At 35.4% G+C, this 50,573-nt stretch overlaps 4 protein-coding genes across 13 annotated transcripts; 2 read left to right on the plus strand and 2 right to left on the minus strand.

The window, feature by feature from the left end:
- The first annotated feature begins 3,017 nt into the window (after nt 1-3,017).
- BIG (auxin transport protein (BIG)) lies at nt 3,018-27,823 on the plus strand. 2 transcript variants are annotated; one of them, XM_022278180.2, is made up of 14 exons: nt 3,018-3,404; nt 3,827-3,933; nt 6,106-6,277; nt 6,383-12,480; nt 14,637-15,254; nt 15,339-15,519; nt 16,742-16,976; nt 17,058-21,611; nt 21,687-21,909; nt 22,165-22,557; nt 22,796-22,939; nt 24,610-25,626; nt 26,183-26,689; nt 26,816-27,823. In XM_022278180.2, the coding sequence occupies exons 1-14, from the start codon at nt 3,122-3,124 to the stop codon at nt 27,635-27,637; spliced, it is 15,354 nt and encodes a 5,117-aa protein (XP_022133872.1). In that variant the 5' UTR covers nt 3,018-3,121; the 3' UTR covers nt 27,638-27,823. The 2 variants fall into 2 exon arrangements, with proteins under 2 accessions (XP_022133872.1, XP_087979566.1); XM_088123440.1 differs by having other exon boundaries at nt 16,742-21,611.
- A 340-nt stretch (nt 27,824-28,163) lies between these two features.
- CRLK2 (Protein kinase superfamily protein) lies at nt 28,164-32,147 on the minus strand. The gene is made up of 8 exons (XM_022278784.2): nt 31,798-32,147; nt 30,922-31,322; nt 30,608-30,761; nt 29,890-30,016; nt 29,547-29,632; nt 29,392-29,463; nt 28,658-28,861; nt 28,164-28,580 (listed from the first exon to the last, which is right to left on the minus strand). Exons 2-8 carry the CDS (start codon nt 31,245-31,247, stop codon nt 28,296-28,298), a joined length of 1,254 nt encoding a protein of 417 aa, XP_022134476.1. The 5' UTR covers nt 31,248-31,322; nt 31,798-32,147; the 3' UTR covers nt 28,164-28,295.
- A 3,999-nt stretch (nt 32,148-36,146) lies between these two features.
- On the minus strand, nt 36,147-40,432 carry LOC111006363 (Galactose oxidase/kelch repeat superfamily protein). Of its 9 annotated transcripts, none has more exons than XM_088123454.1 (3): nt 38,737-40,432; nt 36,885-37,844; nt 36,147-36,789 (listed from the first exon to the last, which is right to left on the minus strand). In XM_088123454.1, the coding sequence occupies exons 1-2, from the start codon at nt 40,006-40,008 to the stop codon at nt 37,842-37,844; spliced, it is 1,275 nt and encodes a 424-aa protein (XP_087979580.1). In that variant the 5' UTR covers nt 40,009-40,432; the 3' UTR covers nt 36,147-36,789; nt 36,885-37,841. The 9 variants fall into 9 exon arrangements, with proteins under 9 accessions (XP_087979580.1, XP_087979575.1, XP_087979574.1 ...); XM_088123449.1 differs by having other exon boundaries at nt 36,885-36,998; nt 37,267-40,431; XM_088123448.1 differs by having other exon boundaries at nt 36,885-37,007; nt 37,267-40,431.
- Nucleotides 40,433-46,805: 6,373 nt separating this feature from the next.
- On the plus strand, nt 46,806-50,323 carry LOC111006483 (alpha/beta-Hydrolases superfamily protein). The gene is made up of 6 exons (XM_022278449.2): nt 46,806-47,397; nt 47,511-47,547; nt 48,026-48,262; nt 48,368-48,415; nt 49,442-49,884; nt 50,043-50,323. Exons 1-6 carry the CDS (start codon nt 47,093-47,095, stop codon nt 50,113-50,115), a joined length of 1,143 nt encoding a protein of 380 aa, XP_022134141.1. The 5' UTR covers nt 46,806-47,092; the 3' UTR covers nt 50,116-50,323.
- Nucleotides 50,324-50,573: the final 250 nt, after the last annotated feature.

Consider the following 50,573-nt stretch of genomic DNA (forward strand, 5'->3'; position numbering starts at 1 on the left):
TGCTTAATTTGAGAATAAAACATGTTGAGTATCTAAGTAAGATAGTATTTGAGAGTTCGAGACAGTCTCCCGAAAAATACTTGCCTCAAAATTTGTGAACAAATGAATCCAAATTTGTGTTCGTAAATAATTTAATTCAATTTTGATGTCAAACTAACACCACTTTATCATAAAAAGAGTGTCATGCAAAAAATAATATGTATGACAAACCAAAAAATAACAAAAGGAAGTCAGAGATTTGTCTAGAGAACCATATCACTGTCAAATGCAAGCAAATCACTTATTCTCAAGGCCCACTATGTTTCATATTTTGGTAGGCATTTGAAAGGGAAAAAAAATATTTTGTTTTTATTTTTTAAAAATAAGATAGATTGAGTTAGATTGAACATAGTGTACTTATATCCGACTAGAAGGTCATAAGTTCAAATCTACTCACCCTACGTGTTGTACTAAAAAAAAATAAAGTTGTACTAAAAAAAATAAAGTAGGTTGAGTAAACCCACTTTTAATATGTGATTTTAAAACATAAATATTTATATTTTTTTTACAACATGAAGTGAGGATTCAAATCCACGCTTTTTTGGTCAGAATATATGACTTCAACAATTTATTTATTTTTTGATAGTGATTTTTACAGTTGAATGTTGCAAATAATAACAATTGACAAATAGAACTCGAGTATAGTTCAACAATAATTCACATATATTTTCAGTCAAAAGGTTGTGAATTTAATTTCCACCTCATATATTGTATTAAAAAATTACGTTCTAAAAAAACACCTGACAAATATATATACATATAATTATAAGCATTACCTAAAATTAATATATAAGACACCTACATATATATATGATCAAACTCAATTAATTGAAAATATAGTTAAAAAAAAACCCAAATCCACCATAAAATAAGACTATAATTATCTTAAAATATCTATCCGTTCTATCACTACTAGCAATATATAAAATATCACTGGTAGAATGATATACAAAGGTAAAAAAGAAATTACACAATTTTGTTACTGTACCCGCAATATAAATTGTTAACCGTTGAAATTCCCCTTACTATATTTTTGTTAATATTATATAAAAAATAATAATAATAAAAAACCACCTCTCTCCCGCCGTAAATTTTTTTGTATTTCGTTTTGGAGAAGAAACCCGCCGCGAACGAAATTCATCTCACTCTCAAGTCTCAATCAATCGCCCCCTCTTGAATCATCCTCGCAAGGCACACCATTCTGCACCACTCAATTGATACTCAGTCGCCTCTCTCTTCGATCTTTCCTCGGCATCTCGTGACTCGAATTCGAAGTTCGATTCCTGTAACCGCACGACGCCACTGTTCGAACTCCGCCCCTCGCGCCGCAGCCGCCGGCGTTCGTAGGTAAATGAACAATTTCTCAATCTCTTAAACTTCCTCAATCCAGTGGACTCCGATTTGCGATTGAATTTCTTCATCTCTCTCTTGTGTACCCTTACGATTGTGCTCTGGTTTCTTCCTCTATCAATCCGCGTGTTGATGCGGCTGTTTCTCTTCTCCAATTAGTGATTCACAGATATGAGAATTGATGATCGTATTCGCAGATCAAATTCGTAATTGCATCTTCGAGTTTAAAATTTAGGGCACAACAGGCCGAGAGAGCTGAGATATTGATATTCAGATGGCTGAAATCGCGTTTGGAAACTGAAAATAATTTACGGAAAAAAAAAACTCTTACTTGGACCTAAATTTACATATTTGTTTTATTTTATTTTGTTTTTTTTTTAACGATTTATGAAGAAATAACTAAAGTGTGTTTTTATGTATGGTTTAAAGATTTAGTTGAAAGTTGAAAAAATAATATCTAGCATAAAATATAATATATGGATTAAAACGTAATTTAAAACTAAAAAATGTATACGATTTTAATTGTTGAAATTTATTTTCAATTTATTATTGACTTTGCATCGAGTAACGTTAGAGAAATAATTTAGGTTGAACATAACAAAACAACCACAATGAAGTTCTCAGTATGAGAAGTGTGTCGAATGCCAACTTTTCTATTTATGTAGTAGTTGTACTGTATGATTTAATTAGAAAAAGTTTTAGTTCATATAAAAATATAATCACGGTACAAATTAGCTACTATCTCACTAACATTACAACAATACGAGAAAGCAAGATACTGAAATACGAGCGAAAAGAGCATTCACATTTTGTTTTACGTCTTTACCTTGTATTTTCCTTACGTTGTTGTCGATGGATTGAAACAGTGTATTTTTTTTTTTAAATCGAGTGCCCCTTACTCCAAATTTCTGTTTGGGTGAATTGATGGTAAAACTCCAAAAATCAAGATAGAGCACGACTTGCTTATTTCTCGAATAAGCTCTAAACTAATTGCTTTTAGTTTGAGCTATGTCAAAATCTCATTAAATAATTGTTTAAATCATTGGTTTATCATTCACGAGTTACTTCCTTCCAATATGACAAAATTATGAACAACAAATAAGTTTGGATGATCACTCCAGCAACCAAACATATCATTAAAGTTTCAACCATCATTCCAATTTAAACTTATTAGTACTAAAAAAAACTCAATTTTTATTCCAAATCCACATTTAAAATCAACCATAATATATGTTCCATAGATGGTAAAGATCAATCAAATATATTATTTTTATATTTTTAAGTAAATTATCATTGAACGAGTGAAACTGTATCTATCAACATATTCGTCCCCGATTCTAAAAGGTGAAAGGAAAACTATTTTATCGTTTTGACAAGTAACCGCTTCAAAACAAGTATTCATATTATATATTCGTAATAATTGGAAAAAGTATTTATTTAAAATAAATAAAAAAACATATTAGAGAAAGACACGTACGATAGAATATTTTCATTTTCAGTCCACCGCCTTTAGCAGCATATTTTCTTCTTTTTCGTTTTATTTTTTTTGTAATTAATTTTGTACATTTGTTACAAACCCCCTCTCCTTTTTTACACTGACAAAACCCCTCTAATCTCTTACTATTTATAAAACACATCCTTTTTCTCTTCTTCTTCTTCTTCTTCTTCTTCATCATCATCTTCTTCTCCAAGTTTCTAGTCTGATCGTCGAGGCCTGTGCGCACCACTGCTCATGGCGGAGCAGAGTCTCGTTAAACTCGTAGACACTCTCTTCGTCGACGATGCCAGCAGCACCAATAGCAAGAAGCCTTTGTCCTCATCCGATCTCCTCCACTTGCTTCGCTCCGATGATTCCTCGATCAAACTCGGCCTTCGTCAATTCTATTCCATTCTCAACGCCGGTCTTCGGGAGCTCGATGATGCCAAGCTCGCTTTCCAGTCCTGGACCGATCCTCAGATCCAAGCTGTTTGTTCAATTGCTTATGCAATTGCTTCTGCTTCTCGATCTCTCAACGGTGCGCTTTGCTTCACTCCCGAGCTTTTATTCATTACGAAATGTGTTTTTCCGTCTCTGTTTTGTTTTCTTTCGGTTCATATTTTGGGTTTTATGTGCTTTTGGATTACTTGTGCATTGTAATCGAATATTTTACTTTTGCGAGGACTGCAAACTCAGTTGGAATGCTGTTTAAGTGCATCAACTGTAAACAATTGTTTTTTTAATTTTTTTAAACAATTGTACGTGTGTGTAATTATGCAAGCAATTTGCAACTATATTAGTTTGAAGTTTTATTAAAAGTAAATGGCGGCTTTGCTTCTTGAATCTTGGATTTTTTCCCCTTCTTCTTCAAGATTTCTTTACTCTCCCGGGGAATGGATTTCGGTTAGTGATATGTTATTCAATTGATGCATGTTGTCTTTGGTGCATTTGCCTCGACAGTGGATCAAGCTGAAGCTATAGTCGTTGCGGTTATTAAAAAGTCACTCGAGTTGGTTTTCCGTTACTTGGAGAAATCAGAGTTTAAGTGCGATGACTTCAGTATTCAGGTTTGTTGCTTCTTGATAGTCTCTTAATTAAGTGGGAGGAGTACATCATTGCGTTCTCTTACTCACCCCACGCATGTTCTGTAGAAGACCTCTCTCTCTCTCTCTCTCTGAAAGTGAATCTTCAGTCGTGCGTTGTCTGTGCTTAGATGTATTGTCAAGTAGTATTTGCTTTATCAGTGTTTTGAGCCTTCTGTATTCTATAGAAGTTATTTACTTTATATCAATTTTTTTATTTTATTTTACTGCACTACTTATGTGTCAAATTCCCTTTCCCGTATCCTACTGACAGAGTATTTGTTGTGTATTTTCACGTTGACCAAGTCCGGATATCATAATATTCTTATTGTCATAGTCCTCAGTCTTGATGAAACTTGTTATTTATTATTATCAGGTCAAATTACAAATTTTGTTTAGCATTGTGTCTACTTGGTCTTGAACTTTAAAAGTTTCAATCCCATCAAATATTTCTAGTAGCCTTAAGTTCTTAACACCGTTTGACGAAAATGTTGAGGCATTGCTCCATTCAGTGAATATTGGATGAGGTCGTGCAATTTGACATCCAATTGGGACGTGTTATGAATGAGTGGGATACAATTAGAGCTGAATTAGATTTGTAACTGGTGGTTGCTTTGATTGGACGGGTTAAAATTAAGACTGCAATAGCTGGTTTTTGCTTCTCAGTCTTGCAGTTGCTGCTAGTTCAAACCACCTCATTCAAGTTTTATCTAAAGGAATGCCACGCAATTTTTTGTCAAACTCGAGTTAACAAGTCGCACCACTGAGAACTATAATTCAAAGTCTAGGGACATGATAAAAGCCTGATTAAATAGATACAATGTTCAAAATCTAGGGTCATTATTATCATTTCTTTTTTATTTATTTTTTATTTTATAGAACCCATGCTTGCTAACCTCATGTGGACGAGAAACTTAAAAGTGAGATATTGGTTCTGAATTATGTAAGGATTCCCTTTTCTTGATAAGGTAGAAATTGATGTTTTTATCATACAATTGCCAATTGTCTTCACAAAACTATATGTTGTTGGAAAAATGTGCTACATTATTATCTTATTCAGCTGACTTTTCTTGGGGTATAGAAGGAAAAAGAAACCATCTGTACGTGGATTTGAAACAGAGGCTGCTTTTCTGCCTGAGAAGTTTATCATTCCAAAGGAGTTCAAAATGATATTGATAGAACGTCAATGGAAATATCAATGTTAATGCTTATTTTGAGAAAAATCATTGAAACTGTGGAATTTGATACAAATGATTTTATTTATTAATGAAACAATTAAAAAATTGCTTCAATAAGCTATTAAATGCAATTTTTAATATTTTAAAAAATGAATAGGGAAGTGTATTAATGTAGAATCACAGAAATTAGAGAAATGGATTTCACAAAAGATTGAGAGAAAGAGGGAAATATAACATTACAGATAGTGAGAGAATATAGATAGAAAGAGAGTGGAGTCAAGCGAGAGAGATACAAATTTATATAATTGAGAGAAATGTTGGTAAAAACGTATTTTGTTTTTTAATAGCTATTTTGAGGTTTAAATATGAGTTAGTCTTACTTACAAAAAGTTGGTCGATGTACCTTGCAATGAGCTTGTGACTTGCAGAAAATGGCGTCAAGTCTGAGATGACCTAGTGATAGTTGAACTTTGTTACGTTCCTTTTATATTTTTTCCGATAACATTTTATTTTTTCTGATAACATTTTATTTTTCTGAATGGTTTTGACATTTTCAATATTTCCACTACATTGTAGAAAAAGAATCATGCTCATATTGATTTTGATCATCTCAATTTACCTTCCATTAATTTCCTTTTGTTTATTTTTTCTAAACATATTCTTTTATTAATTTTTAATAATATTTCCTGTATGCTGTTACATTTTTTTCATTGATTCCACATCGTAATTAACATTTTTATTGATATTTTAATGACATTGGAGACGAATATTAACCATCATTTTGATATTGACCATCTTGATTTGTGAAATTTTTACTTCATATTCATTCTTATGTGTTAATTTTTAGATATATAAAAATATATCAGCTAAATTCTTAATATTTAATGTTGGTTTTTTATGTTCTTTCTCCATATTATTTCAACTTACATATATATATGTTTTTTGTATTATATGAACTACCATTTGGCATCCTCCGCAGAATAATATGATACTTTTTATGGAGACAATTTTGGTTGATGGCATGGATAAAGTATCAGACTCTGCACAGCCTTGCGCCAAGAATAGTCTTATGGACTTGTTAGTATCTACTGGTGGAGACTGCGATGCTGCTATTGAGTTTGATAATGACATTGAATGTGTTGGTTTTACAGGTGCCTGTTAATTTTTTAATGACTTAATTTGATGATATCTTATGCTTTAATAATTGTTCTTTTCTTAACAAAGATATCTTTTCCCCTTATATTTTTTTTTCTAAGGAGCCTGTTGCTCCAAAGAAGAAAAACAGGTAGGTAAGCTTTTAATGACAATAGCTGCTGAATGCGAGCAAGCTGATCAGCTGACCTCTGAATCTAGATTCAGTGAACCAACATTCCTTGAAGACATGAACAAGTTGATTTTCCTTTGCCAGCATTGGGCAGTCACGCATTTGGGATGCATTCAGCATTTGATTTTCATGTGCAAAGAATTGATTATACTCCCAGATGCGTTTGATGAGAAGACAGGAAGTACAAGTTTTCGGAAGAGTCTGTCATGTAGTTTGAGGATTTTAAAGCTTCTTACAGAACTGTCAAAGAAACTTCCGTATATTGAATATGATGCTAAACTGATGCAAGCATTTGCATTCTTTGCCAACTCATTGCCTTGCTTGTTTGGACTATGCTTTGAGTTTACAAATAGTCATGCTACAGTGGAGGGTAGTTTTGAGAACACCATCTTGTTACTCCTTGAAGAATTCTTGGAGCTACTTCAGGTTGTATTTCGCAACAGCTATGTTTGTGTGAACATCCAAACATGTATAGTGGCTTCCATATTGGATAACTTGAGTTCTTCAGTTTGGAAGTATGATAAATCTATTGCAAACCTGAAGCCGCCCCTGGTTTACTTTCCTCGAAGTGTTATGGTTATAATAAAACTCATTCAAGACCTTAAGAAGCATAAATATCAGGCTTTCAGTTTTAAAGATCTTGAAATGCATCAAAATAGCATTGTTGCTGATTTATCTGTGGATGTGCCTACATGCTATGCTCGTTCGGAGATTGTTCCTTTGCACAAGTATTACACAGTAGAAGAAATTTTGAGAATGATATTCCCTTCATCAAAACAATGGATGAATGATTTGATGCATCTCCTCCTCTTTCTTTATTCTGAAGGAGTGAGATTAAGACCTAAAATAGAGCGATCATTATCCAGTTGCATGAAGAGCAGTAGCACGGCTGAACAGGAAACTGCAGTTTGTCATGAAGATGAAGCACTGTTTGGGGACCTCTTTTCTGAGAGTGGCCGCTCCGTTGGATCTGTAGATGGATATGATTTGCAGCATCTTGCTGTCAATTCTACCTCTAGCTTTAGCAATCTGCCTTTCCAAGCTGCTAAAGAACTATTGAGCTTTATTAAGCTATGCATCTTCTCTCCGGAATGGAATGCATCTGTTCTTGATGATGGTTGCAACAAACTTAATGAGAACCATATTGATATTTTGCTTTCCTTGCTAAGCTGTGAGGGATGTTGTTCTGATGACAAGGCTTCTGCTAGTTGTCTCCCTGCACACGATGAAAGGAAATCTGGCCACATCCATGAAATTTGTTACAGGTTGTTGCATGATCTTCTCACACGCCATGCTTTGCCAGATCTGCTTGAAGAGTACCTTGTGAAGAAAATTCTGAATGCCGAAAATGGTAGCTTTGTTTACAACGATCAGACCCTAAGCTTACTGGCGCACACCCTTTTCCGTAGAACTGGTGTTGCTGGGAAGCAGTTGAGGGCCCAAATTTACAGGCAATTTGTGGATTTTGTCATTGAGAAGTCCAAAAATATTTCCTTAAAATATTCTAGCCTCCAGGAATTTATTGGGACTCTTCCCTCAGTCTTTCACATTGAAATTCTTCTTGTGGCATTTCACTTGTCTTCCGAAGGAGAAAAGGTAGAAATTTCAAACTCAATTTTTTCTTCCCTAAGGGCAATTGATAATCCGTCTACATTTTCTAACAGCTCAGAATTGTCAATGTGGGGTTTGTTAGTTTCAAGGTTGATTATAGTACTTCGACACATTATTTTTCACCCTCATACATGTTCCTCTTCGTTGCTTTTTGATTTTCGATCTAAGTTGAGGGATGCTCCCGCCTTTGCCTCCAGTTTGCCTTACACGGTGAATGATCATTTATCATCTTGGGGAGCAAATGTAGCCAAGAATGTAATTGGTGCATCTATGGAATCCAAGCCCTTCTTTAATAGCTTGATCAACCAGTTGATTGATATTTCTTCATTTCCTGCTTCACTACGCAAGCATGATTTGACAGTTGAATGTCCATGGTTCAATTCGGGTGATATATTTTCTACGTTCTCTTGGATTTTGGGGTTCTGGAACGGTAAACAAGCTGTAACGGTTGAAGACCTTATCATTGAAAGATATGTCTTTGTTCTTTGCTGGGATTTTCCTACAGTTAAGACTTTGGAACATATATACCCATTATGGAGTGACCCAGAGACACTCGACATTTCTAATACAACATGTTTCTTCTACTTCAGTTATTTACTTCTAGATCATAGTGATGTTATTGGCAAGAGCATTAAGTTCCCTCAAGTTGTGATTGGTTTGCTTCAGCATTTGCATGGTGGGAGTATCCTTGAGGACTTTAAAGCATTGGGCTGGAATTTTTTACGAAATGGAGCATGGCTATCTCTGGTTCTTTCCTTCCTCAATGTTGGGATATGGAGATACTGCAATAAGAATGCGGTTCCTCCAGTGGGTTCTTTCTTGACAGATACCACTGTTACAGATAATGAGCATGCCAATTTTTCTGAAAGCATAATTTCCTCTGTGATTACCGATGGTCAAGTTTCAATTCTAATCAGGGAGTTGTCATCTATATTGAGCATGTGTTTACTAGTTCATCAGAAAGCTTTTGTTGCTACTCTTAGTAATAGCCATGATCACGCTGCTGAGTTTTCCCCTCTCTTGCTCTTTAAACATTCTGAATTTGATAAATGTGTTCAGAATAAGATCCTTGAGAACTATGGCACAACGTCTTGCTTGCTGGAGTCTGTTTTTAACCTCATGTCTAGGTTGGATGAAATCATAGATAAAAGAGCCCTGGGGTTCCTATCAAGGGCCTCTTGGGAATCTATGTTTCATGGCTTTCCCTCTCATTTGGAAACTTCTAGTGGAATTCTTCTTTCTTGTGTCCTTAGTATAGGAAGGATCATTTCTGTTTTAGATGGGCTGCTGAGGATAGTAGATGTTAAACGTAATTTCATTTTGGAGACTGAGGTAATCCGTGGGATTCTTGATGCAGTAATGACTATCAAATTTGATAAGACCTTTGAAAGGGTTCATGGGAAATGTGAGGGCATATATCAGAGTTTGAGTACAGAATTGGAAGGATCTGATTATGGAGTTCTGTTTCTATTGAAACAGCTTGAGGGGTACTTAAGACACATCAACACGAGTGGGGTGAATGATAACACTATTCATGAGTGGATAATTGTTAAGGTTACAGATATCATGGACAGCCTCCGGAAAGATTCTTTGAAGTCTTCTGTTTTCCAATTTTATCTTGGTGCTGAAGATGTATCAGAGCGGGTTAAGGAGCTTTATGCATTACAACGTGGTAACTTGTTGGTTCTTTTAGACTCCTTAGACGATTGTTGCTCTGAATTAGTTAATTTGAAGGTTCTTGGTTTCTTTGTTGAACTCTTGTCTGGAGAGCCATGCTCCAAACTTAAACAGAAAATACAAAATAAATTCCTTAGTATGGATTTGTCTGGCCTGTCAAAATGGTTGGAGAAGAGGGTTTTTGGTTTAGTATCAGAAGATTCAAGTGGAGTCAACGTGAAAGGATCTATTTCTCTTAGAGAATCGTCCATGAATTTTGTTTTTTGTCTCATATCATCACACTCAGAACCTCTGTCACTTCAACTGCAGAGTCACTTATTTGAGGCTGCACTAGCATCCCTTGATATGGCATTTTTGCGATTTGATATCAATGTTTTCAAGTCCTATTTCCATTTTGTTGTTCAGCTGATGAAAGGGGAGAAATCAATGAAATTACTTTTGGGGAGGATTCTACCATTGATGGAGAATTTGGCTAGGGATGAGCGCCTATTCCCAGGTTTGAAGTTCCTCTTCAGTTTTCTTGAAACAATCTTGATTGAGGGTGGATCTGGTAAGAATGTTCTTGAGAGACCCTTCGGCAAACCCGTATCGAGGTATGCACCTGAAGTTGGACCTATTTCTTCTAAATCAGTGGGGTCTAGGAAGAATAATTTAGAGACATTGGTTCTCTCTTCCAATCAAGAGGAGGGACCTGCATCTTTTGAATGTGATGCAACTTCAGCTGAGGAAGACGAGGATGATGGAACTTCCGATGGTGAAGTAGCTAGCCTAGACAAGGATGAGGAGGAGGACACAAACAGTGAAAGGGCACTTGCTTCAAAAGTCTGCACGTTTACATCGAGTGGCAGCAATTTCATGGAACAACACTGGTACTTTTGTTATACATGCGATCTGACCGTCTCTAAGGGATGTTGTTCTGTGTGTGCAAAAGTCTGTCATCGTGGTCATCGGGTTGTTTATTCCCGTTCTAGTCGCTTCTTCTGTGACTGTGGTGCTGGGGGTGTTAGGGGCAGCAGTTGTCAGTGCTTAAAGCCTCGCAAGTTTACTGGACATGGCAGTGCTCCTGCACGTGGTGCCAGTAACTACCAATGCTTCTTACCTTTCTCTGAGGAGGGAGATCAACTTCCTGAAAGTGAATCTGATCTAGAAGATGACGTGATTACAGACACAGATAAATGTCTCAAACCCTCTGTTCCTAGAGAGCTTCTAGAAGGAGTTCCTGTTTTACTTGAGGAACTGGATGTTGAAGGAAGGATGCTTGAGCTTTGCTCGTGTTTATTGCCTTCTGTAACTAACCAAAGGGACCCAGACCTTTCAAAAGACGAGAAAATTATTCTGGGTAAAGATAAGGTTCTATCTTATGGGCTTGATCTTTTGCAATTGAAGAAGGCATATAAAAGTGGGTCCTTGGACCTTAAGATTAAGGCAGAATATGCAAATGCCAAGGAGCTTAAATCACATCTAGCTAGTGGATCTCTGGTGAAATCTTTGCTTAGTGTTAGCATTAGAGGTCGTCTTGCTGTTGGGGAAGGTGATAAAGTTTCTATTTTTGATGTTAGGCAGTTAATAGAACAAGCTACTATTGCACCCATGACGGCAGACAAGACTAATGTTAAGCCACTCTCCAAGAACGTTGTCCGTTTTGAAATTGTACATCTTGCTTTTAATCCCACAGTAGAGAACTATCTTGCTGTGGCAGGCTATGAAGATTGCCAAGTCTTGACTTTGAATCACCGTGGTGAAGTGATTGACCGTCTTGCTATTGAACTTGCTCTGCAAGGTGCTCATATTAGACGAATAGAATGGGTTCCAGGATCTCAAGTCCAACTAATGGTGGTTACAAACAGGTTCGTCAAAATGTATGATCTATCTGTGGATAATATCAGCCCAATGCACTACTTCACATTGCCGGATGACATGGTTGTTGATGCTACACTTTTCATTGCTTCACACGGAAGGATGTTTCTTATTGTTCTGTCAGAAAATGGAAGAATGTTCAGACTTGAGTTGTCAGTGCTGGGAAATGTTGGAGCTACACCCTTGAAGGAGATCATTCACATTCAGGGCAGAGAAATGAGTGCAAAGGGATTGTCATTGTACTTCTCTTCGTGTTACAAATTATTATTTCTTGCCTATGCAGATGGCACCACATTGGTTGGTCAGTTAAGCCCTGATGCAACAGTGTTGACTGAGATATCAGTTATACATGAAGAGGAACAAGATGGAAAACTTCGGCCTGCTGGATTACACCGTTGGAAGGAGTTGTTTGCTGGCAGTGGCTTATTTGTTTGCTTTTCAAGTGTTAAATCAAATTCTGCTTTGGCTGTATCTATGGGGGCTTATGAGATATTTGCTCAAAATTTGAGGCATGCAGGTGGCTCATCCTTGCCGTTAGTTGGGATAACTGCTTATAAGCCTTTATCCAAAGATAAAATACATTGTCTTGTTTTACATGATGATGGTAGCCTTCAAATATACACTCGTACCACTGTTGGAGTGGATGCTAGTGCAAACGCAACTGCAGAAAAGATCAAGAAGTTGGGTTCTGGCATTCTCAATAACAAGGTTTATGCAGGTACAAATCCAGAATTCCCGCTTGATTTTTTTGAGAAAACTGTGTGCATCACCGCAGATGTAAGATTGGGAGGTGATGCTGTGAGAAATGGAGATTCTGAAGGAGCTAAGCAGAGTTTGGCATCCGAGGATGGCTTTCTTGAGAGTCCCAGTTCTTCAGGTTTCAAGGTATTGTTGACTTGCACAAAACTATGCATTTCAATACCTGCATATTAGGTTCTTCAAGTCTTAATCAATGAGACTTAGAATTGGGGTTTTTGTTTTTGTCTGTTGCTGTGATATCATATTTTATCTCTTCATTCTGATCAAAATATTTTATCTTTTCATACTTATTTAGGATGGCATTTTCTTTCAGACGAGAAAATTACTTTCCTAGAAACACATCACTTTTATAGATTCACATTACTTTTCCTTGAAACACTTCCTTTTTCACTGTCTTGTGACCTCTCGGATTTGGGAACCCTATGTTCTTAGATTTCGGTAGTCTACTCTCTCAGGAACACAAGTAGCTCACTTTTATTTCTCCTGGGAGGTCACCTGTTTAGAAAGCAAGCTAAAGTCCTTTGGTTCAACTTTATTAGAGCTTTCCTTCGTGAGGAAAAATCTCTATATTTGTGGGAGAAAATGATTTCTATTGCTATTTCTTGCTTTAGCTATTTTTATTTTTAATTATAGGACCGGTTCTATGTGTACAAGGCTCCTGATGTTTTTATTTATTTATTTTGAATAAAATACGAACTTTTCATTAATGAAATGAAAAGGAATGAAAAATACAAAAAATGAAAGCTGGTTAAGAAAATCTTTCCAGGTTTTTTATGAGATAAAATGAAAAGGTTTCCTGGTTTTAATCAGTCTACCCCAGGAACCTTAACGATCAAGATGTAAAAGCTTGGACTAAACTTATTGGTTCAGCCAACCGTCAAAGGAGAAAATCTCCTAGAAATATTTACAGAAATATTTATTATGATTGAAAGGTATTTCTAAATAAGAGATTAGCCTTATAAATAGGAGATTAATGGGTTCACCTACGACCTGTTAACTAGGTGAACAAATAACTAACTACAAGCTAAAAAAATTAACCATTCAAATGAAACTTACAAAACAATTATTAGTTATGCTACGACAGTTGTCATCCTGAAGCTTACAAGATATCGGGAATGTTGCTTCAAAACTACGACTTATGATTAAAAAAATCTCCAAATAGAATATGTTGTTTTCAGCCAATCAAAACTCCAATGCAACATCTTATCTAACTTTCAAATAATGATAAATCTGCAAAATTAATTTTTGAGCTCTTGGATTCTTGAAAAAACATAATATCCAAACTGAAAATCTCCATCCAGTTCCTCAAACGTTTGTATTTTCCCCTTGAGATTTATTCAATTCATATCCTTCTTTATCATTTTGTTGCTCGAACAATAAAATGGACTCGACTCCATTTCATCATAACACCATAGATCTTTTTTAGTTTATTCTTCAATTTCTTCAGCAAAGAGTTTTTCCAAGCAAAACAAGAAATTCATCTTCCTTGTTGAAATATTCATCAAACCATGAAAAATTTCTTCCTCCATAAATCAACCGAAGTGTTTGGGTTGACTATATAGCCACTTCCAAAGACCTATGTTGCACCTTAACCCATCCCGACCCAACCCGCCAACATTGGTTTGGGTGGTCAGTTTTGCTTACAAAATATAAAAACTGCAAAACATTACGAAGTCCAAGAAGCATTGACAATTTAATTTAAATTTTACTTCTGTCTTTTCGTGGGCTTCTAGTCACAAAATCTTTTGTAATCGTAGTGTCTCTCAAATTTTTGCCAATTGGGAAGCTTTTTTGTAATTCCTTGCAAGCGGGGATAGCTCATTCCCCCTTTTTTGTACTTCTCTTTTGATAATGAAATTTTTGTTTCTTATATATATATATATACTTATTTAACTTTACGTTTGGGAGGCCTGGTGCCTGAACACTGCCAATAGATTGCAAAGAAAATGCTTTACTATTGAGCCCATTTATTTGTGCAAACACCCAGGTACTGTAAAGGTGGTCTTTCTTTTTCCGAAATAATATAACACTTCATGTGAGAACTCATCAAATTCACGAAAACTTGGTTTGTACTTCTAACATCATTATAACACATGAGAGTTTGTATTTTGAACATTTTATGTTCCTTTTCATTCCTCAATGAAAAGTTCGTTTCTTGTTAAAAAAAAAAACAACTGGATCGTGATGCCCATGGTTGGTCATTGCATTCTTGTAAATTGATATTTCTGTCTCTGGTTGAAGCCCTCTCTAACCGTGAGCTGGCCTTTCTTTTCCCTGCTCAGATCACTGTCTCCAATTCTGACCCTGATATTGTTATGGTTGGCTGCCGCATTCATGTTGGTAACACATCCGCAAATCATATACCTTCAGAAATAACTATTTTCCAGAGAGTCATAAAATTAGACGAGGGCATGCGATCTTGGTATGATATACCATTTACAGTTGCTGAGTCTCTCCTTGCTGATGAAGAATTCACTGTAACTGTTGGGCCAGCATTCAATGGTTCTGCACTTCCTAGGATAGACTCACTTGAAGTGTATGGTCGAGCAAAAGATGAATTTGGTTGGAAAGAAAAAATGGATGCTGTACTGGACATGGAGGCTCGTGCACTCGGTTCCAATTCCTTGCTTGCCAGATCTGGGAAAAAGCGGCGATCAATGCAAGGTGCTCCCATTCAACAGCAGGTGTTAGCAGATGGTCTGAAGGTCTTGTCTAGTTGTTATTTAATTTGTAGATCACAAGGATGCCCAAAGCTTGATGATGTGAATCAGGAGTTGAGTAAATTGAAGTGCAAGCAATTATTAGAAACAATATTTGAAAGTGATCGTGAGCCCTTGTTGCAGTCAGCTGCTTGTCGTGTCCTGCAAGCTATCTTCCCCAAAAAAGAGATATACTACCAAGTAATCATTTGAGTGGCGTGGTTTTACTGGTACTATGATAATTTTTCTGAACTTACTCTGAAGTTTTCCCCCTCTCATTATTAGGTGAAGGACACTATGTGTCTGACCGGTGTGGTGAAATCAACATCTGTGCTCTCCTCTAGGCTTGGAGTTGGTGGTGCTGCAGGAGGATGGATTATTGAAGAATTTACATCACAAATGCGTGCGGTTTCTAAGATTGCACTGCATCGTAGATCTAATCTGGCTTGTTTTTTGGAGATGAATGGTATTCATACTTCCTTTTACTTAGTGCAATTTCTTTAAGCCAATTTTGATAAAAATTTCATTTCTAGTTTTATGTTTTCAAAAATTAAGCTAGCACACATTTGAATTCTTAGTCAAATTTAAAAAATAAAAAACCAAGTTTCCTCTACCAAGAAGGTTTTTGGTAATTATAGCCTTTTTTTATTATGCAAGATTGGAAAGAGGTGATTGTATAGTCCTTTGGGGAGGGTTTCCTCTACCCTCCACCTTTAGGTTGTCTTGACCTCTTTTTTGGGTCCTGCTCTAATATATTCTTTATGTTTCCTATAAAAAAAAATATATATATATAAATAAAAAACCAAGTTTTTAAAAACTACTTTTTAGTTAAAAAAAATTTGGCTTAGATTTTAAAACCTTTTGAAGAAGTAGATAACAAGCAAAGGAACATATGTTTCTAAGCCTAAGCTTGATTTTTAAAAATAGAAAATGGAAAACGAAATGGTTACTGAATGGGCCTTTAATAAATCAAATTAAAGTGGAGTTAGATTGTTTCATATTCTAGTTGATTATGTTCTGCTTAAGATAGATCTAACTAAAAACCTTTGATGGAGTGGTTATTAGCTTAAAAAAGAGCACCCTTTGCACGTATATTCTAGTTGATTATGTTCTGCTTAAGTGAACGTACCCCATTTTATTATTGATCTCTTAGCTTTGAAATTATTCAGTCAAGAAAATCAAATACTACGGAGAGTTATCAATATCAGTTTTCTGTATTGTCCTCTTATTTGGCCTACTTGTCAATCTTATGGTGAATTTATATTATGAATATGTGGACTAGTTTTATTTTTTGAATTTACAGTGGGTTGGGATTTTATTCGAAAGGTCTTTATTATGTTATTTCATATTTTGGTTAGTCTAACCTGTTAAGCTGAACTGACTGATGATGGTTTTAGCCTCAAATTTATACCCATAAAAGGGGTTAACTAATCAGTTGTACTATGATTTTGAAATTTTTTGCTCCATGCTGCCGACCATGTTCAACCAACATCATGTCTGATCTATTATTGGCTTTAAACTATTATTTCTATTTTCTGCATCTTCCTTTGAAAATATTGTAAAGTAGATTGATAGAATATTTATCAGCGTTGTTAAATTGTTCTATAGGCCCTTGAAGCTCTTATTAGAGAGCAAGTAGAGTATTAATTTTTTTTATGGTTGCCTTATGGATACTATCGCCGATGTAGGTTCTCAAGTGGTGGATGGACTTATGCAAATTCTGTGGGGAATTTTGGACATGGAGCAGCCCAACACTCAGACATTGAACAACATTGTTATTTCCTCTGTTGAACTTATTTATTGTTATGCTGAGTGCCTGGCATTGCATGGTCCAGATATTGGCAGACACTCTGTTGCACCTGCTGTTGTGTTATTTAAGAAACTTCTGTTTTCCTCCAGTGAGGCTGTTCAGACATCAAGCAGGTTTTATTTCTTCAATTTCATTCTTATAACTAAATCATATTCTAAGGTATTTACTGAAGATTCCGTCCTTTTTTTTTCCAGCTTGGCTATATCTTCAAGGTTGCTTCAGGTCCCATTTCCAAAGCAAACAATGCTAGCTACTGATGATGGTGCTGAAAATCCATTATCTGCACCTATATCTACTGAAACAACTGGTACCAATCCCCAGGTCATGATTGAAGAAGACTCTATTACTTCCTCAGTTCAATATTGTTGTGATGGTTGCTCCACGGTTCCTATACCAAGGCGACGATGGCATTGTACAATCTGTCCTGATTTTGATTTATGCGAGTCATGTTATGAGGTACTTGATGCAGACAGGCTTCCTTCACCACACTCTAGAGATCATCCTATGACTGCCATCCCAATTGAAGTGGAATCATTAGGAGACGGGAATGAATATCACTTTTCAACCGAAGATATGAATGATTCAAGCTTGGCATCAGTAAGATCAGATATTAGCGTGAAGAATCCCGTGTCATCAATTCATGTCTTAGAGCCAGCTGATTCGGGGGATTTTTCTGCCTCAGTGACTGATCCTGTTTCAATATCAGCTTCTAAACAAACTGTTAATTCCTTGCTTCTCTCCGAACTCCTTGAACAGCTGAAAGGATGGATGGAGACAACATCAGGTGTTCAGGCTGTTCCCGTTATGCAGCTTTTCTATAGATTATCATCCACTATGGGCGGGCCTTTTATGAACAGCTTGAAATCTGAAAACTTGGACTTGGAAAGATTAATTAAATGGTTTTTGGAGGAGATTAATCTCAACAAACCCTTTGAAGCCAAAACCCGTACATCTTTTGGGGAAGTTGCAATCCTTGTTTTCATGTTCTTCACCTTGATGCTACGAAACTGGCATCAACCTGGTAGCGATGGTCCAAGTGCGAAGCCTAGTAGTACTACAGATACGCATGATAAGAGTTCAAACCAGATTCCACCATCTACTTCAGTTACTGCACAATCTTTCATTGACGATCAAGGAAAAAATGATTTTACTTCCCAGCTACTTCGTGCTTGTGGTTCTATTAGGCAACAATCTTTTGTGAATTATCTTATGGATGTGCTGCAGCAGCTAGTGCATGTCTTCAAGTCATCCACAATCGATTATGACAGTGGACATGGTTTTAATAATGGTTCTGGATGTGGAGCTCTGCTAACAGTTCGTAAGGATCTCCCTGCTGGCAATTTCTCTCCATTCTTTTCAGATTCTTATGCAAAAGCACATCGTACAGATCTTTTCATAGACTATCACAGGCTCTTATTAGAAAATGCTTTTCGTCTTGTATATACATTGGTTCGACCAGAAAAATATGACAAGACATTGGAGAAGGAGAAGGTTTATAAGATCTATAGCAGCAAGGATTTGAAGTTGGATGTATATCAAGACGTTCTTTGCAGTTATATTAACAACCCCAATACTAGCTTTGTTAGAAGATATGCTAGAAGGCTTTTCCTCCACATCTGTGGCAGCAAGAGTCACTATTACAGTATTCGAGACACTTGGCAGTTTTCAACTGAAGTGAAGAAACTTTTCAAATACATAAACAAGGCTGGTGGCTTTCAAAATCCAATGTCATATGAGAGAAGCGTAAAGATAGTGAAATGCCTAACAACTATGGCTGAAGTAGCTGCTGCAAGGCCTCGAAATTGGCAGAAATATTGTTTGAGACATGGAGATGTACTGCCATTTTTGCTGAATGGAGTTTTCTACTTTGGGGAAGAGTCTATTATTCAGACTCTCAAACTCTTGAATCTCGCCTTCTATACAGGAAAGGATGTTAGCCATTCTGTGCAGAAATCTGAAGCAGGAGATACTGGGACAAGTTCGAATAAATCTGGTACACAAACTGTGGATTCAAGAAAGAAAAGAAAAGGTGAAGATGGAAATGATTCTGGGTTGGAGAAGTCGTATTTGGACATGGAGATGATGGTGAATATCTTCGCTGATAAGAGCAGCAATATCTTGAGCCATTTCATTGATTGCTTTCTTCTTGAATGGAATTCAAGCTCTGTTCGGACAGAGGCCAAGGGTGTTGTTTGTGGTATTTGGCATCATGGAAAGCAGATGTTTAAGGAAACTCTATTGATGGCTCTCTTGCAAAAAGTTAAAAGTCTTCCTATGTATGGTCTGAACATTGCTGAGTATGCAGAACTGGTCACATGGTTGCTGGGAAAAGTTCCTGATGTTAGTTCGAAGCAACAGAGTTCTGAACTTCTAGATCGATGCTTGACCTCTGATGTTATTAGATCAATATATGAGACACTTCATTCACAAAATGAGCTGTTAGCTAATCATCCAAATTCACGCATATACAATACCTTAAGTGGTCTAGTTGAGTTTGATGGTTACTATCTTGAGAGTGAACCTTGTGCCGCTTGCAGTTCTCCTGAGGTGCCTTACAGCAGGATGAAACTTGAAAATCTCAAATCTGAAACAAAATTCACAGATAACCGCATCATTGTGAAATGTACAGGGAGTTACACAATTCAAACTGTTATAATGAATGTTCATGATGCTCGGAAGTCCAAATCTGTGAAAGTTTTGAATCTGTACTACAATAATCGGCCTGTGGCTGACTTGTCGGAGTTGAAAAATAATTGGTCATTGTGGAAGCGTGCAAAAAGTTGTCATCTTGCTTTCAATCAGACCGAGCTAAAAGTTGAATTTCCCATTCCAATCACTGCTTGTAATTTCATGATTGAGCTGGATTCTTTCTATGAAAATCTTCAGGCTTTATCCCTTGAACCCTTGCAATGCCCTCGATGCAGTCGTCCAGTCACTGATAAGCATGGGATATGCAGCAATTGCCATGAGAATGCATATCAATGTAGGCAATGCCGAAACATAAATTATGAGAACCTGGACTCTTTTTTATGCAACGAGTGTGGATACAGCAAGTATGGTAGGTTTGAATTTAATTTCATGGCAAAGCCAAGTTTTACATTTGATAACATGGAGAACGATGAAGATATGAAGAGAGGTCTGGCTGCAATAGAGTCTGAATCAGAAAATGCTCACAGGAGATATCAGCAACTCTTAGGCTTTAAGAAACCCCTACTAAAAATTGTTTCAAGCATTGGTGAGAATGAAATGGACTCGCAACAGAAGGACTCTGTTCAGCAAATGATGGTCTCACTTCCAGGACCATCATGTAAGATTAATCGTAAAATTGCTCTCCTTGGGGTTTTATACGGTGAAAAGTGCAAAGCAGCCTTTGATTCTGTCAGTAAAAGCGTCCAAACGCTTCAAGGTCTTCGTCGGGTTTTAATGACATATTTGCACCAGAAGCACACTGATGATGGGCTTCCAGCTTCAAGATTTGTGATATCTAGATCTCCTAATAATTGCTATGGTTGTGCGACTACATTTGTCACTCAATGTCTTGAGATATTGCAGGTGCTGTCGAAGCATCAGAGTTCTAAGAAGCAACTTGTTAGCTTGGGTATATTATCTGAGCTGTTTGAAAATAATATTCATCAAGGGCCCAAAGCTGCTCGAGTACAAGCTAGGGCAGTTCTTTGTTCTTTCTCTGAGGGTGATGTAAATGCAGTGAGTGGGCTGAACAACCTAATCCAAAAGAAAGTCATGTACTGCCTCGAACACCATCGTTCTATGGACATTTCATTGGCAACTCGAGAGGAATTATCACTGCTCTCAGAAGTCTGTTCTCTGGCTGATGAGTTCTGGGAAGCTAGACTGCGAGTTGTTTTCCAGCTGTTATTTTCATCTATTAGGTCGGGTGCCAAACATCCGGCAATTGCTGAGCACATTATTCTTCCATGTCTGAGGATTATATCTCAAGCTTGTACTCCTCCAAAAACTGATACTGTAGACAAGGAGCAGAGGATGGGAAAACCGACATCTGTTTCACAAAATAAGGATGAAAACTCTTCAAATATATCTGGATCTTTCAGTGGGCCTCTGAGTGGGAGTAAGCCTGCACCCGAATCACTTGAACATAATTGGGATTCTTCTAATAGGACTCAGGATATTCAATTGCTGAGTTATGCAGAGTGGGAAAAGGGATCATCTTATCTTGACTTCGTTAGAAGGCAATACAAAGTGTCTCAGGTGTTCAAAGGTACAGCTCAAAGATCTCGGACACAAAAAGGTGATTATTTGTCCCTGAAGTATGCACTTAGGTGGAAGCGCTTTGTATGTAGAAATGGTAAAAGTGACTTGTCATCTTTTGAGCTGGGGTCATGGGTTACAGAACTTGTGTTATGTGCTTGTTCCCAATCTATTAGATCAGAGATGTGTATGCTGATAAGTTTGCTTTGTGCTCAAAGTTCATCAAGACAATTTCGTCTGTTGGATTTACTGGTGTCTCTGTTGCCAGCAACACTTTCTGCTGGCGAGAGTGCTGCTGAATATTTTGAATTACTTTTCAAGATGGTAGATTCTGAAGATGCACGGTTGTTTTTGACTGTACGAGGGTGTTTATGTACAATTTGCAAATTAATTTCCCAAGAAGTGGGCAATGTTGAGTCTCTGGAGAGAAGCCTTCATATTGATATTTCTCAGGGATTTATCCTTCACAAGCTTATAGAGCTCCTTGGAAAATTTTTAGAGATCCCTAATATTAGATCAAGGTATAACTTCTTTCTACAGCATCTGTTTTTTTGGCTACTTCTGTTTAAGTTTATATAATTTGATCTTGTTGCTAGATTTATGCGGGATAATCTACTCTCTGAAGTTCTTGAGGCTCTCATTGTGATTCGTGGCTTGGTGGTACAGAAGACAAAATTGATTAGTGATTGTAATCGGCTTCTAAAAGATCTCTTGGACAGCCTTCTGCTAGAAAGCAATGAAAACAAGAGGCAATTCATTCGTGCCTGTATTTGTGGTTTGCAAATCCATGGAGAGGAAAGGAAAGGGCGTACTTGTTTGGTATGATAAATTTGATTAAGAACTAGTTAATCAATGATGTCCAACTGCCTCATAGCATGCTCTGCTTCTTATGAAATTATTATCTTATCAGAGTAAAAAGATCCGTATCTTCTATCATTTATGCAGGATATTTTCTAATAATAAAATAATCAGATATTTTCTTTTAAAAATGTGCCCTTACCTTTTTTTGTTCATCTATTTTTTTGTTTGAAGTGTTATTTAGATTGGTAGCTTATTTTGAAATACCACGTGCAGTTTATTCTGGAGCAGCTCTGCAATCTGATCTCCCCCTCAAAACCAGAGCCAGTGTATCTCTTGGTTCTAAACAAGGCACACACGCAAGAAGAGTTTATCAGAGGATCCATGACAAAAAATCCTTACTCTAGTGCTGAGATTGGTCCATTAATGCGTGATGTCAAAAATAAAATTTGTCATCAATTAGATCTACTTAGTTTTCTTGAGGATGATTATGGGATGGAGTTGCTAGTTGCTGGACATATAATCTCTCTTGATTTAAGCATTGCGCAAGTCTATGAGCAAGTATGGAAGAAATCTAACCAGTCTTCAAGTGCCATATCTAATACTGCACTAATATCCACCACATCTGCTAGGGACTCTCCTCCTATGACAGTGACTTACCGGCTTCAGGTTTGTTACTTATAAATAATGATGTGATCTTAAAATAATCCATATGTAGATGGCTGGAATATTCTTTCAGAGGATTATGATTACCTTATGTTTCTTGTTTCCTTAATCCTCACTATGAGGATCCATATATTTGAATTTTGATGTTGAAGAGTCTGTAAAAAATGGGTTAGAGAAATTTTTAGCTAAGTTTCTTTAGCAATACCACTCCTTTTTCATGGGTGTCGGATGTACTTTTCAGGGATTAGATGGTGAAGCAACGGAACCTATGATTAAGGAATTGGAGGAAGACAGAGAGGAATCGCAAGATCCAGAATTGGAATTTGCTATAGCAGGTGCAGTTCGTGAGTATGGAGGGCTGGAAATTTTGTTGGGCATGATCCAGGTTTGTGGAGTAGACCTATTATCATCTCCTTATTTTTTAATGCCCTGTTTATTATTTAGTCTTCTAGTGTTACCTGCAAAAGTGGTTTAAATTATATGTATTGCTGTACTTTCATATATATTCTATTTTTATCTTTGAACTTTCAAATAGAATAGTCCTTAAATCTTATATAAAATAATATTTAGCTGTATTAGTTTTTCAAAAAACCTAATAAGAACCTATGATGTGTGAACTAATATTTAGCTGAATAAATATTAAAGTAATAAATATAAAATAATATTTAGCTGCCTTAGTTTTTCAAATAGAATAGTCCTTAAATATTATATAAACTATAGTTTTTCAAAATTGTAACTATTAAAAAAAAAAACATTTGAAAGTGTGGGAACTAAAACTGAATAAGTATAGTTAAATTACTGAAGTAAGATTGAAATGCATCGTTTTCCTGGTAAGTTTTCTTATTGATTTGATTTCTGCTGTTCCAACCCATTAAACCTAGACTTCTGGCTTAAAATATGCTTCAATGTATACCTTTTCCCCTTCCAGTTCACAATCCACCTAACGAAATGCTGTCACTCAGAATTTTTATATTTCACTCTTTTCACGACTGTCATGACATAATAGACTTGCTATTTTCTTTCCTTTCTTCAATATTCTTTGTAGTTTCATTTGTCTGTTAAAATGGAACTTTCATTCGAAAATGTGCTCTAGATACCCATGGTGAAGTTCACTTATCATTTTCCAACCACATGGCATTGCATAATTATTTGTTTCAAAACGTTCTCAGTTCTTGAGGAAGTTGTCTCTTTAAGGACTTTCTTTTTGTCAATGATTCCCCTTCTATTTGGAATGCCTCTCTGTAATTTCCTTGAAGGTTTATGTATATTTCATTACACTTGATTAAAGGTTCAGACTTTCAGTTTCCTAGTAAAAAAACATTTCAAAAGTAAATGAATTAAATGAAGATAGTGAAAAAAGATTTCAGTGCCTTTACTCATAACTGACACCAAAGAAAATATTCACTGGTTTAGAATGATTGGACAGTATGTAAAAAGTGAAATGACTTGTGAACACGCCATGGACCTACCCTACCATGATATCAGATGGTCATATTTTTCTTTCGTTAAAGGAGTTATTTTATTATTATTATATTTTTTTTTTACTTCAATCCTGCAAGCTAGCCTGATCATAGCTCAACTTGTTGAGGTAGGAGATTTGAATCTCTCCACCCTGTTGAATTAATCATGCAAGTCAGATGAAGTATATTTTTATTTTTAGACAGATGTCTTCACGTACAGTCATACCCTGATATTGATAACAAACCTTAAGTTCATTGGTGCTATGTTTCCGTGCCTTCTGAAAAGCTTTATATAGTATCTGAAAAATTATGCAGACAATAAACGCTTAATGGAAATTTTATATTTCAAAGTTCACAGGTGGTTAAAATATGCTGCTAATTAGCATATTAGTTGTGCAGGAAAAATTATTTATTGGAAGTAAAATTCTGTTTCAAATTCATTTGTATACCTACTTCTATATTCAGCTGCATTGTGTTTCCATCCGATTTTTATCCAGTTGTTGGATAATGGGCGCTAAGCTGTCAGTCCTTTATCTATTTTAAGTCAATCAAACCATTTTTCCCGGTCTTACTGTTGTTTATTTATTTGAATCAGCGCATATGGGATAATTTCAAGTCAAACCAAGAGCTGCTGGTTGCAGTTCTTAATCTTCTTATGCATTGTTGTAAAATAAGAGAGAACAGGCGTGCTTTATTGAGGCTTGGAGCTCTCGGATTACTTCTAGAAACAGCTAGGCGGGCCTTTTCTGTGGATGCCATGGAGTCAGCTGAAGGCATTCTTTTGATTGTGGAGAGTCTAACAATTGAAGCAAATGAAAGTGAAAGTATTAGCATTGGACAAAGTGCTCTTACTGTCACTAGTGAACAAACTGGTGCAGGTGAACAGGCCAAAAAGATTGTTCTTATGTTCCTGGAAAGATTATCTCAACCTTTTGGTTCAAACAAACAACAGAGGAACACTGAAATGGTTGCTAGAATATTGCCTTACTTGACATATGGTGAACCTGCTGCTATGGATGCACTCATACAACATTTTACCCCGTACCTGAATGATTGGGATGAATTTGACCGATTACAGAAGCAACATGAAGACAACCCGAAGGATGAGTGCATCTCTAAGCAAGCTGCCAAGAATAGATTTACTGTGGAAAATTTTGTTAGAGTCTCGGAGTCTCTGAAAACAAGCTCTTGTGGGGAGAGACTGAAAGATATTATTTTGGAAAAGGGCATTACTAGCCTTGCACTTAAGCATCTGAGAGATAGTTTTGCCATTGCAGGACAGGCTGGCTTCAGATCTAGTGTGGAATGGGCATTAGCCTTGAAACGTCCATCAATTCCGCTTATATTGTCTATGCTAAGGGGTTTGTCAATGGGGCATTTGGCTACACAGAAGTGTATTGATGAAGGAAGGATCCTACCTTTGCTTCATGCACTGGAAGGAGTTGCAGGCGAAAATGAGATTGGCGCTAGGGCAGAGAACTTGTTGGATACACTCTGTAACAAGGATGGAAATGGAGATGGATTCTTAGAGGATAAAGTGCGAATGTTACGGCATGCCACAAGAGATGAAATGAGGCGGCGTGCTTTGAGGAAGAGGGAAGAAATGCTGCAGGTACTGTCTCATTGTAGTCCATGATTGAGAACTGCTTTGCCTAGTATTTCCTAATGCGTTTGCTTATACTTGTCTAGTGCAAACGTTATTTGTTTAACTTTACTATTTTTTATGCTTCTGGTTTGGTTACATGTTGCTAGAGTGTTTTATCATCTAAAAAATAAATTCCAAAATAAAGTGTTCCCTCTTTCTCCTTTCTAAATAATTTGAATTATAATTTGGTTTCTTCTTGCAAACAAAGTTCCATTCTGACAATTGAAAATATGAATTGGTAGCTGTGTATTTGGAAGTGGGAAGTGTATGCACATGAATAATGTTGGCTGTGCATTGTCTGAAAGTGTGTTTGGATTCGATTAGTGTATAATTACTTTCATGGTCTTCCGATTTCCCGACTTTATTCCTTGTTTCTGTACTTTCTACCGCTGTGCTGTTTTGTTTAATTTAGGTAGCATATGTTCCGTGTGCATACGTTTCATATATTTTATATTTCGTGGTTTCAGATTTTAAGACTACCAATATAAGCAGTGGAGATAATTCCTTTTTGGTGATACTGCAGGGACTTGGAATGCGACAGGAACTGGCTTCAGATGGTGGTGAACGGATCATCGTTTCAAGACCAGCTCTTGAAGGTTTGGAAGATGTAGAGGAAGAGGAAGATGGGTTGGCATGCATGGTGTGCAGAGAAGGTTATAGTTTGAGGCCTACCGACTTGCTCGGTGTTTATTCTTACAGCAAGAGGGTTAACCTTGGTGGTATTGGGTCTTCAGGAAGCACTCGTGGGGAGTGTGTTTACACTACTGTGAGTTATTTCAATATAATTCATTATCAGTGCCATCAAGAGGCCAAAAGAGCAGATGCTGCCTTGAGAACCCCAAAGAAAGAATGGGAAGGAGCAACACTCAGGAATAACGAATGCCTCTGCAATTCCTTGTTCCCGGTCAGAGGTCCTTCTGTCCCATCAGCACAGTATGTTCGATATGTTGACCAGCATTGGGACAACCTAAATGCTCTTGGTCGTGCTGATGGAACTCGACTTCGGCTCTTGACGTATGATATTGTTCTGGTATGTTTGTTTCCTATTGTCAGTTTGTGGATGGTTCTTATTTCTGTTAGAAACTTTCTCCTTCCTGGATTAGCTTCTCTACGTTCTAATGCTTTAATTTGTCTGCTGTATTCTTCTGTCATGTAGATGTTGGCTCGATTTGCTACTGGAGCATCATTCAGCTTGGAAAGCAGGGGTGGCGGCAGTGAAAGCAATTCTCGGTTCCTTCCCTTTATGATCCAAATGGCTCGTCACCTACTGGATCAAGGGAGCCCTTCTCAACGTTCTACGATGGCTAAATCTGTTTCGATCTATTTGTCCTCGTCTGCTGCAACAGATTCACGTCCATTCTCTCCAGGATCACAACCTTCAGCTGCCACTGAGGAAACTGTTCAGTTCATGATGGTGAACTCGCTTCTTTCAGAATCTTATGAATCCTGGATGCAGCATCGCCGTGCATTCCTACAGCGTGGAATATTCCATGCATACATGCAGCATACTCATAGTCGGCCGACCAGTCGCTCATCAGCCAGTTCAACTTCTAAGATTGAATCAGGAAGTAATACCCCGAACACAGAAGCAGAGGAAACCAATGATTTATTGACTATTATTAAGCCAATGCTCGTCTACACGGGCCTGATTCAGCAACTGCAACATTTCTTCAAGGTCAAAAAACCATCGAATACGGCATCTTCTGCAAAGGAAGGGACATCCTCCACAGCATCCGAAGAGGAAAGCGAGACCCAGAACTTGGAAGGTTGGGAGGTGGTGATGAAAGTGCGACTTAATAACGTAAGGGAAATGGCGGGGTTCTCGAAGGAGTTGCTAGCATGGCTTGATGAAATGACTTCTGCCAGTGATCTTCAGGAGGCATTCGACATAATCGGAGTTTTGTCCGATGTTTTGACTGATGGAATTAGCCGCTGTGAAGACTTTGTACATGCTGCAATCGACACCAGAAAAGGCTGATGATAACCAACCAACCAGGGGGTGGTGGTATGGAGCTGATCTTTGTCACATGACAAATTTATAGAAACAAATACCATACTTCCTATGGTACGAAATGTTGATGAGCATTATGGACGTTTTCTTTGAAATCTGGATCTTGATATACATTTTCAGCTCCCTCGTAATCAAATATTATTTTACCCCCAAGATTTCTATTTTCTGTTGCTCAAATTATTAAATCTCACGTCCAGCCATATCTTGCTAAATTAGAGGGGGTAACATTTCAATTAAGGGATACTTTTTCTAATTTGTAATATCAGTTTTAATCCCATTTTTTCAATTAAAGGAGAGCTAGGAACATAATGTCATAAAATAACTCACTTCTTTCTATACTAGGCGATATAAAAAACGAAGATTTTAAGTTATAGGATCTCGACTAATCTCATGCACCTAGATTAATCTCACGAAGCAACCATCTGATCCTACCTAGATTAATCTCACGAAGCAACCATCTGATCCTACTAATTTCTAAGGTATGTCGTCGTCCTAGAAGTTAAAAGTGAAAATAATTGTAATTGATACCAATGAGTTTTTTCAACTTCTTCCAGAGGGGGACAACGGAAAAACAAACGACCGAGATTTGGGAAAGCGAAAAAAAAGTATCTAAAATCATTTGAATTCATGCTAGGTTAGCAATCCTACTCAACTCCACCTGTTGTTCCTCAATTCTGCTCACTGCTCTTGAAAGATCCATGCTAGCGAAAGACATGTTAACTTTACCGAGTCGCCTCTGCTTTATCTTTAATATCGCCTGCGAAACATCACAAATTGGAGGTCGTTTTCTCGGTACTTTGTGCAAGCATCTATGACCAATATCAGCTAGCCTCCTTGCTTCTTCAAGGTTGCATTCTCCAGCTAGTTGCTTGTCAATTATTTCGTCAATCCCATCATGGCTCATACCAGCCTGAGACAGTATATTGAAAACCATGAAATGACTACTTCAAAAATCTTAACATTCTTGTACATGTAGGAAAAACTCACGAGACTAATATAGTCCACTAGATTTTGGTGCGGATGAATGGCCGTGATTAGTTCAAAAATGATTATGCCGAAACTATAGATGTCACTCTTCATCGTGAACTTGTTCGTAGCTATGTATGTCGGGTCGATGTAGCCGTATGTACCTTTCAGACCAGAATTCCGGCCATCGAAAACTTCCTCTTTTGACAGCCCAAAATCAGCAACCTACATCCAAGTCAGTCAGATATTCAAGAATGATGGCGAAATTCAGAGACAATAAACATGTGTACACTATATCACACATGGAGGGACCAACATGATTCTTTGGTTCGGAGCTTTCATACCGATCATGTTTTGATCTCTAAACTTTTAAATCTTCTATTTTAATCCCAGATTTTTTTTCTTTTGTTAACGGGAAGTCGGAGTTTGCTCCCCTATACTCAGGGGCACCTATGCCACCTCCAAGACCTAGACCCAGGAAACATCAAGGTTTTTGATATTAAGCTAAGGTTTAAATTTGAAACCTCTAAATCCGATGACCAAGTCAAGCCGTTGCCAACTGGACTGTACTTTGGAGCTTTAATCATACAAATTTATTTTAGTCCTTATCATTGACAAGGAATGTCTTCTGTTCCATTTACTTGATCGGTAGATTTCTATCCAAAACAACAAAATTGATCGGCACTTCTCTTTAAATTATTGGCATTACTTAGGGTGAGATACCAAACAATAAGAAATGCTCTCCAGAAAGTTACCTTAGCTCTCATTGTATGATCCAACAATATATTGGCAGACTTCAAATCACGATGTATGACAGGAGGAACAGCCTGTTCCAAGAAACATAAATGAATTATCCTACAAACACTTGCACCAATGAAACAGGAAAGATAAGGAACTTAGTATACAATACCCCTTCGTGAAGGTACTCGACCCCATGAGAAATATCGAGAGCAATCTGAAGCCGCTCGTCCCAACTCAAGACCCGATTTTCTGAATCTGAATTCATGTATGGCAAGAAACTCATTTACGGAAGAGAGTAAATCGGTTTAAATCTGAACTGCAAACTAGTCTGTCATAAATCTAAGGATTAAATTCTAATGTTGACACTGATGAAAATGTAAGATTTTCAAGTCGCATTCTATAAATGCTAACGCGTTTTTCACTTTCACCAGAGGACTTATAAAAGGTATTTTCAGAAAATCTTCAGACAATAGACATAAAAATATATCTTTCAATGTGGGCTTTGAACTCACTGTAAAGAAGGTTGTCTAAACTTCCATTACTCATGAACTCATAGATTAGCATGTGGCTTCCTTTATCAATGCAGTACCCCATCAAATTCACAAGATTACGATGATGCAATCTTCCTAGTAGACTAACCTGCAGCAAACCAACCTCTGGATATTAATAGAAAGTGTTCACCGATATCTAAATAAAAGTCAATATAAAGTATTTACAAAAGTAATTTCATGTGGAGAAAAATAAATTACCAAACCAATAGACAGTAGCATGGAGAGGAAAATATACAACTACTAAATGGTTAACTTCATCCTGAATTTCTCCTCTCTTGGCTAGGAAATAATCCTAAAAAGTTTTCCTTGACGCTAGTACACCGGATATCCGTGTCCTTATTATCTCTGGATACCAAGCCAATTTACATGCACCTCAACTAATTTAGCACAACTGTCTAACCCTAAAACATTTGGAGGTCGAAAACTCATCCTCCTGAAGTCCTTACAAACAATGATTCTCAAAGCAAAAGAATAGAAATGTTATTCTTGAGTGCCTTAATAGAGAAGAAGATTCTTAAGCAGGTTCTCTTGCCTGTTTTTGAGGGAAAAATAATTATAAATAGGACATATTAGCAAACATAATACATCCTATACTATATTGATACATGAGATTTGAGAAAAGAGAGCCTAGAATATCTACCCTAGACCACTGAAATGAAAATGTGGCTAATATTCTCACCTCTGTCTGAAACTCTTTTTCACCCTGTTTGGAATCTGAAGCAAGCACCTTAACAGCTAGAACTGCTCCATTGGGCATCTTTGCTTTATATACAGGACCATACGATCCCTGTCCCAAAAGAGTAGTGAAGTTCTCTGTAGCCTTCTGAATATCCCTGAAAAGTATAGGACAAGAACAAAAGGTCAAAGAGTAAGTAGGGGAAACAAGTGCATGAAATAATAATAATTCACAGGTTTTCTCATGCAAAGCATTTCAAAAAATAAGTAAACAAACAAAAGAAAAAACTTGCGTGAGAGATTAAATATTCTGCATACTTGTAAGGGTACTTAAGAACACCGGATGCAGAAGCTACAAAATCTTTGTGGTGGTGATTCCTCCAAGGGGACCAAGAATCTTTATGGAGCTTTTCAGATCCCGGAAAAGCTATGGAACCAGAAAGAGATGCACTGAATTCAGTACTCGCATCCACTCCATTTGTTCGAATCTGAATAGCTGCTAGACTACGCTCATTTGTACTTCGACGAAGGCGCACATTCTTTCTATACCATCTTATACCATAAAATACCAGGATAGCAATCAAAATACCAAGTGCCAAACCAACAGATATGCCGATGATAACTAGATCAGCTTGGTGACCCATTTTTTATCCTCGTATTATATTCAATCAGAGAAAACATCTTGCACAATGACAACTGAAGGTTTGCTGATCGGCAACCTACAAAGTGTGGATGTAGAAAGGTGAATGAAAAATGGAACATACAAGTCAAATATTCAAGAATGATGAAAAAATTCAGAGACAATAAACATGGAAGCACCAAATGATTCATTTCACATTTCATAGGCTATGTAAACTCAATGACTTCATCAGAAGAAGTTGTTACTCGCTATTTTATTACTCCAGAAACAAATTTCACTGGAAGGAAGAGCATTTGGGGGTCAACTCAGAGACTATCATAACAGATCACTTGGCCAAGGATATCTACTCGCATAAGTGGGTACTCCCATAAACTCCAAATGAATTACACAAAAACTTTTAAATGGAACACAAAAAGCACTTAAACCAAGAACTGTGAATCAAATAGCAAAACAGCATAGTTCCAGCAAAGTTATCAATCATCACCGATCATCGCCAACCAGGCAGAAGTTCTTGAAGGAACGTAAAACCCAAATTCCAATGAACGAGAACTTACAGAACTCCCAAAGAGGGGCGAAAACGACGAACTTGATGAAATTAAGCGAACCCCAGAAAGGTCAGGAACCCCCAAATGCTCAACGGCTGTAGAACAACGATCGACGATGAATTTCGTAGCTTCTGATGGGTGTTTTCCGGTTGGGTCACGACTAAATAGGACGAAAGAGGACCCAGTCCAGAGAATGTAACTGCAAGAGCTGCAAGTGGCAAAAAGAAAAGAGAAGAATAAGGAGGAGGCGAATGGGATGTTAGAGAATTCGTATTTGGTGGGAACCCAAATCCCATTGGTCGAATATTTTTTGTCACAGTCACAGCACGGATCAGCCGTCATTACTCTCGTCTTGTTCTAATGCTGCTCCTTCCTATGCGCCTCTCATTCATATTATATACCCATTGAATAAATCACTCGCCAGTCGCCACCATATTTTTCAAGGCAAATTGCATTTGGATTTGGATTTGGAACTTACGATGAAACTACTTGATAAATTATGATTTTAGTTTCTATGATCCGGCCTTTTATGTATGTTTCCGTGTTTGGCTAGTGTACGTGCTTCTAAACTAATTTAATGTACAATTAGTTTAAGTTTACAACATTTACATTATTAGAGAGTGATGTGAATTTTCAGTCATCTTAATGACATTCAATTCGTCAAAACAAGTATAGTTCAGCAGTAATTAGCATATACCTTCACCCATGAGGTTGTGAGTTTGTTCCTCACTCCCACATGTTGTACTAAAAAAACAACATTCAAGTCAATCCATATCCATCCATAGTGGTTGTGTGGCACATTTCAAGACCATATATTAGGAAAGGAAAACTGTCCCGATTAAGTAGTATTACCAACCTTTCTTTTACTTAAAAATACGACTGAACAAGTTTTTTTCTTTTTTATTGAGTACCATATGTGGGGTGAGAATTCAAACTCATTATCTTTTAATTTGAATTTTAACTAATTGAACTATGCTCTAATTAGCTACGAGCAACTTACTAAAGACTTTTGCATTTTTCTTCTTCACCAATGTTAATACTCAAATGTTAGAAAATAGGTTGTTTAAATACTCTTTCGATGCATGTATTTTTTATTTTTTGTTAATTTTGGTCATATATTTTAAAAACATCCAACTTTTGTTCATTTTAATCTTGCTTTTGAAATGTTTGTTCGAGTTCTTTACTTTTAAAAAGTGACCATTTAGGTCTTTTTTTTCATTTTTATCTTGCTTATTTCGATTAAAATATTAACATGATACTTAATTCACTAATTTTTTTTAAAATTTTGTAAATTTGGATCAAAATTATCCTTTTTTTTAAAATGACATAGACCAAAATAGATATATTGATATCAACACAGTATTTAAACCTAAAAAAAATTCTCTCACTCAATAATGTTATGAAGTATATTTTAGAAAAGTTTTATTCTAAATTATGTCATTGTTTATAGTTATTGAATGCATGAGGGAAAAAAAATTCTTATATGACTCAATTTAGTTTGATCTTAGGAGCATTTAAGAGGTTAAAGAAATCTTTGGTCAAAAAAAAAGTAGAACTTGAAGAGACCCCTGCTTTATATAATAAATGATTCCAACTACCAAATAAATTTCGATCATTAAATTTTCTAGTTAAGATATTATCATTCACGGATATAAAACTAAATATGAAAATCAAGAGGTTGTGAGTTCGAATTCCCTCCCCAACATGTTGTACTAAAAAAATATATATGAAATTTAATATACGAAAATTTCAAAGGCTAAAATTGAGAAATTTGTGATAATATCATTCACGGTTCACGGCCATTTTAATATATAGGTTTAGTAAATATATTAAATTTTTTTTTTCTTTCTGATCGTTATTAGCCACTTAATCCCTTCATCATCGAAGTCTCTTCAACAAATTAGAAAATGTATTTTCTAATTTCCACCATATTTTGAGAGGAATTAGACTCATTGATAACTTTGAATTTAATTACTATCTTTTCATTTTTCTTTGAAATAGTTTGATTTGATTACTAATCAATCCACTTCCATCTCTTTTCTCTCTTTTTTTTTTTATTTTTTTTTATTTTTGACTTTGGTGAGTTGACAATGCCAAATAGACTCTTCTTTTTTTCCTTCTTTCCACTTTACAACACCTAAAGAAAAATTATTCCAATACTTATTTATTACAAATACCAAAGAGGAAAATGATAAAGCTTTGCAATTATGTATACAAATACCAACACCATCTTTTTCCCAAATTATTTTTAGGGCTATATTTTTGTTAAAAGTGGTAAATTTAGCCCCTGGTTGTAATAATTTAGTCAATGTATTTTCAAACTAGTAATAATTTAGTTTATAAACTTTAATGTACAATAATTTAGTTCCTATAATTTAAAATTTGTAACAATTTAGTTCCCACCATAAAAAATCTCATCAAAATTAAAATATTGATTTTTATCATATAACGATTTCGTCTTTGTAAAACATAAGCATATTTGGTCCTCCATCGGTTTATCGATCTACATATATAAAAAATTTAACGTGTTAGAGTATTTGTCGAGACTTCTAATATTTTAAGGCTATTTTTCTCATTAATTTCAGGACTTTGTTTCTAGCGTTTAAACAATAAATACGTCTTTATTGATTTTACTCATTTTAAGAATCGATAAAATTATGGGTAGATTTTTAAGTAAGAAATGTATTATTTTAGTTCAACAATCACGGAGTGAGGATATTGAACCATCCACTTTTAGGATGATAATAGATGTCTTAGTTATCCACTAAACTACATTCAAATTTGCGAGAAATGTAATTCTAAAGTCACATTTCTTAGTTTATTATACTTGTCTAAGACATAGTGAAGTTGTTAATTTTTCATATATATTATATATCATAAAAGTTATATTAAAACCCTATAATAATTTTTTATATTTTATTTTTGTTTGCCATTAAATTAGATAGTATAGTTCGAAGAAAATTCTAATAGAATCATTAGAGTCAAATCAGAAAGGAAGCCAGTGGAATCATTGAACTCTAAACAACATAAATAAACCAAACCAATTGATTTAATTTGGTTTGTTGGGATCTATTTTATAATACATTCAAACTTTTTATCAATAGAAAGTTTAGTTTGAAAAATGAGTATATTAATAGTTTTATATTAAAGTGAGCTTGGTATTTAATATTGAGTGCCAATTGATTTACTTAACTTGGATCCCCTTATTTTAAAATGTCATTTATATTTAGTCCAAATTAACCATATTAAAAACTAAAAGTTTAAATAATAATTTTTTTCTTAGTACAACAGACGGGGGATTCAAACTCGTGACCTCTTGGTCAGAGACATGTGTCAATTACTACTAAGTTAAGCTCATGTTTGCTATATAATTTTGATTTTGTCATTTTAGACTATGTACTTTCAAAATGTTATTTTTTCCACTGCACAACTCACTTGTTCATATGTAGCTAATATGAACATCACTCGACGACTAAGGTATTTACTTCCTTCCTTGAGGTTGGAAGTTCATATTCCCACCATAATATAAAAAAGAAAAAAAAAACACAGTAACAGACCTACAAGCTCATGTAATTATGTGGCAAAAGCAATGATCAACTTGATCGATGCTCGATATAAGATGTCAGAGCTTGAAGAGCTGTTCAAGATGTGGAGTTTCAAATTTTCGTTTCTGTATCAGAACAGGGCATCTGTTTCCTATCAGAACAGAAACTGCAAGTTCGATCCAGACTCAGATTTCTAGAGACTACCTTTTTTTCTCTATATAAAGACAACTGAAGGGACGAAATTCCAACTCCATATAAGATAATTTGGATCAAACAGTCCAAATTCTGTCTCTTAGGAAGAACAAGATTCCAAACATCCAATTTAATCAATTATATTGAAATGATAATACTCCACAGAACAGAGAGAGTCTTGTTTGGAGATGTTTTGACTCACCATTTGAATGAATCTGAATTCATGAAGGAATAAGTTTTAAAAGTTTAATCTTGGGAAACCGGTGATTAAAGGAAATCAGTACTTTTTGGGTTTCCTCAGAGTTTGTTGGTTCCGTTTTGAGTTCAATAACACGTGGGAATAGATATTCAAACCTCCGACCTTTTGGTTGAGAATTCATATCTTAACTAACTGAGCTACGCTTAGGTTGACGATTTGTTGGTTACTTTTGTTCTAAAATCCAAGGATTTCGTTCGTTGGATAGGTGACTTGTATTCAGACTAGTTTTTGAAGATGTATTTCTATATGATGTATAGTTTCCTGTAAATTCTCACTATCTCAATGAAAAGTAGGTAGAAACCATAAGTTTGTTTTCTACATTTCAAATCTAGGCATAGTTTAACTAAGCTGAACAACAAACATTATCAAATGCACTCATTTCTAAAAATCTAAGTACAGAAAAAATGTTATACAACTTCAAGAGCTTCACAATATGTGTTATATCTTGAATAATGCATATAACGGGAAAGCATATGCTTAATAATTGATATGAATCTTTAAAATACAGAAAGTGAATCAACCAAACAAACCACGGGAGTTATCCAAAATGGTATGAACTCAATGCTTTCTTTTCATGGAGTTATGTCTAGGAGGGTGGCGCTGAGGGTCTCTATAATCAGCAGCGAAAGCAAAACCAGAAACTTCATATTTTTCAGCTATATTACATTTACCTCTAAATCTGCAGTACAATCTAAGTTCTCTCCCTCCAACTAAGTTATTTGAAGCCTTTAAGTTCAGTCCCTCTTCTCTATCGTTTTTCATCACTAAAGGTTCAAATGACTCCATTCTTCCAAGCCCCTTTCTGCCGATTCTCGTGGTATCATCGATGTCATAGGAGATATCCTGCTGAATTTTTGATCCTGTCGCTAATCAAAAACCCCCAGTACAATAGGTAAAGAAAAGCAAAAGAAAAAACGAGGTATGTTTTTTAACCAACCATGAAACGGAAAGCATACCCTTAGTAAAAATGAAGCATTGTCTTCAGTTCCTGCAAGCCAGTTTTACCTTATATGCGAAGTGGAGAACAGATTAAGAAACTGCCATAATTGTCAATATAAAGATTCACAAAAGATACGGGATGGAGAAAGAGCAAAATATACCTCGAACAGCGTGTGCAAGAGACTTCCCAACCACGGAGATGATACAGAAAAGCCATAGAACTGTTAAGCTGATTGAGCTTTTTTGCACCATACCGGCCGGGTTACTTCATTCTCCTGTATGAGCTTTCCACATTGAAACGAGGGAATGAGAGATTCAAATGTGGGTTTTTCGAGGGTTTTATAGATACTAAAAAAATCAAGTCAAAGCTAGGAATTCAAAGCCTACCACTGTATAAAATATATTCTTGATGTGTGCACAACTTAGAAATAAGTAAAATATAGAGGAATTTAAAGAAAAACTGTTTTCCAAGACCTGGCCATATGGATTATTTTCCTTTTATGCAAGCAAAGAGAGGAGGAACAGATGGGGACCAGAGTTTACCTTAAATAGTCCACTTCAAAGTCTTCCTCCATCTGATTATACTGTGGACTTGATGCAAAAAATAAGCTGAACAATCCCAACTTCTCCACAAACTTGAGAGTTTTTCGCCCAAGATGGTTTGAGGAATTCCAAAGAGGTTGGCGGGTTCCATAACATTTATCCTTGTATGCCCATGCTTTGAACATCATGTTAACATACAGGAGAAAGAATGAAAGAAAAGTGGCTAAACAGTATCCTTGACAGCAAAATAAGCTTGATCTTGCAAGTCATTCGACACAAGCTTGCAGGCTGAAACGGCGCTCAACCAGACTATGTGCTGAGTCTAACGGTATTAGCTAGGAAGTCATAGACATGGAAGTCAAACCACATTATTATGTGAATTACACCCTATTCTTATAGCTCAACTTCTTACATAACCCCACCGGAACCTGTGGCTACGGGGTGAGATATTAAGGTCTGATGATGTGAAATCTGAAATGATTCAACATTTGAAAAACCAAAGTGGGATGGTTCATGTTGGTGAAATGCTGAATTCCCTCCATCTCACAATAGCTCCAATCTGGTCCTAACAGAAATTACTTTGAAAGAAAAAGGAAAAAGCTCAAGATTTTAGAATTCTGAAGCCAATTTACATTAGATTTAAGAACATAGCAAGGGGCAAATATCTGGTGTGGTATAACAATTCCAGTTAAACTAAAAACTACTTGAAGAAATTTTCCTTTATCATGTCCTGAACAGATAATATAAATCATTCTTTTTACATAAGCGAAAAGTTCTGCAAACTTTATATATGCAATTGTCAAAACAACAATTTTCCAACCATAGAAGTTAGCCTGAAAGCTCAGATTCAAATGATGTTCAGAACATCTTGAAGTACTACGTTAACTGAAGCAGCTAGTAGCCCAGAACCAAACCCAACACTGCAAGTTCCTGCAAATGGCACTAACATTCTTGATCGTCATAATTGAACTTTTAAGTCAGCAGCCCACAAAAATGTCTCGGATCGAACTGCAAGAGCAAGGGAGCTTATTTCCATAGAGATAACTTGGAGTGAACCTGAACCAACACATCAGAAAATACAAACTTGGCTTCCATTCTTCCCAAATGTCACCATATCACCCAGATAATTTCCTTGAATGCAGTTTATCCCATGCTCAAGCTATGAAGTTAAATCCGTGAACAGAAAGTCTTGGTTGAAACTATTATTTTATTACTACTGCTAATCTTGCAAACAAAATTGGTCTCCTAGGCTTATGACCACGCAGTTAATCCACCAAAACAGTAGAATAAACTTGGATGATCGCCCAGTAATCACCTAGTGAGGAAACAATATACATGGATATGGACACGAAGAAGTTATATGAAAAATTGAGCCTCAAATAAGAAAAGATGTAATAAAGAATCTTCACTGGAAACAAAAATGTAAGCTCAGAATACAGAAGCATCAAATCTTGGTTCATAAAAGCAGACCTGGCTGTTACATGACTGCAGAGCACAGCCAGCAATCCAGGACCAGATTTTTTTATCCACGTCATAAAGAAGACTTTTCCCTTGGTTCCAAGATGTAAAGCAGATCAGATTATCCTGTCCAAAGCACTCAAATCTCTCAGCTGATAACCTCAACAAAACTCGAAAATACCTTGGTGGCATTCTACTAATCTCCACCCACATAATCTTTGCATGATCCAGTTCCCAAATTCTCATGCTTTGAAGAGTGCTATAAAGGCCAATCCTTCCAACTAGAAATAGACGCTTCTGTGTACCAGAAACCAAATACCCGTCCAACAATGAACGAGGGAACCTAGCAGGAATGTGTTCCCAATAGCCTGTGTCCAGCCGATACATCATCAAACCAAGTGGTGAAAGGGCTTCCAAATATAACTTGGAATCACAATACGCCATCTTCGAGGAGCAAAGATTTACTGCAGGCATTGTCTGGTGAAGTGACCACCGGTTCAGCTTTGAGTCATAAACTTCAGTAGGTAAAGACTTGTCACCATAAATATCACTAGTTGCAACGACTTTAAATGACCGATCTTTCTGATCAACAACCAAAATCAGCTGCCTCTGCTGATTATGATGCATACTTGGCAATGCCCTCCATTTTTGTGTGAGGGGATTGCATACCAAGGTTTTGAAAGTTAGCCCGTCCAGCCCAGAAAAGCAAACAAGACCACCAGATGAACCGACCAACCAGAACGCCCAGGGAGGCAAAAATGTGAACGGAATCCTATACCATGTTTTTAACGGCAGGCTGAAGACTGAGCATTGGGGGGTTTGAGAATTCTTCCAAAATGTGAGAAGACAAGGCCCATGTGAGGGCACTTGCCCGTGAAATTTAAGAAAACTAGAATCTTGAAGAATCGAATTCCACCTTTTACAAACAGAACGCAGCCTGAAGATTAAAAATGGAGGAACCCTAGCTAAGATCTCATTCAACAAATCTTCAGGCAGCATCGCCCATATACTATCCTCCATTTGAACATCTGGATGAGCTGCTTTACCAAATGTCGTAACTGTTTCCTCATCTAAACCACGTGGTTTGGTCTTTATAACCTTCTGCCTTGAAGGGCTAGTGTTCCTCGATCCTGCCCTACCCAACGGACTCGTATTCCTCCCACCGCCTCTTAAAGGCGACACTTGCTCAGCAACTCTACCATCTTCACGGGGAACTCCACTCTCCAAAGATTGAGGATTAACTACTCCAGACCCAGATTGAGAAGATTCCCCAAGCCCATCCATGACGATGGTCTAATTCACAAAAGACCCAAATACGCAATAAAACTCCTTAATCTACCACGAAATCCCGAACCCTATCGAAATTCGAACGCCTATAACTTCAAAAGATCCAAAATCTTCAGGGTAAGTACCACATTTCAGTTGGGATTAAACGGAAGAGAGAAATGAAATCGAGTGGAACTTGATTCTATCAGATCCTTATGCGAGTGAAAAACGAAAACGATATAGCCATGGAACCCGAGAACGGCGCGCAGAAGCTTTGTCGGCATGGTTCCGCCATGAGTAAAAACTAAAAGCTTGGTGGAGAGCTCGGTGATTAGAAATTCGGCATGAAAATCAGGAGAAGAAGCCTGTTCCTTATTTTCTTTCGATTTTCTTCCTTCCCATCTTTCTCAACTGTTCGCTCCTTGTTTGATTTTCTCCGCGACTATTTCGCCGAATTATTATTATTTTTTAATTTCAAAAAAATAAATCGCAGGAAATATTCAGGTACGACAGTTGTACGTGGGATTGGATCCTCACCAAATCGTAAGATGCCACGACCAACATCTGATTCTTTTCTTTCTTTTGTTTCTTATTTTCCCTTTTTTAAAGTCTAGTATAGATATTCTGATTTATGATTAAGATTTAAATCATAATTTAGTTCCTAAACTGGTATTGATTTTTAAAAAGTTTTGATCACATAATTAATTTTTTAGTTATACTTCCAATGAGTACTAATATGGTATTATTATTAAGAGAATGCTTATATAATATAACAAGTATATTATACTAATTTTGAACGGTTTTCTAAAAAATAATAGTAACTTAATTGATAGGATAGACAATTAAATAAGGGAGAATTTCCAACTTCTCAAAAGAGTAATTGAATTCAAGTTGTCACTGTGTACTAAAAATAGAAGAATTGAATTTAATTAAACCACCATATATTTTGAACTATTTTTTAAAACATTGTGGTTTATATTTAAAAAAATTTTAAATTTCATACCCGAAGTTGGAAACTCAATTATGAAAACAACATTTTTATGTTTTCATTATTTTCAAACCATAAGTTTTGAAACTTTAAAATGCATCGTTATGTTAAAAAAGATAAAAACTTTGATAAATATATTATTTCATATTATAAACTCGTTTTAGTTGAAATTAAAACGTGTAAAAATATAACATAATATTATAAATAATAATTCTACGAAATTTACGATATGTATTTTTTTTTAATTAATACTATTTTAGATTAAGTTTAATAGATAACTATCACTAATTTATAAATATATAACTAAACATGTCGAATAATTTTTTAAATTAATATGATTCTAGTTTTCATCAAATTTTTTTTTAATAGAATCCCACTTTGCTTGTTTAGTTATGTCATTTTTAAAATGCTCCAAATTTAAAAAACAAAACATATATTTCTTAAATTTTTTTTTTAATTTAACTACAATTTTAATACATTTATCTCATTTATTTATATCACAATTTTAGTATAACAAAAAATTAGTCAAGTGATTCCATTATATATAAATTTTGTACTAATATTTTAAAATAAAGATCAAAATGTTCACTTTTTAGAAGTATTGGACGGACTAAATGAATAAAATTTTAAATAATAAAAACTAAAATGAATATTTCAAATCCAAAGCCAAAATATAATAATCACAACAATATTTATTTGTTCTTTTTAGTGTTTGAAATCTAACTAAAATATATTTACAAATAGGTAAATTACATACTGAAAAATAAAATTTTCAAACTAGCATATTTTTTTTTCAAAATATAAAATAAAAACATTACGTCTATAATTTTTATTTTCGGTTCCTAAATTAGTACATATTTGTTTTTTATTTATTGTTTTTTGTACAATGATGGAAGATGGAAAATTCGAACTCATAATTTATTGGTTATAGAACCGTATCAATTAGCGTCGAGCTAAATTTATATTCACGAAAATGTATTGATTAATATAAATGAATGAAAAAAAAAAAGAAGATAGCATATGACACAAGGCACACATTAATATTTCCCTTGTGAGCTGTGACTACTTCAAGTGTATAAAATTGGGGTCCACTAAATTGCTGGTCATTTTTATTAACGGGGCTCCACGACTTCTAAAATATGGTTGTTGAGTTTTTTAAATAATGTGCTTTATGGAGGAAAAAAAAAGGGTTTATTTGATTTAGATGTTTCAAAAATATAAATCCTTCAAAGTTTGTGCCTTTTTTCTTTAACTTTTCTCAATAACTCTAATATTATAAGTAATTGAATCTTCTCAATTGAACAATAAATAAATGCATGGTTTTAATTTTTACCCTTATAAGACACATAAATAAATATTTAAAAAATAAATATAACATATCATTTTTGAAAATTTAGAGATCAAAACAAAACAAGTTAAAAAATATTAAGGATCCATGCAGGATAATTTGCATTCTTTTAAGTCTGAATTTGAATTTGAAAGGCAAAATGTTTTTTTAGAGTAATTAGTATATCTACACACAAATAAGTTGATAGTGAGGTTTATGGTGTGGACATCTCAAATTAATGGTGATTGATAATACATATCAATTAATGACCATGCTATATGAGGTAGGTCAAACCAAGTCGGTGTCCTTTTGGCACGAGAGAAGATCGAGAAGGTGTGACTATTCTGGCTCGTGCATAATTTAATGAGTTGTACTCTGATTATCTTTCCATATTTATAATTTATATTTGAAAAAAGGACTGAAAATAGGTTTTTTTTTAAATAAAAAGGAAGTTGTGAAGGTGGAAACATTAGCATGATTTAAGAACTAATGCTATGAAAATATTTATAGAATTAATAGTTCTATGTGGATGATATTTTGAAATAGTATTAGAAAAAAATACGTATATATTTGTTTATAATAGTTATTAATAGAATAAATATATTGAAACAAAACTGAAAAACACATTTTTAAAAATAAAAAGAGTTGTGGGGGCGAGATCATTGACATGATGCAAAGAACTAATGTTATGAAATTATTTTTATAATTTCTTTTTTAATATAATAATTTGGAAATATGTGAGATTGAATCTCCGACCTTGAAAGAAGGAATACATGTCAATTACTATCGAACTATGTTCATGTTGGAGAAAATGTTTCTAAAATTAAAATTTTTACGTGGATGAGATTTTGAAATAGTATTATAAAAAAATACATACATTTGTTTATATTAGTTATTAAAAACCACGTTGGATAACAACAATTAAAAAGGGAAAGAAATTTTAGTTCTAGTGAAATAAAGAAAGAACTAGATAGAGAAAAATTTTAGATATATTTTGCTAGAGAAAAAAAAAGATTATAAAGAGAGAAAAATTATAAAAACTGATAATTTGAGAGATAGTTAAAAGTTTGAAAAAATATTAAATGCTTAGAAAGAAAAAAAAGAATGAGAATGATATGTTGGGAAAAAAATAATATATATAGATGAAAACTTTATCGAGAATGAAAAATAATAATAAATATTATGGACATGAAAATTTTAGAGAAAGAAAATTAAATTTTTGGAGATAAAATTTTGTGAGAAATATGAAAAAATAAATGTTGGGCATCGTTTTAAAACGGAGATTTTGAAAAGCAAAAGTTACTTAGAATTTATAAAAATATAAAACAAAATGGTTATCGGTCTTTTAACAATAATTGATATAATCAAAATATTTAATAAGAACAACTTATAAGCCTAAACATCATTGGGTAAATCAAACTATTTGATCAGCTAAGAAATATATTAAGAATTTTATCTTATATTGAAACATTGTAGAGTCAAATAATTATTCCATATGAATTAGTTAAAATTTATGTAAATTAGTCTAAACGCTCGTATAATTAGGCCAATCTATTTGTCATTTCCTCAACGTAAAGGACACTTTGACACGTTAACCCTATCTCGGCAAGTAACTATCGAGATAAAAGTAACACTTGCGAAAGACGACTTTTATAAATAGAATTTGAAGAGAAAATTTATTAGGTCGAAGAATGAAGGGAAATGACACTCCAAACCATTGACAGAAGCAAATTGAATTCAATATGGCAGCAAACCATGGACAGCAACATTAATAATGTCACAACCACAAACAATGTTTGTAAGAACAACTATTATAGAGCATCTTGGCAGAGTTGTCCCAAATGACATTATTGTTATTTTTTTTCTACAACAAGTTGTTGTGTTTTTATTACCTTCTTAGTAGGAAACAAAACTACTTCTAAATTTGTCGAATTTAGAAAAATTGTTTAGATAACGATGATATTTGGAGCTGGAGAAGTGAAAATGGGAGTCGGTAGACTAATTTGTACTACTAACTAATATTTATTGGCAGTTAAATTTGAATGGAGATGAATATGCACTCATCTAATATAGAAGTAGCGGTCACTTCTAATGGTTCATAGGATTAAAAAATAGGACGAGGTTAGGAACAAGTAAGATTTTCTTGGTATTTTTTTCCTCGAGACAAAAAATTTATTCAAATAGAATTGAGCTCGAGGGCAAAGAACTCCACCTCACCTAAACGTTTGCCATCGAGACTAATGCCGATGTATTAGGCCTAATTCAAACTTCAATATTGTTGGGTTTTAAATGTGTCTACAATTTAAACAAAGTTTTAAAAATACAAATCAAAATTAGATGGATCGTATATTTTTAACCGTCATAGCATGAAGTAATAATAATTATTTTGTCAATTAGAGCATAATTCCGTCTATGATGTTGAAGGTTCTATTTTGCATATTATGAATATAAAAAAAGAACTTATTTCAAAGTAGACAAATATATCAACTTTCGAACTCAAGGGAATGAGTAAAATTTAGCGGACAAAAAAAATGACGTCTGAATCAACCAAACTAATTAAGGCATATATCATTTGGAGGTAGACTAATTTGATAACAATTTTGTTAGTTTGTTAATTACTTTATAATTAACGAGTAGTTTCATAACAATTTCCTTGAAATGTAGTTATTAATGTTTTGCATTATTTTACTGTAAAAGAAAATCGTTGTCCACAAATTAATGACTAATTATTATATGAATGAGAGTATTTTTTTTGCCCCACTTTTCCATTTTCCATACCTTTGTTTGCCTATACTTAGAAAAATAATAGTTGGGAAAAGAAAATTGTTTGGTACAAAGTGGGCCCTTGAAAGCCAACTCTTTGAAAAGATAGATAACTATCATGTTCACATTTCTCTAGTGGGCCCCTTGCATTTCTTAAGTAAAGTTAAATATTTAATTTTTTCAGTTAAAAAAAAAAAAAAAGGTAATCTTGAAATATTATGGAAAAATGGAACATTGATGCAACAATTATGGATAAAATTATAAACTTAGCCAACAAAATCTTTTTTTTTTCTTTTTTTTTTAAAGATTTTTAACTTCATTCTGATAGTTTCATTTATTTATTTTTACTTATGCAGTCCAACATTACTTTTAATTTCGACATTATGGTTCAAGTACGTGACAATAGTGTACAAAATAAAAATTTTCATTTTGTGTTGAGAAAAGTCGAGCCTACGTTTAGTAGACGTATTTATTGATATAATACCATTATTTCACTAGTCTCACAAGCAGCATAAAATCAAGCAACATTACCTAAAATTTAAAGAACCTATATATATATATATATTTTAATACAAATTATAACACAAACCACACAAGTTCAATTTTCATATTTAATTAATAGCTCCCAACTAAACTATAAAGACCAAAAAGACCAAGCTCTCAAACTTCATAAAATAAATGTGGTCTTTAGCTTTGCCCAATTAATTGTCATAGTTTTTTTAGGCAATTGAGTTCAGTTATGAGAGGTAGGGTTTTCCACACTCTATCCCTTTGTTTGACCACATTTCTTCAATCCCCAACGTCACCCTCCGAGTCCCATTTCGTAATTATACGATTTTATAAAGATGAATTGTGTGTTCTAGAAAATATTACATTACAAAAAAGAGGATAAGATTTTCAAATCTATAATAGGGACGATGATGTATGCCTGCTTAACTTATGTTAATATTGATATAAATACAAGATTTTTTAAATCAACAAAATAAAAATGTAAATGATCGAAGGGATAACACTCCTAAAAATAAACATATCTCAACATTTGTTATCAATTATTATACTTTCGACTTATTACCGATTTAAAATGCTTTGTTTGATAACCATTTGTGTGTTATCAACTTTTTAAAAACATTTTAATTTTTTAGTTTGTTAGTACAACAACATGCGAAGTGTAAATTTAAACTTACGACCTCTCCATTGGACAATATATAATTGAACGAGTTAAGCTGTGTTTAGATTAACTAATTTTAATTCTTTGACTAGATAGAGATGAAAACATTCAATCCTCCGATTTTGAGCAACCAAATATAACAAAATAGGATAGCCAATACAGTTCAATAATATATTTGTTTGAACCTAAAAATTGTTATTTCCCAAGTCCCAAACTTGGAATAGTAAGACATAAAAATGTGTGTGTAAGAGGAGCGGGGATATCAATGAAAAGACAGACAATTGCCAGCCCTATCCCCACATCCAAACACCACCGAATCCCTAATACGTGTCTTCCCCCACGGTAATCCCATCACCAAACAACCCCCAATTCCATTTCTCCCTGATCCAAATTCCCCCAAATCCAGAAAAAATTAAAAAATAAAGGCTGTCACGCAGTAAAAATAACCACCCAATCTCTGTCCATCTCTATACCCTACAAGGACACGTGTCGCTCGGTCAATGACACTGTACTTTTTCTCTCACACATCACTGTCACCAGTGCACTCCCAATAATTCCCGCACGTGCTTCCTTCCCCCTCCCCGCCGGAAAAGCCTCCATTTTCCCCTTCTTCCCCCCATCTCCCAAATTCCGAACCCTAAAACTAAAACCAGATTTTTTATTCCTTCTTTTTTTCCCTTCGCTTTGATTGATCTCTCCACTTGTTCTAATACATTCCCACGCACCGACCCACCACTCGAAGAATCGGAAAGGCGTTCGCCGTTAGTTGTAATTTTTTTGATATTTTGGGGGATGTGTGTTTGTTTGATCTGAGGGCTTTTTCGTTGTTGTGTTGGGCGTCTGATTTTTGGGGGAGATGGGGGCGGTGACGTCGTCCATGGCGGCGAAGTTTGCGTTCTTTCCGCCGAATCCGCCGTCGTATGGGGTGGAGGAGGTGGAGGAGGGGAGCGGGAAGCTGGCGATGACGGGGGTGGCGGCGAGGGGAAACGTCGACATTTTGAAGCTCAACACGAAAAGGGGAAACCAGGTTGTGGCCATGTATGTAAAGAACCAATCGGCTACTCTAACGTTGCTTTACTCTCATGGGAACGCGGCTGATTTGGGTCAGATGTACGACTTGTTTGTGGAGCTTAGTGCCCATCTCCGAGTCAACTTGATGGGGTTTGTGAGCCTTTGGTTTTAAAAGCTTTGTATGTAACTGAAGTGAATCTGGGTTTTCGAAAGCTGGTTTTGTCATTTATATACATATTTTTCTTCCTTTTTTTCCTTTTTAGGTACGACTATACGGGATATGGTCAATCTACTGGAAAGGTATGAAATCTCATTTTCTTTTCACGTTGATCGGATTTTGCAAGGAACTTTTATGGAGGATTCAAATCTTTTGAATATTGGTATCCATCGCCTTTTCTAGCTTTGTCTGCTCTATTAAAGGAAGAAAACCGATTCGTAAATAAATGTTAAGAGTACTATGCTGCTCTGAAGAAGGAAAACTGAACCCAAGAAGGAAGGAATCGGCTTTTATCCATTTATGTGTTCAAACCCATGTGAATATCATTTACTCTTGTCAATTTTCCAACCCACGAGTAATAGGAAGTATTTATAATGTATATGTATATATATATAAACGACTGAATATACCATCAGGTGTAAGTTTATGCTAGCTTTTGGGTTTAGAAATAATTCAAATTGCATCGGTTGTTTTCTTGAAGAATTTTGAAGTCTGGGCTTTATTGTTTAACCGAGTCAGAGTTTGCTGACTTTTTCTTTTTGGATTTCTTCCTTTCTCCAGCCAAGTGAGCAGAATACTTATGCTGACATTGAAGCTGTCTATAGATGCTTGGTGGAGAAATATGGGGCAAAGGAGGAAGATGTTATCTTATATGGGCAATCTGTTGGCAGTGGACCCACTTTAGATTTGGCTACTCGTTTACCAAACTTGAGGGCTGTAGTTCTTCACAGTCCAATCTTATCAGGTGTTCGAGTCATGTATCCAGTGAAGCGAACATTCTGGTTCGACATTTATAAGGTTTACATTCATTAATTCCTGATTTTACTTTCGATGATTTATTGCTTGTCAGCTTGTGTTATGAAATTGGATTTGATGATCATTCTTTCATTTTTGCCATTGCAGAATATTGACAAAATACCATTGGTCAATTGTCCAGTTCTTGTAATTCATGTGAGTATCCTTTCGAACATCTGGTGATTACTAAGATCTTGAATGCTCGAAAATGTGGACAGTTGATGTGCTATAGAGTAGTAACAAAGTAAGCCTTCAAACATTAATTGGTTCAATCGATTCAATGCATTGCCATAACATTATACGTCATTAAATGCAAATTACGAAGGTTTCCGTTTCTATCTAATTTTTAAAAATCTGAAGTTACGAGTGTAATTATCTCATAGCAGCATTGTTTTGAGCTATTTTGGTAGCCTTACCTAACTCCCAAAAACCTTTGAAGGAGAAATAAAGACAAAGCAAAATAGTAATCGTTAAAATTAATCCATTTGAGAAAATGCTTTCGGTTGCATTTTAAAGGCTGAAGACTCTGAACAGTATGACACCTTCCATTGTTTATGTAAGTTCATAGGCCATGCATTTAACTTCTTTAGACCCACTGTAGAAATCATTAGAAGCTCAAGGACAACTTTAAAGCCATTTTGTTCATGTCATCGAAGTTGTATTCCTGCTTATTTGGTGCAGAAGCAATAAAGACATCGAAACAAAAATACTTGAACTTTAGACATGCTTTCTGGTTCCAACACCAAAATTCTTGTCTATCTTTTCATTGCAAGACAGTTGTGGAGGATTGTGGTTATTTGTATCATCTCACTGCTATCTTAATGAATTGCCTCGTTCCTTTTTGGTGGATTCTGTTTAACCTATCACTTAAATAATATGAAGTACTTGATTTTCATGTTTGAAGCATGTCATGCTGCAGTGTAGAATGAAAAGAAAAGAGACACTTTCTTAACTTTTAATTGTGGACTTGAGGTGGATGCAAGCTGTTGCTGTTGTTCATATTTACACGAGTGCCTACCGACGTTATCCCTTTGATGTGTATGCATGCCTGATCCGTGAAAATGAATATGAGTCTATGATTAACTGGTTGGATATGCCTATCATACTAACTGTCGTCCAACATATGATTGGTTTCTAGAAGCTACTGACTCATGAAAGGTGTTATTTCTTGTGTCTTGGTAGGGAACTGATGACGACGTTGTCGACTGGTCCCATGGAAAGCAACTCTGGGATCTTTGTAAAGAGAAGTACGAGCCATTGTGGATAAAGGGAGGAAACCATTGCGACTTGGAGCTGTACCCACAATACATAAGACATCTCAAGAAGTTCATTTCGGCCATTGAGAAATCAAATCCCAGAAGTGGACCTGGACAAGTCACAAATCAGCTCGACATTCCCAGAAACAGCACAGATTTTAGGGAAAAGGCAAGATCCAGCACAGATCAAAGAGAGAAGACCAGAATGAGTGTTGATCAGAGAGATAAGCCGAGGGTCAGCACAGAATGTAGAGAGAAGGTTAAAGCTGCTAATGGTAATGGAGACAAGTCAAGAAAGTTGTTAGATCGACTGGAGAAAGCGGCAACTGGTGCAGACCAGCCGGAGAAAGCAAGGAACAGTATCGACCGGTCTGCCTACGAATCTCCTCATTGTTGAAATGTTTATCATTATGCTCATCCTTTCTTCCCTTTTCCCTGAAGTTACTTCATAACATACCCAATATCATGTATGCAACTGTTTGATTAACTTGCTGATAATTTTCACTCGCATTTGCACTCTACTGCAGATTTGGGGACATGGTGAGATCGGTTGGATTATGCAATATCGATTGTTTCAAACCCACGGCAACACATGTATAGCGGAGCGGTCACTTGAGTCGAGTCGAGTCGAGGCTTAATTCTTCGCTAAGTGTTAAATTATTTGTTGGTTGTTTGGTCGAAACGGTCTAAAATGGTTGGTTTGCCATTGGAAAGTAAAGGTAGGAAATTGATTTAACCAGGAAGTATTGTGTATCTCATTTATGCTCTCAACTAATAAATCTAACCCCCTCGCCCTTCTTTCAAAGTATCATTGTTCATGGTGTTACATCTCCACTCTTCTTCTAGCTTGTTTTTACAAAACACTTAAAACAGAAATGGTGTTTTTTTCCCTTACTTTTTTGGGAAAATATAAAGTTGGGATTGTTCTTACCCTTCGTTTGAGAATGTAAGATCTAATTTGGAAAAGTATTTTATTTTATTTAACATTTCCAGGTCACTTTGTCATTTGATTTTTTTTATTGTTCTATTGAGTATATTTTTTAAAACATTAAGAATGA

The sequence above is a fragment of the Momordica charantia genome (genome assembly GCF_013281855.1).
Source record: "Momordica charantia cultivar OHB3-1 chromosome 4 unlocalized genomic scaffold, Mcharantia_2.0 BLBB01000004.1, whole genome shotgun sequence".
In the NCBI taxonomy this organism is placed as follows: Eukaryota; Viridiplantae; Streptophyta; class Magnoliopsida; order Cucurbitales; family Cucurbitaceae; genus Momordica; species Momordica charantia.

Coding starts and splice junctions, on each gene's coding strand:
- BIG (XM_088123440.1), top strand. CDS start 3,122: ATGGCGGAGCAGAGTCTCGTTAAACTCGTAGACACTCTCTTCGTCGAC. Junction 3,934..6,105: donor GCGATGACTTCAGTATTCAG/GTTTGTTGCTTC, acceptor CATCCTCCGCAG/AATAATATGATACTTTTTAT. Junction 21,612..21,686: donor ATCCCTAATATTAGATCAAG/GTATAACTTCTT, acceptor TCTTGTTGCTAG/ATTTATGCGGGATAATCTAC.
- CRLK2 (XM_022278784.2), bottom strand. CDS start 31,247: ATGGGTCACCAAGCTGATCTAGTTATCATCGGCATATCTGTTGGTTTG. Junction 29,464..29,546: donor TCGAGTACCTTCACGAAGGG/GTATTGTATACT, acceptor TTCTTGGAACAG/GCTGTTCCTCCTGTCATACA. Junction 28,862..29,391: donor ATCATACAATGAGAGCTAAG/GTAACTTTCTGG, acceptor ACTTGGATGTAG/GTTGCTGATTTTGGGCTGTC.
- LOC111006363 (XM_088123449.1), bottom strand. CDS start 40,008: ATGGATGGGCTTGGGGAATCTTCTCAATCTGGGTCTGGAGTAGTTAAT.
- LOC111006483 (XM_022278449.2), top strand. CDS start 47,093: ATGGGGGCGGTGACGTCGTCCATGGCGGCGAAGTTTGCGTTCTTTCCG. Junction 48,263..48,367: donor TCTGGTTCGACATTTATAAG/GTTTACATTCAT, acceptor TTGCCATTGCAG/AATATTGACAAAATACCATT. Junction 48,416..49,441: donor GTCCAGTTCTTGTAATTCAT/GTGAGTATCCTT, acceptor GTGTCTTGGTAG/GGAACTGATGACGACGTTGT.